Source organism: Apaloderma vittatum, unplaced genomic scaffold (assembly GCF_000703405.1).
Source record: "Apaloderma vittatum isolate BGI_N311 unplaced genomic scaffold, ASM70340v1 scaffold3349, whole genome shotgun sequence".
NCBI lineage: Eukaryota > Metazoa > Chordata > Aves > Trogoniformes > Trogonidae > Apaloderma > Apaloderma vittatum.
In genome coordinates this window covers 2-62754 of record NW_009734448.1, presented here as the reverse complement: position 1 = coordinate 62754, position 62753 = coordinate 2, and the positions used below count along the sequence as shown (strand labels likewise).

At 38.2% G+C, this 62753-nt stretch overlaps 1 protein-coding gene across 1 annotated transcript; it reads right to left on the bottom strand.

Annotated features, from left to right (window-relative positions):
- Nucleotides 1-2411: 2411 nt before the first annotated feature.
- Nucleotides 2412-54361, bottom strand: SPAG17 (sperm associated antigen 17; the record flags this gene model as incomplete). The annotated part of the gene is made up of 18 exons (XM_009876253.1): nt 2412-2506; nt 4463-4647; nt 8624-8778; nt 10629-10745; nt 11386-11492; nt 13577-13807; nt 15461-15611; nt 17002-17115; nt 17197-17334; nt 18169-18287; nt 18651-18732; nt 19444-19590; nt 22585-22757; nt 31169-31363; nt 34588-34786; nt 38140-38271; nt 53773-53832; nt 54221-54361. Coding segments are annotated over 18 exons (2541 nt in total), but the record flags the coding sequence as incomplete, so codon positions are not given.
- Between the last annotated feature and the right edge of the window lie 8392 nt (nt 54362-62753).

The following is a 62753-nucleotide window of genomic DNA, read 5'->3' as shown; positions in this document are numbered from 1 at the left end:
AGTTACCTGGGTTGTCCTTGGTCCCTTTTTTGAAGAAAAGTAAGTAGCCTGGTGGCTTAAGATATAATGGGAGGAAAAGAAAAATTCTGGCCAAGTACAATGTCATGGGATCAGATAAAGGGCAGATAAAGATTTAGATTTTCACCCTCCAGATTTTGGAGTTTAGACACTATAAATCCGATTCTTAAGGTTGCTGTGCCTTCCAAATAGCCACAAATTGGCAAAAATTAGCTGAGTGTACTCTTAAGTTCAGACTGAAATGTTATCTGTCTCTGAGTTTGAAGTCTATACTCAAGCAACTTTAGACTATATTGACCTATGGAAGTTTGGGGTGCATGGCTTGGATTCTGCAGATATAAAGCAGTACGAACTGCCTAAAAACTGAACAAAACTAATGAAAAGTTTCCTCTGTAAGAAACACCCTTCTGTTAGTAAAACAGACAGAACAGCTTGTATTAGGGCACTCCAAGAACATGAATTTTGAAACAGGAAACGGAAAAAACAGTGAACTCCTTTTATTTGATTTCCTATGCGGTCAGCCGAAACTTCAACTAGGTCTAGCAGACCCTAAATAGGAGAATCGGACAGGTCTTTATGTTCCCCTTTCCTATTCTCTTCCACAGAAATCACATTTTTAGGCAAAATTCTTCCCATAAACATATTTTCCATGGACACAAAAACATGATCAACTTATCTTTCTGTTCATGTCATATGCACTACAAACCATCCAAGCTAAACAGTCTTGTGTAGGATAATCTTAAATATCAGAAACTGCTTTCAAAACTTTTAGGAAAGGATCTAGTGTTAAAATGATGGAGTCAAACAAGACCGCTTTAAGCTTAATTTTCCCCAAACCCCAATTTCACAATGGATAATAGTTTTGTCATAATCTTAACTCGCTATATAAATAGTTAGCACTTTCCTAATGTGGTATTATAACACAACTCCTTACCTTATAAACTTGCTCAGAATGTGGTTCTAGGATGCTGGGAGCCTCTTCAAGTTTGGGCTCATCTTTAAACTTCTCTTTGGAAGATTTCTTGTTGGAGCCTTCACTTTCTTCATTTATTCTCTCCTGTTCTTTCTTTTTACACCACAAACTGTCCTTTTTTCCTTGTCCTTCTTTCTTAAGTTGTTCTTCCTCTAGTAATCGGTCCTGCTCCTCCTTCCAAGCCTACATTAAATGTTAGGAATTCAAAAGACTGGTTCTCTTTGTATTACAAAATATTTTATACATCTATGCTGAAAAGAGTACTGGTAAACAAACTCAAAGGAATCAATGTTTTAAGTCACTCTAAGACATGTTTTCCAAACATCTCTAGAGTTTTACAATATCGTGGACTATTTTTTGCATAAAATTACTGACTCATTCAATCTACAGAATCTGTCATTCTTGACCATGAAGACGCATCAGATGATTACTTGTATCTTACCCACTCAGCCATAAAAGCATCATTTTGTTGTGCAGTTTTCCACTAATGCGTCACTGGTATTAATTTATTCCTAAAATGCAACTGTGAGATAAAATGATTTTATTCTTGTACAGAAGAAGGAACAAGGTATCAATACCAGAATTATCAACTTTTAACAGGAAGACATCTGGGATTTTCCCGAGTAGTTAAATGCTACAAAACATTTTATATTCTAAGTATACCAAAGGAAAGGCATTTCTGTGGAAGAAACGGTGGGCATTCATAGTTATGTGTTAGGCATTAGCTAGCCTAACTTGAGCTGTGCCAGCTCTAGTCGAGTACCCAGGAAATTATTAACTCCGTTTCATATCTACATTCCAATATCAGTAGTTAAAGTACAGAACATATCACACTATAAGAAAGATGAGACATACTATGTCTGGGAGGATTCAAAAAAAGCAGGCGAGTACAACATCAATCACGCTGGATTTGTACAGACTAATGGAGAGTGCCGATGCTAAGACTTAAAAAAAGTGCGCTTAATTCCTACCTTAGCCAGAAACTTACAGTATGAAGGCAGGCAATTCAATTAAAACTGTAGTGCATGACCATGGTCTACATCTATAAAATGGGATTCTCTGTCATAAGGGAACTCTGAGGATTTGTATATACATTACATTAAAGAGCTGTAGACAGTGAAAGTAGGAATTGCGTACTTAAGTACTTCCATGAACCTATATCGTATGCTTTTATAACCAGAAACTTTCAACGAGAAGTAGGATATTATCCATAACTTTCATTTCCTGCAAATAGTCTTCCCATAAGAAAATAATTGAATCAATAAGAAATAAATTAAAGGAAAGAAGAAATAAAGTATACAAAAAATGGCGAAGCACAGAAAAACTAAGAGGACTGAGTAATGTCAGTGATGATGGCTTAACTCCTTGGGAAAGCAGTGTTATTTAGCCAGTTTCAGAAACATGTACATATTTGCCTCACCTTTAGAGAACCCTCTCTGACAAAAGCACTTTTTTCATTGTTGCACTGAGATCCTGGACCAGTCTCTGTTATGCTCCCAGGTCCTGATGCACTGCCTTTGGGAAAGAAAAGGGGAATAAATGAGGTTCTAAATACATGAAAATTAAATAATTTTTTAAAAATGGAAAAATAAAAACAAAAGAAGTGCAAGTAAATAAAAAAATACATTTAAAAATAGTATAAAAGTAGAATAAAGAAAATGTTGAATATTTTTAGAGATAAAAACGAAAGTCTGTTAAGGCCAGTCCCCCCAGGCAATGATACAGGCTTGGGGAAGAGTGGCTGGAAAGGTGCCTGGCAGGAAAGGACCTGGGCGTGCTGGTAAACAGCCAGCTGAACGTTAGCCAGCAGTGTGCCCAGGTGGCCAAGAAGGTGAAAAGCTTGTATCAAAAATAGTGTGTCCATCAGAAGTAGAGAAGTGACCCTGTGCCTGTACTTGGCACTGGTGAGGCCACAGCTTGAGTACTGTAGTGAGAGGCCCAAAACTGAACACAAGAAGGACACTGAGGTGCTCGAGTGGGTCCAGGGATGGGCAACGAAGCTGGTGAGGGGTCTGGAGAGCATGCCTTATGAGGAGCAGCTGAGGGAACTGGAATTGTTTGGTCTGGAGAAGAGGAGCCTGAGGGAAGATCTCATTGCTCTCTACAACTACCTGAAAGGAGGTTGTAGTGACGTCAGTGTTGGTCTCTTCTCCTGAGTAACTAGTGACATGATGAGAGGAAATGGGCTCAAGTTGTGCCAGGGGAGGCTTAGATTGGATATTAGGAAAAATTTCTTTACTGAAAGAGTGGTGAAGCATTGGAACAGACTGCCCAGGGATGTGGTGGAGTCACTATCCCTGAAAGTGTTCAAAAAATGTGTAGCACTTCAGGACATGGTTTAGCGGTCATGGTAGTGTTGAGTTGATAGTTGGACTTGATCTCAGAGGTCTTTTTCAACCTTAATGACCTCTCTGTATGTGGTGTTATAACATGCTTGGATACCCAGCATTTACCTGACAGAAAAGATAAACTGAAGTATACAGCCAGCCTATGCCATTCTGTGATTCCATGATTCTATACAATCAGGAACTTCTAGTTAAATTACTTTGTACTACAAAGTAGTAATTGCAGTGTGGGTTACAGCAGTGCCAGTGAAACTTAAGTCACTTAAAGATGCTGTTGCCTGCCTGCACATCCCAGCTAGAGGTGATTATCTTCCTTCAGCAAGTGAACTTCGCTATGAATCTTATCTGACGTGAGGCACCAGACTGGGAAGATTCCATCTAGCTCCTGTGACAGCTAGATAGATACAAATTACGATTTAGAAGTCACAGCTGTTCCTTCTGTTTCCAAACTATAATCAGACACATTAATTGGGATGAGGAATAACATTCCTATTTCTGTAAATGCTAACTGCTAGTACTAGAAGGTTTCAAATGCATTCTCAAAAGAAGGTAAATAAAGTAAGGTTAAGTATCAACAAATAATGGTTAATATCTTTAAAATACACAAATACACAATTTGGACAAATGTTGTCTTTTGTCAAAAGGGATTTTCAGATTTTGCTGCCTGCTTAACAGTTACCGTATGGACTGCTTACAATTCTCACTACCCAAAATACTGCTTGGAATTAAAGTTTGCTCTGTAGTCTTAAACAGTTTCAGTTTCCAGTTTTAGCTTCTGACTTCCAACTTTTTGCCCTTTTATAAAGGAATTTTCCTGAACTGTGTTGCCAACTTTAACTGGGGTTCGTCTCTTCATATGTTCACTCCTCTAAACAGAAATTCATATTTGTATGTAATCCTTAAGAATTAAACAAACACAGCTATTGTAAATGTTTTCAGAACAGAGGACAATGTGGAATATTTACATTTGTGTATTTAATTAATTTCAAAACAAAGTTATGTCTATACAGATCAAAACCAAGGTTTTATCCTGTGAAAAAATATATTCATCTGTTCTGAATAACTTCGGGTCTTGGCACTTCACATGAAAAATGAATTTTCTACAATAAAATGAAAATATACTCACTTTTGGCTTTCTCAGGGAAGCCATTTTTTTTTACAGCATGTGCAGACAACTCAGGAGGTCCTTCTGCCATGGCTTTTTCCAGTTTAAGAGACTCCATTTCCTTAGCCATCTTTTCTTCTTGGTATTTGACTTCTTCGTCTTTCACCCAGTCTTCAATTGAGTCGGCCACCAGCTCGAGATAGTTCCTGAAAAGCACAGCATTCCTCTATTTACCCATAATACAGTTTTCACTAATATGATTTCAGGTCAAAGAAGATCACTTGGCTTCTCAGTTTCTTATACAAATATTATTCTATAACCTTTGAGAGAAGGCTTGTGTTTGCCAGGGTTTCTCTCAGTTTTTACAGGAGCGTGTTCTTTTGCCTGGCTGGTATTTGCTTAATGTATCTAACATTTGGGATTTTGGTTAACCTTTCTGCAAAACGGTATTAGCAACTTGTCTTCCAAAGAATGCTTGCCCTCAAATTAAAACAAGTCCAGCAAGTCAGAAAACATAGAGACATTCATGTTAAGAAAGACTCTCCTCCTCATTGTTTCACCACCAGGATAATTTATTTTCTTAGTTGCTCTTGATTTATATTGTCTTTTAGAATACACATAATTTATTTGTTCAGCAACTAAGAAGATGCTATTCTATCAAATTTCTAATTTTTCTTCACTGGTATGATAAGAAAGGTGCTTGGAAATTGTCATCCAAACCCAGATCAGAGAATCAGTGCACTATAGCCTGGCGTAAATTAAGAATAGTTGCAATTAAAAGCTGAAGCAAGCACTGAAGGACAAACTGATCTAGAGTTTGCAGCTGGTACCTGTAGTTGCATCGGTTCATCTCCCAAAGGTGTCCAAAATGATTGCTACAATAGTTCATTGTCAACACCTACTTCCAAGGATGAAGCCTGCCAGTCTTACATGCAGTTGCCACTCAACCCCTTGTTTGGAGTTCTATCCTAATTCTTTAAAGTAAAATTCTTCATGCATGCAAAACTAAATGGGGCTTTTAAAGAACACATGAAATTCAGTTGCTGTGTTTTCCTAACGTTTTGCATTTGTAAGTTAAAGCTGACTCAATTGTATCCAAAAGCCCTTGCATGCATTACATTTAGGTGGCACAAGCAATGCCTGACCTCATGACAGTTTGAAAGTTGTTCTTGCAGCATTACAGTGTACGTCCAAGAGAACGAGTACACACGCTATCTACACAGACTGGAGATGTACACAGTTCATGTACAGCTTAAAGATATGCAAGTCTCTCCCTGCCCCTGCAGCATAGGAGGAGCCTGCTTTAGGAAACTTGCATGATGCTATACTCAGCAGGGACAAGGTGACTCTGCTTATATCTGAAGTGTACAACCTATAAAAACAAAGCTGTTGAAAACAAAAGGCAAAACTAGACTGGAACCTAGAGTTGCCAGTACTGGATTAACTTGAAGATGAATATATGTTATAAATAAAACTGAGATTATTCGTGTGGAAAATATTTTAGGGCAATGAAACAGTCATCTGAAGTCAAAAATACACATTCTATTATTATACACATTATTCTATTCTGATGTCACTACTGCCAGTGTCTGACTCAGAATTATTTCTCAGAAAGGATTCTTCTTTTCCAGTAACTTGTGTAATGTGTTTACTATGAAACAGTAAACAAATGTCATTAAAATTAACTTTGGGCAAAAGAATAGTTTTGATAATGTCTGAATTAATTTGGCTTCCTGATAAGGTGGCCACTTACCCTAATAAGAACTATAAGGTTTTATACATATATATCACTGCAGGTACACGTGTCCAAGCCTTTGCTTCCCTTTGGTCAGTAGCATCCACTGGATTTCACACATAGCCTCTTGCTGCCTATGCTTTAAACAGCAACATTTCTGAATTTTCCCATGTTCTACATGAACTACAGGAACCGATATCCATAGAGAAGAAAGAAGGGTAACTGGGAACTTCAGAAGCACAAGCTGCTGCAACACAAGAAATTTAATTTCCCCCCTGCATGAGAATCTACTGTAACAGGATCCATCGTTATCAGCAAGTAACAGACATATATTCCAGACAGCAACTATGGAACAATGCTACAAACTGGATTTGTGGTATATTAGATGTCACAGTAAAGAAGTAACAAGTAAACACAGGTAGAGAACTCCTAACAAAGAGATAGTCAAGCACAGCATCTGTTTTGTGTCTGTAACTCTCCTGTGGTGAAAGTGCATCTCTTCAACATATACCAAAAATTAGAGTGATAGTAATTTTAATAAAAGGTAAAATCAGTAACTTGTTATTAAACTCATCAGGAGCCAATTATTTCACACACAGGTAAAACCTGTGCCTAATTAATAGGTAAAGTTTGTGCCTGTTCTTGGTAACTCAGTGGGATCTGGAACCTAATGCAGGCAACAGCTTCAAGCACCCCAGGTATTTAAAGACTGTCTTCCACAGAAGTGTTATGTTGCTTGCAAATCTACACTAGCAAGTATTTATGATACTTTGTCTGGAAATCAAAATTATCTTTAGCAAAAAGGTTGAATAAGGTTAGAAAATGTGCCCATTATTTTGCAGAGAAAAAGCAGGTATGGATGCTACATAAAAGAACCAAATGAGAACCGGTAGCTCTTCAAAGACTCTAAGTAGCATACATAGCAGTGACCTCTTCCTGTGAAACAAGAGCAAAGCCAAACTTTCTGGTTAGCTTTCACATCAGTTTCTTTAGGAACTCCTTGCTGCTTTGAAGCAGAATCTGATGAATTGTCACTGAACAAAGCAGGCATGTCCCAAGCAGAAACTATCCTTAATGTCTAAGCCTTGTTTCCTGTGTATGTGGAAGAGTAAGAAGGAGGAAACATAAAGTTACATCATTCTCAACTGAATTACAATGCATCTGCTAGAGAACATGCTTCATTCCTTCCTCGTATGAAAAATTAGCAACTTCCATTTTAAAGGTATGAAGAGGTTTCCCCACTTGTCAGTTGGCCTTGATTTGGCTATTTCAATGCCCTTTCGAGGTGACCAGCCAGAATGCTCTAGGACCCCAAAGACGAAGAGTTGTTTCAAGGAGAAACGCTTCCTGGGTAGGTCTGGTTCCTCAATATTCGCTCCTACAGACAACACCACAATATGCCATTTGCATGGGGTGTTACTCGGTGTATGTAAGCATGAAGTGACATGTTAGATGTACTAGGGTAAGTGACCTGGTCTCCAGTGTCTGTTCCAAAGGAGTATGGGTCTCCTACAGGTCTCACATGTAACAGCCCTGTGCAGGTATCTCAGATACACCAGGCAGTCGAACTGGCAGCAGGTTTATGCAACTTGAATCAAGCCCTGAATGTCCAGTGCCCTAAAGAGGAATAAGAATAGCTGGCAAAATAAACAGCTCTGGCTCCAGTACACTTTTGTAACAAACTTTGAGACCACCAACCCTCTGCCTGGGTCTCTCTGAATGCCTTGAACACACCATATTTCATAGCCCCCTGGGAAAGATTTCAGCTGTTACATACACGCAAAAAAATTGATTGACCAGACGTTTGGTGGATTTGCTCAACAACCACAGAACAGCCAGAGTTTTCTCCAAGGAACTTTGTGTTTCTTCTGTTAAATCTCTCCTGGCTCTGGTCCCAGTCACTGCTAATCACAACAGCCTCTTTTTACAGCAAATAATTTAAATCCAAGTGCCTGGAAAGCTGAGATGGACTCACACAGAGTTCCTTGACTGAAAGATATGAAACACAATATAAAATATGTCTTCATGAAGGCATACTTTGCCTAATTAGCATTCAAAACTATTCAAACCTCCTTCATCTGAAGTGTCCTCAAATAATTTTCTTGATATGGATATCCCCAACATGACTTTGTGTGCATGTAGGTGTTATACAGAGAATCATAGAATGGTTTGGGTTGGCAGCGACCTTAAAGATCATCTAATTCCAACCTCACTACCATGGGCAGGGACACCTCTCTTCTACTAGCCCAGGTTGCTCAAAGCCCCATCCAGCCTGGCCTTGAACACTTCTGGGGTGGGGGCTTCCACAGCTTCTCTGGACAACCTGTTCCAGTGTCTCATCACTCTGACAGTAAAGAATTTCTTCTTAATATCTAACGTAAACTTACCCTCTTTAAGTCGGAATTGAAAATGACTGTGAACGAGACATGAAAGATAAAATCAGTTACCTGAATCCAACATCAGAGTGCAATGCAACATCCCAAGTCTCTTGGCACAACCGATACTGATTCATAGGATTGTGAAGAACCATTAGCAGAGAGTTATCTTGGGTATGATAAAAGGAATCAATACATCTGAATTCTTGCGATGCAGTATGAAGAACCTGAAAAGGAAAGAAATAAGGGTATACCATTCCTACAGACAGTAGCATATACAGAGATGCTATACAGCACAGCTTTTAGCAAAAGGTGCTGCAGAACTTCACTTTCCTACAAGCTGTACACAAAGCATTTATTTTCCAGCTATCTGAAGTGATCATATAGGTGGAAATTGAAACTCTGCAACTATTCATACTGAGAAAAGGCAGTCATCATGCTCCACCTTCTGAGACTGACCATGAACAAAAAAGTCTGGATAAATAATGAACAAATAAATTTAAATGTTAAATAAATGCTTAAAAATAATACAGTGTTTAAATAAGCAGTAAATAAAAGCAGAACTATCACAAGCCAGGTAGAAAGAAATGGAATTTAATTTTTTTTAGCTTAGTTAAATTACTTGGTATTCAATTTGCTATACTATGACCTGCACATCTCTGAGATTTACCGTGTTCTACATTATTCCTCTCTATTCTGTATTGCTCCATCATTTTCAACCTTTACACTGCCTGCAAGCTGAAACTTGTTTTACAGTTATAGCTAGAAGAAAGCCTTCTTTTAAAGTGTTATTTTTACTGAACTATGCAACTGAAATAAAACTGAAATAATTCAATAGCAACAAATATTCTCTTTTAACATGAAAACTATAATATCAGCTGGTGTAAAATCTATGTTAAGCTGTGACATGTAGCTATTTATGTTGCATAAGGAGGAATACCCCATGTACTAAAATGTATGATGCTCAAGTTGTGAGGCTGAAGTGGTGCTGAAAAATTCCAAGCAGCCTCTCCTTCACTTATGTATAGCTTGTGTCAGGATCAAGTAAGTATTGCAGCATATGAAGCTCAAGGTAGCACAGGAACTAATAAACCATTCCTCCCAAGAGAATGCCTACCAACTCAAGCCATCTACACTTGAATTTGTCTTTCACAGGGGGCCGGTTAGCTCAGTGGTTTGAGTGCGGTGCTGACAACTATGACCAACACCGAGGTCACGGGTTTGATTCCCACTCGGTCCCCATGTGTTGCCTGGTCTAGTCGAGAGGTGGCGTCCCTGCCCATGACAGGGGGGTTGGACTAGATGATCTCTAAGGTCCCTTCCAGCCTATGCCGTTCTATGATTCTATGATTCACATTTGTTGTTCTATCTTTCTGCAAGATGAGTTTTAGTCTTTAGCTTGTAAGACTCCTATAAGGGAAGCTTATAGCCCACAAAGTGTGAAGTGCCATTACAACAAAATTTTCTATTTGCCCATAAAATATACAATGCATAGGTATTTGCAATGCATGTTTTCACATATACTGTACCATAACTGCCAGGAAGGATCATCCCTAAGGGCAAGATCATCTGCCTCCAACCACACTTTTAGCTAAAAGACTAGCTACTGAAAAGGAAAGCTGCAGTTTGGCCAAACCACAAAATAAAAGCCCATTACTAACTAAAGTTAGAATCATAGAATCATAAAGGTTGGAAAGAAGCTTTAAGATCATGAAGTCTAACCTATAGCCCTACACCACCTTAACACTAAACCATCTCCTGAAGTGCCACATCCAGCTGTTTTTTAAACACACCCAGGGATGGTGACCCTACTATCCACCCTCGGCAACACATTCCAATGCTTCACCACCCTTTCGGTGAAGAAATTTTTCCTAATACCCAATCTAAACTTGGCCTGGTGCAACTTGAACCCATTCCCTCTTGTCCTGTCCCTAAAATGTGGGATCCTAAATCCTAAAATGTGGGATGGATAAAACTGAATCAATTATTTAGCAAGGAAATACCCTGTAGTTGCTATGAATTCTTTGTATAGCATTCTGAGAGGTGACTACGTATAAGATTGTCAGTTCACAGATACCTGAAGAAGAACACGGGGTTGAAAATGCTCAGCAAAATTCCAATCTGTCAAACAACGCCTCTGAGTCTTTCTTATTTCTTCCAAGTTTGGTCCTAGGCCATAATTTTCAGGACTCACCTAAAAATACATCAAAATAAAATAATGAATATCAACATTTAGTGTCAGTTCTATTAAATTAACCATAATCTTGTTGCCTTAATAGACAACATCCCGCACTGCATTGCGTAATTGCATAATGCTGCACATGTGTAGACCTGTATGGCACTATTTAACAAAAAAGACAACTACTCCCAAGGGGGTTTGGTATTGGCTTTTTTAATGGCAAATATAATCTAAATATTTTTATTATTAGGTTATATGTTTCTGAGTTCTGTAAGCAATTACGAATATTTAAACACATCCTATGAAATATTTTAAAATTGCCATATTTATCCAGGGCTTTATGGCAGGAAGGTGTTTCTGAAGATCCCAAATTACACAGTCTATTAGTGTGACATAGTTCAGGAATTTCTCTAATCTCTCATGCTAGTATTTGACCCCTGTTATTCAGTGAAACCAGCACCGAATTGTCATTGGTAGCTTCACCAAGACTCATCACTTCAGAACTCAAAGAAAGCTATTTCATAGTGCTTATGGCACTATTTACAAAACATCAGAAAATTAACATTTGTGTGCACCACTGCAAAGGGATCTCCAGTAACATGTCCTGGTACTGAATAGTATCTTCTGATGTATAAAGCTACAGAGCAAAGTTTACTCCATTGCTCACACTTGCCATATGAGGAAAAAGAAGATCCAATTCTTCATTTGAAACTGGATCAGTCAGACCATCTCTTTCATCTCTGCCATTTGTTTCGGTACGTCCTGGAAATTGAAAGCAGAATTTTAAGAAGCATGCCAGAAACTTCAGCTCTAAACACTAAGTTTGGAGTGACACACTTTTCTTAGCCTCCATTGTAAGACTGCCATCAAGCTGAAGCTTCTTTTTATGATACTAGTCCAATAAATAAATCACCAGCTCTGTCACACTTCTTTCCTTCCTAAAAGAGCACTTTAAAATCAAGGGACAACAAGTGCCAGACTGATCATTAAAGAGAAAAAAAAATGGCAAAGAAAAAAGAGAAAGAAAAAAGTAGGAAAAAATAAAAAAAAGAGAAAGAAATAAGAAAAAACGAAAAAAGAGAAATCAAAACGATAAAAGAGAAAAACACTCTGTACGATCCATTTAAATCATTCTCTTTAACTATCCTATGCTGGATATTGCATGTTCAAAAAGATCAAAAACACTCTAAGAAAAGTCCTCCAGACTCGTATAGGAACAATAATTTTTCTGCTTACTATCCAAGAGAATAACAATAACTCCTTTGCATGGATGACAGAAAAAAAGAAGGCAAAATCAATTATTTTGATATTTTCACATATTTTTCAAAAATGCAAAATTTTGAACTTGAAAGTCACTGGATCTGAAGAGTTACAGACTATTACTTCTGCTGTGGATCTGACCACTCATTCCCCATAAACTACTGTGGCTACAATGGGCACCTGATATAAATAGGATCACATCGAGATTTTAATTTCTATGTTCTCATGATTTTTAAAAATAATTTCCTTTTAATAGAATTATTTATGCACAGAGTTAGAGCAGAGGTAACTAATATTTGATAAAAATTCACATGTACAATAAAAATACTCTTCCTGGGACAAAAAAATACGCTTGAGAGCATTTGTTCATAAGTGGTTTGTAACCAGGTCAGCTTCCAGACAGGTATCTTGAGGCTCTGCTTCTCTAGGAAATTAGACCTGCTTACTGACTGCCTTTAGAAGATTTAAGAAATCTGATAACATTTGCTGGTATCTGCTTTAGTGTTGCAGAAGTGATGAAATTTTGGTGGCTATATTTATAATTGCAATATTTAGCATTATGCTTAGCATAAAAATAAAATAAACCAACAACCAAAAAAGGTTCCCAAAATTTGGAAAAAAGGCAGGTAAGCAGGATTCATTTTGTCTGCTCCAACCTTCTAGGAAAAGGATCCCATCTAAGCTGGTTGCCTAGCATCTATCTTAGGAAAGCACAGGCATCATCCTGAATCTAAACATACAGCAGCTTAGACGGACCTAATTTCCATTTTTCTCACATCCCAGAAAAATAATCTCCTGTTTTTAATGTTGGTTTCTGGCCAACACTGCTCCAGACCAACAACTTTACTTTAGGCTAGAATATGAAGAAGGAGAAAATGTAGAACTTGTAGCAAATTCACTCTGCATTGTCTACAAGAGATCTCCATCTCTGATTCTTCTGACTAAAACGCTCCCATTCTAATACGAATGAGATGGTTGTAACAGCTTGAATGTCACATAGTAACTTGCTAAAGATATACTAATTGCACAGACTGGAAATGAAGTAGGAAAAAAATTACAGGAAAAAGTATGTATGCATGTGTAATTACAATATATAGTACAGCTTTTTTAAATTTTCAACTCTTTCTGTCACCTTCTAGATTCCTCACGAGTAAGCTACATATCCTTTTACTTCCTAATGTTCATTCACTAGTAATCATCTAATTACCCTTATACATCACTTCTGATTTCATTTTGTGATTGCTACTGACTGCCATTTCAATTCACAAAAGACTCTATTCAGAAAGGTATTTAATCATGTCTTCAATATTTTATGTCTCTAAAATATACTTGATGTCATAAAAAAATAGAACAGTTTCCTGGTACATACTTTTCTACAGATACAATTTTAAGGAGTTGCTTAAAAAAAATGTAGTTGTTATAGAAAATAGCTAGATTTGTCTACACCTAGTAATCCTGCTTAGATACTCAAGGTACAGATGATACAATACTTGAAATTTGTACAAGTAAGAAAAAAGACAGTCCCAAAATAGCAAACAATAGGAATTTAAATACTTCAAGAGCAGTGTGAACAGAGAGGTTTTTACCAGAGCCTCTTGGGGATTTCCCATTAAGCTTCTTTTCCATACGGAAGAGTTGTCTCAGCTGTCTTGCAAACCTGACTGGATTATTCCAAGGGACACAAGACACTTCAGAATCACCTCCAACCATAGATCCAGAGCTCTCCAGGAGACCAGAGTCACTCAGCTCAGTCAGCCTCAGGCTTTCAAAAGTAAACACCCTGAAGGCTCTTTCTACTTCAGCCCGACTCAGAAGTTCTATGAAAAAGTCACAATCATTAACTGAAAATGTCCTTATGGCTCAGCAGAAGATAAATTGAAGACTATGTAAGTGTATTGTTCTTGGCAACTCTGCAAAAGCCAACAACAATTTCCTTAACAGTACTGGATCAAATTACATGAGCTACATTTTACACCATATTCAAAGTTGAATGCTTCAAATTGCAAAATGATATGCCTAACTACTAATTCATCTTAAATGGAGTGTTTCCTAAATCTGAATACCTCTTGGCTCATTAACTTCATATAAATGATGTTGATTTTAAAATACTGAGTAGACTTTATCAAATCAGTTAGCAACTAGTTATTTTCAGTTCATGAAAAGGCTTCAATTATCATAAACATATTTACCACCTGTAGCTTCGCAAAGCAAGTTACACATTTTTTTCTCTCCAGACAAGATTTTACACAAAATTTACAAAGCAGTATGCAAGATTCAAAGGAAATAATAAATCCCATTTTTGGTTGTATGTATTGGTGTCCATATAACAATGATAATCACAAAAAGGACTTAATTTTTAGACAGGTAGTTCAATGCCCAAACTATGCAAAGAGTATCTTCAGTTCAAAATGTTTTCTCTTTATGGTAGTTAAACACCCAATCATGTCACACATCTTGAAAATGTTTGATACCATATCTCCCGTTTGAATCAGTCAGCTTTTTGATCAAAATGAAGACATTGCTAGCTAAGTTCACCGCTAGGAGATTCTGGCAGTATAGTAGGGTCTGCTGAAGAACAGCAAATTTGTTACCCATCAGCTGGAGCGCTATAGCAATACAGAATACTTTAACAGCTTAATGTCCAAAATGAACACACCAACAACTACAAATGCAGCAACTGTAAATTAATCCAACACAAGGGATTGCAGGCTGTATAGCCAGGAAAGTACCTTCAAATACTGGAACTTATACAACGGCATAAATGTAACCCAAGGGATTTGGATATTTGTATTTCTTAGTAGTCTAGAGTAAACTTGTGAAATTACCAAAGGGTATTTATGCAGTTTTTGGGATTGTTTTACAGTGTATGTCACGGTGGTATGCACACTCCAAGAAAAGGTAACTGTAGGAGTGATTATGGTTGAAGAAGTGAATGTTTTCTTCATTTGATAAAGAGACTATGATAGAAACCATTTCATTATTAACACCAACAGCTTACACAGAATGCGTCCTGAAAGCCATTTTCCACCTAAAATACACATGCTCCTCCACAGAAAGGGTGTTGGTAAACAAACATACAGTTTATGTTACTGTCTCATAAAATGCATTTTATGTCCTAGGATCAAAACAGCAACCTGTACACTCCACCCCCCTGCCCCCAATTTAGTAAGTGTTTATATGTTTGTGAAAATAAATGAGTTCCAACATGCTTTCAGCTCTTAATCATTCAATATTTAATAGTGATAGAGCCTTTTCCATTCACCATGAAACTGAGATCTAAAGTTAACTCTAACTTGTATAGTAGGCTAAAGTATAAGCAAGGATGTGAAAATGGGAAATTCTGCAAAGGTTTTAGGCAGCTGAAAAAACTTGTCTCAAAATTTCTGCTATTTAATAGGACCATCAACCAGAATACAAAAAAAAAAAAAGAAAAAGGAAGTTACACCAAAGGAAAAAGAAAATCACTTTACCATTGGTACAATAATGCATGAGCTCATGAACTCTGGCCAAGCGTTTAGCACTGTTTTCAGTTGAAGGAAGGGTGAAATGGATAAGTTCTGTAAGAGGCAGTTTATCCATCATTTCATGCTCAATCTTTTCTGGATTCAAGTTCTCCTTGACCTGGAACAAAAGTCAAAGTACCAGAGATAAAGCAATCCAAATCTGTGGATTTCTAAAAATTATGTTTGGACAAAGCAGTCTTTTTATAGGAAAAAAATAGAGGCATATGCTTAAATCAGTTGGATATAAGCCTAAATTTGAGCAAGTGCTCACAGAGTGGTTTTGAATCATGGTGCCAGATATTTTAGCCAGGAAAAAACTGAGATACGTGAGAGAATAACTGATGGCATTATAACAGATACATGTTAGAAGACATTTCCTTGTGCCAGCTAGACTCAAAAATTCTGGAATACAGAAATAAGTACTGATCCATTCAGACAGGCAGCAGGTACCTTCCACTCATCTTTCAGCTGGTGTGTGCTACTTCCTATATTAATGAAGTCTGTAAACTCATTGATCAGTCTGTGACAACAGCATTCCTATATATTTAAGGGTTTATCTTTTTAGACTTATTGATATGTTTCAGCTGTGCTGTATTGGACACTCTCAGCACCTCTTTCTTCAACTGTATCTTCCAAATCATTTTCCTCTACACAATTCCTCAAAAATCACCCTGTATGCTCAATTTACTCTGCAGCAATTACACCATATACATCAAGAATAAACCTCCTAAGAGTATCCCTCTTAGTGATTAATCAGTCCTGCCTTCTACCTCCAATATGTCAAGCTCAATTTGTTTCTGAATACTGTGTTAATCAATGGTTGTCAAAGTATTCCACAGACAACTTGTAATTTGTGAAGCCAAGCAGACACACCTTAGCTGTGAAATCTAGAAATGTATTATCACCTATATTGCCTTTGGAGTATTTTAAAAATTTAATGGTAAAACTACACTCTAGCTTTGGAAAGATCTGAGGAATTCACAGTGTATTTTTGCTTCAGAAAGTCAAGGAACCGTTACTTGGAAATAATCCCAAACTTTGCCTTTTTTGAACCTTTCTGTCTTTGTTAGAATTATGTCATGTCTTGGGTATACACTATACTCCAACTATTTAGACATCCTGAGAACACTAACAAACTCTGTATCTTACACTTCTCTACCTCTTAGTAGTCCACAGGCCAAATCACTGTTACCAAGTTAGTAACTCATTTTCTGCAGTTTAATCAGTGTTTGACTACAGTAAATCAATATTCTGTAATATCTCTCATCTATGCCTTACCATTAACACAAACAGATCATTGAAATCAATATAATGCTATTATGTCTGTGATGTGTCCTCCATCAGCAGCAGTAACTCATTGCTTCTTAAGCAGACTAAACATGTGCTAGTGTGTCCATCTCAGTATGAAAAAATTGAGGCTGTAAAAACACACTCCACCCTTTCTAGTGCAATGAGTATTCACCGCCTGTTGACTTTAGAACTGTTTACATATGACAGGTGCACTATACCTTCAGCAGGTGCAATCGCTGAGCCAGGGTATCATGGTAGTTAAATAAGATAGGGTATGTGGGGGTGACAGTCTTCTCTTCACTGTATTTAGGAGAAAAGTACTCATACAGATTCTGTTAAGAAAGAAAGATGTGTTAAATCCCAATAACCAATTTATTTGTCATTTCTGGAAATGAAGAAAAACCAACACAAACCTTTCTTTCACTCTCCGAAAGTGAAAGAGAAGGAAGGACAGAGGCTATATGATCTGCAATGGTATGATGCAGCCCATCTGCCCGGGGTTCTGGCACCATCAGACTAGGTGGTGTAAGGTCTTCTTCACTTGCAATAACCTGGCAAACATGATCTAAGTCAGCTTCCATTACTGCTGCTTACCTTATTAAAGCTACCAAGGAGATGCTGCTATAAGCTAAACACATGTCCATATGTTTTGTCAGGAAAGTAAACCACAAATTTTTTTCCTACACATAATAAAAATGCAATTCTCCATGTTAGTTCCTGCCCAAACCAAAGATTATAGAAACCAGAATTAAACGTTGAGAGTAATTAATGAAAATAAACAATAAAAAAATGATTCTGTGTCAGGTATTGGACCTAATTTTGAGTATTTTTGTATAGACTGCAGACTAATTTGTAAAAAGTAAAAGAAGAAATGATTGTGCTGTAATTTTACTTCTTAAAGAAAGATTTCCAAATCATACTGTGGGTCTTTGCTAACTCATAGATTGTGCCTGAACTCAAAAGACATCAGATCTGTACAGCACTAGTATTGATACATACCACTTCTATGTTAGGCTTGCCCTAAGACCTTCGTACTGAGTAAAAGTTTGGTATCAGTAACATCGCTGCAGGACATAAAACCTTGCTATTGACTTAGGTAAGAAATTATACCTTTTTCCTCATTTAATGATTGTATTGTATCTGTAATCTTGAAAAAATAATTTTGGAATAATACTCTCTATATAGGATAAGTACACAATACGAAAGACAATCAAAAAAGTAACTTCTGAGCTGTGATTCCTTTGTACTGAATCTCCCTGGTCAGTGCCCCCATGCACAGTCTCTTATTTTAGGCTGGACCAGATGGATTTATTGATCTTTTACCAATTCATTATACCAAGCCCAAGATGAATTAACCACATGAATTATAAAGAGAATATTCCAACCTGATCCAACATGCAGCTCAGCATTAAGGGTATAGAAAAATATTCCTCGGGAACCTCACTCAGCAAGTCATTGTAATACCTCATGTCCACGGAAGTCATGAAAGAAGAATCTTCTTCCTCTGTTGTAATAAGAGATAACACAGTAAGATCAATTTCTTTAAAAATGCCAATTTATATTACCAACCAGTTCTACCTTCAGAAAACTTTTCTTAAAAAAGACTAACATAGTCCATCACTACAGAGCTCTTAAAGCCGTCTGTGACTAGAAACAGATTTTTTGGTGATTTTCTAAAGAACTTAGTTATTACCACTGCAGTTTCCAGAGATTTTCACACCATCTTCACCAATAAATTACTCTCTCAACATCAGATCACATCTTCCTCTTACTGTGCAAATAGTTTCAAGGATTTGTGTCAGCAGATGAATGAATGGTACAGCAGACTAAACAGCAGTAGACCAGTGCTTTAATCCTTTACACATACCCTGTGACAAAATTACGGTTGGTAGAATTTCTTCTGCTTGCCCTTTTTTCTTTGAAAGTGTAATCTGTGATGATGGTCGTACCTAAAGGAACAACGACAACAACATGATAAAATCCCTCGGAAATAGCTGAACAAATGAAGATTGCACAAATAGGTAGGAAAAATTAATTTTATTAGCTTTGGTTACTCAACCAAGACTAAAAGCTAATCTTTAAAATGACTAGTATAAGGAGAGACAAACTCTACTTTATTCTGAATGGACTAAGGTAGTAAGAATTTAGTTTTGTGAATGCTTTATGTGAGTATTCAGTAGTACTGCTACAAATGGAGCAAGCATACTTTTTTTGTGCCATTAGTATATGCCCTATAAGCCACTTCCTTCAATCCAATTAAACTTTTGCCTACTATGAACAAAATAAACTGATCTTGCACAGAAATAATATTCTTTTCTTCATAGTTCACAGATCTGCAACAAAATACAGTAGCTCTGTGCAGGCATATTGGTTTTTCAGACACAAGAAGGCATCAGCAGAAGCTATTTACTTTATATGTGCACGATCCTTCAAATTCCCTTTTTTCTGTTGCCCTAACGCTTGTGGGGTTTTTTTTCTTATTTTTGAGTTTTTAAATATGGAAGAAAAAAATCCCAATTTCATTCACAGAAAATTACACATGGAAAGATGGTCCAAGGTGAATTTTTAAGTACAGAATTAAAGATGGTCAATTCAGGCCTGTAACTAGTTACTCTCTACAAGAAGCATGGTAAAGCACAAAGGTTCCTTGCCTCAGTTACAGATGGTTGTGTCGATTTGCTCTCTGATAAGGTGGGAACATTTATAAACTTGGTGTTTTCCAAGTAGTTACGATGCTGTCTTCTCCAGTCCAGGCAGTCATACATTAAACAAGCAATGCTTTCAAATAGTGCAGTGCCAAATGCAAGCTACGACAGAAAGTCAAAGGATGAAGTTTGCGTACACGAGTGTCACGTAACTTAGCCAATACGAGTCATTAGCTCTCTAACTAGCAGATATACAACTGTTTATAAAAACTATCAATGGATTTTTTTTCTCCACTTATTCAAAAATTTTATAGAATTATTCTAAGTAACCAAGGCCTCTTCATCTTTATTTGCCTAAACACTGCCACACCACATGGACTTCAGCTGTTTTAAAGCCTAACTGATATTAACAGTAACCGTTCCAGATCTGCTCTCTTGCAACTGGAATTTAAGTTATTTTTCTGGATAGGAAGGAACAGAGGAGGCAACTTAAAATAATTCTTTTGTATCATATGTGCATGTTTCCATTGGTGAGCATCCTGCAGCACATTTGCAAGGACAAGCATTCTCCTGTCCTAAAAGGAAAACAAACAAACAAACAAATAACCAATGTAAACTCATATTATCATCTTTCTTCCTGTTGCCTTTCTAAAATAAAGAAAGCCTCAAGAAAAAGAACTGAACTCTAAATTTCATAGTTGTGCTAGCACAGGAATGTCAGCATGCCAGCTGAATGCCCAAAGGGAGAATGCTGTATGAGCAAAAGTCTAAAAAGGAAAGGTTCTTGAGGTGATGTACTGTGGTTTTCACTGAAGCTTGGGAGGAACAAAAAGAACAATGCCAAATGCTATTTTAGATGGGAAATGCTTTTGTACAAACACTCTGTCTGAGATCACATGCCACACTCAATTTCCAGTGGCTTTAATGGACATATTAATAATAATGGACATATTCTTCCCATGTACATCCCAGGCATTGTAAAAAAGATGAAACTATAGCAATTTTTAGACAATTTCTGTGAACAGAAAATTTTCTGAGTGATTATTTAATTTTTGGGAAAGTAAGGGAAGTCTTCTGTCTTAAGAAGTTTGTCTCTAAGAGGTGGCTATCAACATTGGATGTTTCCTAAAATGAAACAAGGTGAAGAAGCACAACTATAATTAAGCACCAAATATATCAACTGGCCCTTAAGAAGTATTAAGCATTTGTTTTCTTTAACTCAGACCTTCTTTATAGCATTTCAAAACAAGCACCCCAAATCACTGATCAGTTGTGGAACCTACCAGTTTTCGAAATGTTTAAAGACTAGAGGACATATTTGGGAGACAATTACTATTTGTGAAAACAGAATTTTCACAATCGATATTCCTGAATTTTGTTTTTCCAATTCAATACTCTTCTGAGAAATGGGTTAGTAAAAACGGCTTCCATTCATGTATTACAAGAGATCACTAGAGCATGTAAAAATTTCAGTCAAAGTACTGGAGTGTTTTGAATGCACAACCTTTTAAACCTCTTCTTCTTAAGCAAGAATTTTTACAAAATTACAAGTAATGCAAGCTGGCTCTACTCAACACAAAGTTCAGTATAACTACAGTTTTGTGATTCAATTTGCCTGATCTCTCCTCTTAGGACAGACAGAGATGCTTGTCAGAAGTTCTCCGAGTCCAAACACTAGTGACTCTTCAAGAAAGGAAAACAATTTTGAAAATATATTTTTTAAAAATAGCTGAAATCTGAAAGCAGAAATCACTCACTGCATATGAACTTGCTCTATCTAATACTCTACAATTTTTCTATCAATGTCTAACAATTTGTCACAAGAGTCTTCCTTCTGTGTATCTTTGACTTCAGAGACACAGTAAATTAGGACTTGGAGAATCTCCAGGAAGTCCACTAGAACAGTCTTACTCTCACCACCTACGCTTTCACAACTTCTGTTCTTTAAAAACTTTAAAATATTCTTCTTTAAAAACTTAAAAATATTCCTACTCCTCTAGAGCTCTGGTGAATTCTGAGACACAGAAGAGCACAAAATTACAACTAATTCTGTTTGAATAATTTCAGTGACAGATCACTTTTATTTCAGCTATAATATAGCTGCCTGCAGAATATTCATGAGTAACAACAGTCCCCTATATGATGTGATTATGGAGAAGATAGATAAAATTAAAAAAATTCTTTGCCCAAATAGGTTTCATATTTTAAGATTAGATGAAGAGTATAGCAATAAGCCCTGTTTGTAAGTAGCAAGTGTACACATATTAACAATTTAGCCATTTTTAGTGAACACCTTAGAAACCACTGTGGATTTAGCCAAACTTGGTTCTGATCCCTTAATGATCAATAGTACTTTCTAGCTCACCAGACTGTTTATATACAGGATTTAGTGTACTATATAGAAGTGTTAGGAGGATGTAGTCTGTCCTTTAACCCTAATAATATAGACTACAAATACAATAGGTTAAATTATGGCACGTTGCTTTATTTTGCTTTAGTAGTTTATATTTTTTACTGCTGCTATTATGGACTGAAAAATTCTGGACCCTTTTAGATCACTATGCCTGAGAACCCAGGCCAGAAAAAATTTCTAATGGTTCACTTTCTCCCGCAGTGCCCAGTAATAGTCCTGACTCAGCAGGCTACTGTGAGGAATAAGCCAGAGCTATTTTTTGGGTTGGGCAAAAAATAGTACTGTCTATGCTAGACCAACATCTTATATCAAAAAACATTTCTGCATTCACTTGAATCTGTTCTCATGTGACCATTACAAGATAATAAATAGACCTGCTGTTATAGGGACAAAAATATAATTTTTGTGTTATTTCATATGGACATCCAACTCTCTAATGAGATCCAAACTGAATCTATGTAAAGATGCTGAACAAATTTAATAACTCAAACTCTTTTAAAACTCTGCTGCTGTGGCCTACAATACCAATAAACTTCAAGTCAGGTATTTTCATTCAAAGGACTCTTTGTGAATACATGCTGAATACATAGGAAATATTTTCTTTTTCAAGATTACAAATATACTAAATTACTCCGGTTCTGTTTGATAAAAGACTAAGCTAAAATTCCTGTAATTTCTAAACTGGTCTTAAGTGTTGCAAACCCCATAGCATGCCATGCATTTTCAAAGCAGATTCTACTGACCAGCATTTCTCTGTCAGACCAATCAGGGGGAAAGGCACTTTCCTTAACTAGGTGATGAAGTCTGGCAACATCAAAGAGACTTGATCCATGCTTTCCACTGTTCAGAACAGGCTCCAGGTATTTCCAAAATGTTTCCAGGTCTTCATCTTTCTTTCTTTTCTCTGCTTCTGCAACTAAATTTTTTTAAGTATTAGCTAATTCATAGTACAATGTCTCCCTTTACATAAAGCACAAATCATATATTAGTCTTCCATAAGTACTGTTAAAATATTTCCATCCTCAGAGTCTCAGCAAAAATCCATCACCTAACTTCAGAATTAAAAAATTCCAGGAAGATAAAGCCTCAGTAAAACACGGTACTTCTTTCAGAAGAAAGCCAAAAAACAAACACACAGCCCTACCTCTCCCTCTGATTCCAACTAAACGACAGCAGTGGATGTCTGAAAGCTAGGAAATGTGAAAATCCCACGTAGCGCTTTTCCAAATTTGCCAGTGCATACCTTGGTAAACCTGTTATTTATATATACGGTAAGCAAGCCTTAACACCACAATTTTACTGGTGTGGAAATGGGGGCAAAAAGAGTTTAAAGTACGGTATAACTATCAAAAGTGAGCCTACTAGTTGTATGGCTTACATTTTTACTGCACAGTAACAATGCATTTTCAAAAGTGTTCTAGCTATAGCAAAAAAAAAAAGTTCTTTCTTAATGCCTATCTCACAACTGCACTCCGGAATCTAAGACCAACTATACTTTTTATAGCCTAATTTAAGAGCAAGCCTGCAGTGACTTGCTTTCATTTGGACTTATGGATGCTCATCACTTCTAAAACCTAAGTATGAAAGCCAAATCCTTCACTTATATAATTGCAGTGGCCCCTCAGGTTCAAAACAAAACAACTCAGTGATGCTGCAGACTCTTCAAAAAACGCTGATCTCCTTAAGGTTTTCCAAGTTATGTATGCCTCCTGTAGCAGCCATCAGAAACGTTCGCCAACTAACTTACAAAACCGTTTTACCATGATTTAGAAGTTATGTCTCATTAAGTGATTCTAGGAACTGGGTAGAAAATATGGAAACCCTCTGCCAAAAGATTCTATAGATTATATAACATATTCATATGAGTTTAAGGGGGGACGGAACAAGTGCTTAGAAAACAAACAAACTAAATCTGTTGAGGCTTACTGTATTGGTTTGGCCTGGCCAGATTACGGCAGCGGGGCGGGGTGGGAGCTGCAGGGTGGCTTCTGCAAGAAGCTGCTAGAAGCTTCCCGAGTCTGATAGAGCCAATGCCAGCCGGCTCCAAAGAGGGACCCGCTGCTGGCCAAGGCTGAGTCTATCAGTAAAGTGATAGGAGAGGAACAACTCTGTGAAAACACATTTAAGAATTGGGAAAAGGAATTGTGCCACAACAGCTGGCACAGAGATGGAGGAGTGAGAATCTGTGAAGACACCAAGGTCAGCGAAGAAGGAGGGAGGGGAGGATGTGCTCCAGGCACCGGAGCAGAGAATCCCCCAGGTCCGTGGTGAAGCCCATGGTGAAGCAGGTTGTCCCCCTGCAGCCCATGGGTGGGGTGTAGATGTCCACCGTGGGGCAGAGGACACCACGCTGAGTGGGTGGATCCCTGAAGGAGGCTGTGGCCCATGGGAAGCCCGCATCAGAGCGGGTTGCTGCCAGAGCCTGTAGCCCGTGGAAGAGTGAATGCCCATGCTGGAGCAGGTTGGCTGGTGGGACTTCTGTGACGCTGTGGGGGACTCACGCTGGAGCAGTCTCCCCTGAAGGACTGCACCTCAGACTCACAAGGGGCGGATTGCCCCTCGTGGCGTGTCTCACATTGGGCAGTTTGTGATGAATTGCCCTTTGTAGGATGACTCACGTCGGAGAAGAAAGCGTGAAGCTTGTCTCCCGTGAGAGGGACTCCACAATGGCCCTGGGGAAGTGAAGAAGCAGTGGAACCAATGTCACATGAACTGACTGTAACCCTCATTCCCTGTCTCCCTGCATTGCTTGGGGGGAGGAGGTGGAGAAACTGGGATTGATGTTAAGCCCGGGAAGAAGGAAGGGATGGGGGGAAGGTGTTTTTGCTTTTAAGATCTGTTTGCTTTTTCTTATTTCTCACTACTCTCCTCTGATTTATTCTCTTAATAAATCTAATGAATTTCCCCAAAATTGAGGGGTTTTGCCTGGGATGGTAAATGCAAGTGATCTGCCTGTCCTTATCTCAAATCTTGAGCCCTTTGAAATATTTTCTCCCCCTGTCTAGCAGAGAAGAGGGGGTGAGAGAGGGGCTGTGTGGGCACCCAGCTGCCATCCAGGGTCGAATCATGACACTTACTAAAAAGACAAAATACATCATGGTCAGGAAAATATGTGGACTTGAAAAAAACTGGCAGCTAGGTGATGTTTGTGTTGAGAAGTGTACTTACTACTTTTTTCATTTTCCTTCCATTCCCCTCTCTTATTCTTCCTAGAGCATTAGTTATCAACACTTCTGGAGATATATCACTGGCCTACATGTTCCTTGATCTTAAACAGTTCTACACTCCTAAGAGCTCATCTCAGTGACAGGACCAACCTTTCTCTTTGTTTTTCATCTGCTCATGAAAGATATCCTCTAATTCAGGACAATACCTCACCTGTGGCAACGTTCCCCTAACAAAATCAGCTTTGAAACCACATCTTGGCAGCATAACAGCATCTAGGGCTGCTCAGTCAGTGGATTAACCTCTTCAAATTTTTGCAGCCACCGAGAGGAGCTGCTTCAGAGCCTGCTGGCAAAAAATCAGAGTCCCGAGGGAGGGAGACACTAGGGTAGCCAAGAGATCCAACCGGAGCAAGGAGACCTGGGTGTTACTGGGGCAATGTTGACCTCATCTACATCCTTAATAAAAAAAAAAAACAAAATGTGCAGAGCAAGCAAAGAACCTGTGTGTTTAAGTCAGTGTGTGGTGTAGCAAGGTGTGGGAAGGGTAGAGAATGCAGGGAAGAACTGAAGCTCTGCCAGTTGACATGCAAGTCTCACAGGTGGTCATCGCCCTCTTGGTAGGAGCTTAGCTATGGTCTCTATGAGGCAGAAGGTCATGGTCCCAAAACTTGCCAAAAGGGATGTGGGAACCCAGACAGAGTTCCCATGGAAACATACAGCTGTCCAGGTCACGGGCTGCAGGGACTGCCAGGGCCTGTCACTAGTAATGGGTAGCGGCTATGAGAACAGCTGTGTGGGGTGTGAACAGCTGGAAGACCTGCTCAGCATGGTGGCAGAGAAGTTGTTGAGTGGTTAGGGAGCAGCAGGGAAGCAGAACAAGAGATAGATTGGTGGAGCCAGGCTCTGCCTTCTTTGAAACAGAAATGGGAGCATCCACTGGAAAGTACTCTGGATCAGGGGGCCTCAATATTGCTCCCCTGCCACGCCAAAGGCAAAAGCCTAAAAAATTAAAAGAATGAATGGAGGCAAGTTCATGCTTGCGACACAGGGAAATTTCCTCCTTGCCCACCTCGCCCCGCCATGTGCCTCTGTACAACAGGTACCAGGCTCTGGCTGAGGAAGGCCAGCCAAATGAGGGTGTGGGCGATGGGCAGTCTGTGCCAGAGGTGTCTCATCAGTCAGTTAAGCCCACCGCCTGCATCACAACCACATCTATAAGGAAAAAAAGAAGGGTTATAGTAGTAGGTGACTCCCTTCTGAGGGGAACTGAGGATCCAATATGCCAAGTAGACCCTCAGCACAGGGAATTGTGCTGTCTCTCTGGAGCACGGGTTAGGGACATCACTAGGAAACTTCCTTAGTGGTCTTCCATGTAGGTGGAGATGAAACTGCAACCTGTAGTCCATAAGCCATTAAAAGGGACTTCAGGGTCCTCAGACAGTCAGTGAGGAAATCCAGGGCACATTTCAAACCTGTCATCTAGCCATGTGTTTCCCAGCCTCTATTTGTACATTTAACTATTCTTGTATAATCATACTATATTGTCCACATTACACAGAACAGTCTTTTTTTCCAGATTATTATTCTCTATTCTGTCAAGAATATTTTTGCATTTGAATAACACTCCCTTATTCCAATACCCACAATGCCAAGTAATACTAGATCCAGCACAAATTCCCTTGAGTTCACTCCATGCATCCCTCTATTTGACAGTAACTCTAAAGAGGCCAAAATTTTTGAATGAGAATGCACCTACTACATATTTATTTTCATGTAGACCTACCTTGCTCACTATATCCAACACACACTACTCGTCTGCTCAGAAGGCTAGTACTTCATTTTGTAAGGAAATTAAACTTGTCTGACACAATTTGTTCTTGAACAGCATACACTAGCCGTTACTCATTTCCTCATTTTTTCTTGTAAGTGGTTATAAGAAAGAAATAATTTACAATAAGTTATTTTGTTCCAGTATTTTTCCAGAAACAGAAATCAAGCAGATTACAGTGCCTTCCCTCTCTGTGTTCCTTTCTCTCTTCCTCACAATCTTTTTCTACTATCTCACTTGCTATTTATGAGCTCCCAAATATAAATCAGAATGGCAAGCAAATCTTTAAATATAATACAATTTCAATTAATCTGAATCAGCTGATCTGAAAAGTTCTCCACCTTACCTAAGTAGCACTCAAGTTATTTTTAGCTATTCCTCCATGATCTGAAACCAACTCTTTCTGCTAACAGCATTAATTGTGGTTACAATTATCACGTGTTCGCAATGGTATTTATAGTGAAAACAGATTAACACATTCCTCCCCCTGTCAACACACATGCCAACAAGAAGTACAAAAGTCTCTCCAAAAACATTAACTACTGCCACCCTCCTCAGGATCAGCTCCACATAGTTCTTCCTCTCTGCTGAGCAGCAGACAAACATTTTCTTTAGTCCTCCTCTGGCACTCCATTTTGTACCCTAGTACTTCTGGTTCTGTGACAACAGGCTCACAAATAAACATATATACTCACTCCTACTGATCTGACCTATTTCTGCTTTTTAAATGCTTCTTTATATCTGACGTGCGCAAAGAATGCATGGTTTAGCTAAGCTGTTTTCTTATAATGCTACCTATCTTTAATGAGGAAAACTTGCATTGCTATCTGTAACACTGCTTACACAAGATACTATCATCTACATTTACATTTTTTCCCCCTTTAAAACGTTTCCTCGCAAGTTTTACTTACTAAGTCTTCCTACTACTACCACCTGTTCTTTGTCTTGTATGTATAATACAACCTTGAAAATATTTCGGGAAACCTGCCCCCGTCCCCTGACCCCCAGTAGGTGTTGTGAATAAAAAGAAAATAAACAAATCCATGTTTTCTACTCTCTGCACTTTCAGCTATTTTCAAATAATGGCTTTTAAATTTTGCAAGTTCAAATAAAACCATAAGAAGCTGGAAACTACATCTTCCTCTCATCCTTGGCCCAGAGATAAGACTGCTCATTAAACAAATTCAAATATGACACCACTTCGAGTTCATCAATTGGTGTTACGGTTGCCCAGCTCTTAAAGGCTAAATCTACATGATTTATGTTGGCGCATCTTAGCATCTTTGGAGACAGATTCCCTAGTGCCTACACAAGCTAACCTGTAGCATTTGCCGTGAGGCAACATAAGTATTTCATTCTGTCAACACAAATGGGAAGGAAGGAGCAGCACGCTGAGGTAGTTCAGTCTTCAGTTTGTAGTCATCATTGGTTAGGATGGCACTGAGCCCCATCATCCCATCTCATGTCCTTCAGTATTCCAAAATAACCAGCCCTCATAAACCACTCTCCTGCACAACATACCCAGGACACTACCCCTCTCATTTACTGGGTTGGCCATGCCCTCTCAACAATGTCAGAATCTATCACAAGGGATTTCCCAGAACCACAGAGAACACTGCAGGAAGTCAACATGCACAGTTAAAATTGAAACCATACACACAAGTATGAACAATTACAACTACCAGTTCAGTTTTCTCACTTGCACTCATTTATCACCAGATTTTGAGACATATTTAAAATAACTCAGGTCAGACAGGACCTCAGTCTACTGCTCAAAGCATAGTCAACAGGAAATTCAGACAACAGGCTCGGGGCTTTATCTATCTCAGTCTTGAAAACTTCCAAAGACAGAGCTCCCACAACCTCTACAGGCCACCTGTTGCAATGCTTAACTGCCTTTCGGGTAATTTCCTGCCTCTCCCTCCTCCCTGTCACCCCTTATATGCTGCCAGAATCTTCTATTCCAGTCACAGAATTGCAGAATGGCTGATGTTGAAGGGGACCTCGGAGGGTCATCTGGTCCAACTTTCCTGCTAAAGCAGGGTCACCTAGAGCAGACTTCCTAGTACCATGTCCAGATGGCTTCTGAAGAGTTGCAATGATGAAGACTCCACAGCTTCTCTGGGTAACCTGTGCCTATGTTCAGTTACTCTCACAGAAAGAAAAGAGAAAAAAAAGAAAAGTGTTTCTTTGTGTTCAGGTAAAAGGTCCTGTGTTTCAACTTTTGCCATCACCTCTTGTCCTGTCACTGAACACCACTGAAAAGAGCTTGGTGGCTTCTCCTTTGCACTCTCTTTTCATGCATTTAGACACATTGACAAGATCCCATTGTGCTTTCTCTTCTCTGGGGTAAACATTCCCAGCTCTCTCAGCATCTCCTTATAGGAGAGATGCTCTAGCCCCTTAAACATCTTTGAGGTTATCTGATGGACTCTCTCCAGTAGTTTCATCTTTCTACACGGGGGAGCCAAGAACTGAACATAGAACTCCACGTGTGGCTTCACCTGTGCTGAATAGAAAGGAAAGATCGACTCCCTTGACCTGATGCAGCCCAAAGATACCATTAGCCTTGTTTGCTACAAAGACTACCCTCAGGTCCTTTCCTGCCAAGCTGCTTTCCAGCTAGTCAGCCCCCACCACAAACTGGTGCATGGGGTTATTCCTCCCCAGGTGCAGGACACTTTGCCTTTTCCCTTATTGAATTTTATGAGGTTCCTGCCAGCCCATTTCTCCAGTCTGTTGAGGTGCCTCTGAAGAGCAGCACAACTCTCTGGTGTTTAAGCCACACCTCCCAGTTTTGTATCATGAGAGTACTTGCTGAGGGTGTATTCTGCCCCACTATCCTGATCATTAATGAATATGCTGAGTAGGACTCATATCACTGATCACTACCCCCTGGGCCAGGCCATTCAGCCAGTTTTCAATTCACGTCATTGTTTGCTTATCCAGCCCATACTTCATCAACTTCTTTATGAGAAGACAGTGCCAAAAGCCAAAAAGTGAAGGCAGACAATATTCACTGCTCTCCTCTCACCTATAAAGCCAGTCATTTTATCATAGAAGGTTATGAGGTTCAGTAAGAATGCCTTCTCATTCGTGAGTCCACACTGACTGATCAATTTCTTGTCTTTCATGTGCCGGAAAACTACTTCCACGATTATCTGTTTCATCATCTTCCCAGAGACTGAACAGAGTCTGAGTAGCCTTTAGTTGCTCGAGTCCCTTGTTCCTGCCACTTCTGAAGACAGGAGTGACATTCACTTTCCTGCAGTCCTCAGGCACCTTTTCCAATTGTCATGATTGTTCAAAAGTTATTGAGAATGGCCTCACAGTGATATCACAGCCGGCTCCCTCAGTATTTTTGAGTGCATCCCATCAGGTCCCATAGACTTACAGCTGTTCAGTTCGCTTAAGTATTCCCTGATTGACCCTTTTCCTTCCTTCAGATTTTTCCCTTGTCTCTGGGGCCTGAGATTTCCAAATGCTGCTCATGATCACAACTGCTTTGTCTTCTTTGGTATACCTCAATAAAGAGTCTTGCTCTGTGTACCTGGTAACTCTCAGAAGTGTTTGAAAGATGCTATTAGGTGACACATAAGCCTTCTCTTCTGCAGATCAATCAAGCCAAGGTCCTACAGTCACTCTTCACAGGGTGGTGGTCCACTGGACTTAATCAAATTTATTAGTATCCTTCTTGCAAAGTAGAGTCCAGAACTCTGTTCTCATGAGAGCCAAGTGACAGGACAGAACCACTTCCCTTGATCTACTGGCTAGATTACTACAGCTGAGTACAGTTAGCCTTCCTTGATGACTCATATGTAGCTTGCTGTTCACCAGGATCCCAGTTCAAGAGAAGTGCTACAGTCTGGGGACAGCTGAGTACAATTACAGGGTGTTATCCTGTAGCATATTCTTCTCTGGCTGGGGCCACATTACCAACATAGCCAGCTGTGTGCTTCCCTTGAAATTACCAAATGAGCTGAGCTTGCATAGCAACACACCTTCCTGGCTTATGATTCATAGAGGTATGCATTTGATAAAATGTTATTCTTCGGTAGCTGCTGCAGAAAACTATGGCTGCACCCACTGCCTGCTTAGTCAGGCCCTCTTTCTACTGTTCAACTGAGACAAGATTTTGCACTGGCAAATCATACGGTTTGGCGACCAACCAATGACAATACCATTTTTGCACTGGCAAACAACACAGCTGCTCACAGGTAGTGTGCACAAACACAAGACACAGAGGGGAAGAAAAACACAACAGGAACTGTCTTTACTTGGATATAAAATAACCGCTGTCCTACACAAATTTTGTTTTTATGACCAGATTACCTTGAGGTGAAACTAAAGATTCTTTATGAAGTTCAGTTGCTTCCAAGTATGTCTCCAATGGCTCATAATTCTCAGAAGAAATTCTAATTACACTTGAAATGTTAATCCCAAGTTCAGACATCACCGGCAACAGCTGAAGGTTGTGGAAATCCAAAATTATAAAGTAATGATGGGCACCATCATCTGGTTCATCATCTGCTCAAAACACAAAACCAGATTAGAGCAAGGATATTCAAGAGCTAAACAAAAATACTTCTTTTCTTGACTATATAGAGATACTGCAAATTAAAGTGAGATAAACAGTTCTTTTATAACCTTATTGGGATAATTACATATAAATTCCAAACTATGTGCATTAGACTGAAGTCTTTTGTAGTAAACCACCTAGAACTCAGCAGAAAGAATAGAAGCCAGAAGAAATAATTGTTTGGAGAATCATCAGCATAAAAAAATGGAGAAGCAGATTATATTCAGAATGCTACCTGTAGCAGCATTTGTGTAACTGTTTCTCTTTAAGGAGGAATTTAGTGTCAGGACATATTCACATGCTCTAATGGTAGCTCAAGCTATCCTACTTCCTGCATAAAGCTGGCCAGGGAGCACACAGAGAGTAAATTACTGTTTTAGTTAAGAGATTACACTAGCTGTTACAATTCTGAAGGATTAGTTGAAGGTATGAGCTGACTCACTGCTGACTGCTCTCTGCCCAGCAGGTTCATGTGTGCCAGCTCACAGGACTCATTCCTCCAAGTGAGGAAAAAGTAGGCAGAAAAAGAGCAGCCTGGGCCCAATATCTGCCTATGATCGGGTATATGTATTGCCAGGGCTGGGTAAATGCTGCTACCACCTGGAGCAGCAGGGTGGCATCAAGTTGCCTCTCCTCTTCTTGCAACATTAGGTAAACATGAAAGAAATTAGAAATTTGTACAAAGACTGACTGAGGAAGCAGTCACCACAATCCAGTACATATACTGCATAAAGCAAAATCAAAAACCAGAAGAAATCTAGTCCACTGTATCACTGCCTGTACTGAAACTGAACTACATATTTTGATGCCTCAGTTACTGCAGAAAGCAAAAGCATAAACAAGTACAATTACTGAGCATTTATGATTCCTAACAGAAGTGACAGATGTCTGCATAGTGACTTACAATGATCCAGAAATTCCAATGCATGCTGAAGACCGCCTGCCATTCAATTGTTATGATTATGCTAATAGTCATGACAAGTTGATAATAACCAGCCATTTTTATCTTTTTTTTTTCCTCTCAATACAACTATATTAAAACTAACAGGGGAGGTTTCGACAATAGGAAAAATTCTTTACTGAAAGGTTATCAAACATTGGAATAGGCTGCCCAGAGAAGTGGTTGAGCATTTAAAAGATGTGGCACTTAGGGACATAGTTTAGTGATGGACTTGGCAGTGCTAGGTTAATGGTTGATCTCAATGATCTTTCCAACCTAAATGATTCTATGAGAGTTGCCAAGAGTGCTGAAAAAAACATTTCTCTGTATCTACTTCATGTATCATCAGGGTTCTTCATGTCTTCTGCTCAGACACTTCTAAAACATGGAATATGCATGAAGATTTTTAAAGTACTACATTCTTGGTAGAAAAGTTTCATAGAACTGTAAGTTCCTGACACTGAGAAACAGAGCTGGCACCACTCTGCCCTAAGACACAAACCAAAGCTTTGTTGTGAGGTTCTGGAGAACCTGAATTGGCATTTTCTCAAGGAAAGAGAAAATCCTGACACAGTTGTTTCACTGCACATAATACTCATCTAAATGGTCTCCAGAAGTTTTTGTAATACTTGACTTAATTTTCTGCTGGTATGGACTTCTCTGTGGAACTGTCAGGAAGAATGAAGAAACAATTACTGCTTCATAAAATAACACTTCTGTTCTTCCTGTAGCTTAGAGTGAAGGGTTAGAGGGATGCTGTCTTTCTTAGTGCTGTAAGTTCCTTCTCACTGTTCTCAGCAAGACTAGAGGAAGTAGCAAGGTGAGGTTAGCTTTCACGTTGGAGGTAGTTCTTCAGACGGAAATCAATCCACTGAACACAATTTTTTTTGTATCAGTCAGAATCAACTTGTTTATTATTAAGCCCAACTGTGTGGATGCACAATGAATGTGGTGAATTGTTCAGAATGGCTGTAGCTCAGTACTATTGACCAAACACAAAATATCTCTGCAACTTCTCCTTCGAGGCAACTAGCAACCACTGCTATTTTGTAAATAACCTTGGTACTAATGAGACAAATCATAGTCAATAAACAGCAGTGCTAGCAGTTCATAACATAAAGCTATTAAACATGTTAAACAAGGATATTTTTCATGGCCGTTAGTTTTAGGAGGCAATTTCTGTTTTCCTTATTTTGTTTTCTCATTAACCATGACTAAAAAGGCAGCAAAGAATGGATATCTTAGATGGGTACATAATGTTTTCTGTCCATCCTTCAAGGCAGTAAGGAGCGGGCAAATTGTTTCTACCAGGCCTAGTGGAAGCCAAACCTTATCTGAAAAAATGAGGAGCTATGCACAGATAGTTACTGTTCTGTTCTTGCAGTTCTTCACCAAGATTCAGACTTGCTCTAAACATCTGGACCAATGCTTTTTAGATGCTTGAAGAGTCCTATCGATCTCAACAGGTGACGATCTAATGAAAGAGTGAGGAAAGCCTGCAGCAGTTCAGCTAGGGAGTAGCAGGTACGCACAATGCATTCAAAAATCACCAAGTGTTTCTCCAGCGGAAGAGAGCCTGTTTATGTTGATGTAATTCAACTATATTACGGTCCAAATTAAATAACTCTGATCTAATGAGAAGAACTATGCATATTCTCAAATGTTTTTTTGTCCCAGTGAAATTTGTAACTGCAGGTGCTAAATATTAAGAAAAAAGATTTTCTCAGCACCAGTTAGTGTATTATTCTTCACTTTGCATAGCTCATTTCTGGAGCAGATTTCTTCAGGTCTCAGTTCTAGCCACTTATTTTTACAGCAAATGAAATCATACTGCTGTTTGTACAGAACCACACAATGATAGACAGCTTTGTTACATTTTACAATACAAGGAGAAAGACACCTTTGAATACTACTACAAATGCATTTAGTTATTCTGAAATCTTTCCATAAGAATGGTTTTCTGTAGGTTTTGTTTAGCCACTTTCTTTCAGTCTTAAACATTTTGATGTTGACATGCTACATATACCTCGTCTGAATTTTATTTTTTGGACTGCACGATCTATCTTAACACTGAGGAGAACACAGTGCCCTCTTCAAATACAAAGTGGCAGTGCTTTAACATTGCCAAATAGATTTTGACTTTTCAACGTGGAATAAAACAACGTACTGAGAAATTAGGTTGCAAGATTTGTATCAAGTTCATCAGGAATATATCTGCATTTTTTTACATACCAATGTATTTGTTTTCCTCTTCCACTTCTCCCCGCCGCTTCAGTTTGGTGCCCTTTTTAACAGTGCCTGGTCCTAGAGCGCCTGTTTCTGTCTTTTTTCCTTTCTTTTCTTTCCCAGCTGTCTTGGCGCTAGGGAGGTTCTTCTTGCCAGGAGATTCAGCTTTCTCTTTCCTTCCTTCCTTTTGTCGCTCTTCTTCTGCCTGATAAGATGAAAATTTAAACAAAGTTCTCATTATAACATTTATGCAGAACAAAGGGCAGACTGCTGTAAAACTTTAGTGGTTCCATTTTTTTATGTGAATACTCTTCCCTCCCAGTCACTATAATGTTGATGGGGTAAAGCTGTCTTGAACACTCTGCTTCATCCTTCTCAAACACAACATTCAGTTCATTATACTCTTACTAATTCACAGTGTTAAGACTTCCCATTAAAAAGAAACTGTGAGAGGTAGGAAGATATCATACCTACAAAACTACTGCATGCTGCAAAACTAATGCATACTGGTAGAAAGATGGGTAAAGAATCACTGTGCTTGGTTACTGCCACTACAGCACTTACATCAGCCAGAAACTTTCCCTGGACTGAAGGGAAATAAGACAAAAATTCAATTTCTCTTAAGTCTTCAGCGTTGCCGTTAACACTCTTGAGTATGGTGTAAAATGGTGCCAGCATTATTTTTCTTTGATGTAAATATCTGTCCACTATAAACCAGAACCAAGAGTCTTGTGCTTGTTTCACACAGGATATTACTCAGTCACTCATTATTTTTCAAATAAAACCCCACATTAACTTCTGCTCAGTAATTTAGGAGTAAAGAATGTATTCCAAAGCTTCACACTATAAATCCAGAAAGCTCGGAGCCAGTGTAAAATTAACATAATCCAAAATATGTTAAGGTAAAGCAAGGTGCTGTTAGAGCTAGAAAGCCTCCACATTATTTCTAGCCAGCAGCAGTATTACGCAGTAACTACGCAAGAATAACATTTAGGGATTGTAAAGCTAAACTAAACACAACGAATCAATATTAACATAACTGAATGTTACCATCCTGCTAGTGTCACTTTAAAGGTTATTAACGCAAGAAGAAAACCTCTCCATGCAAATGAGATAGGGCAGCTGACTCTACACAGTTGCTTTCCTTAGATCCAGCTGGAAAAGCAGACGTCCCAGCTGTAGAAGTTGTGTTCAGTTCAAATTCAAAACCAAAGCAGAAAAATCTTTTCTTGCTTTTCCCTTCTTCATGCACTCCCTTTCTGTAAAATTTAAAAATGCCTTCAAGAGATTCTTAAAACTATTTGTGCTCTGAAATGGGGGATTTGGAAGCTTTCATTATTTTAAGTTTATTTCAGTTTTGATATTAACCCAAAGTTTTTGATAGTAATACTACGAATTCTAAGCTGATAAACGCATCAAAACAGATGATACAATCATCAGGCTACAAAGTTCACAATCAGCTTTATCTATTGCATCATTTTATGTAATTAAGCCTCAAATAAGCAGAGACAATACTGAACTTGTCAAGATTCCAACAAAGAACACGATTTGACATTAATACCTCAGGAAGTAGAGGACCTCTCCTGTTTAGGACTCTTTCCTTTTCCTCACAATGTCATATTTCTCTCTCCCTACAAGGTGCAGCTTTTTGTGGAATTTCTGACCTTCTATTAGCTTGACATTTTGTAATTAATTTATTTTAAGCTTCATATTACAGAATCTTATTACCTCAAATGGTTTTCTAATTCCAAGACACTTCTCTTCTGCATATTAATTAAAATGCATATATGTGTTAATTTATGACAAACTTCTACTCCTAACGAAATACAAAAATTTCACAATGGTTTATTTTTGTTTATTCACTTGCTGGTTTTCTTCTGCCAATCAATTCCATTAACTAATGTCTATTCTAAAAAACAATGGACAGTTATGCTGACTTTCTGAGCACCGATCTGCTAGTAAAACCCTAGTTTCAACCCCCAAGTTGCTGGTGATGGAACTTGTACTGTACAAGCTGGTTGGAAAGGATTAAAAATTTTATGGCAGACATCTTGAAGTTACGTTTCCAAGTTAAAAGCCAGTTTCTGTCCATTCTGGAAAGGAGAGCATCCTCACAGCCAAAAGCCCTCACAGATTCTTCATATATTTCTGTGATTTACACTACCATTTGCTAACTAATTTTGCAATGGACTTCTATGGGAACAGGACACAACACCTAGCATTCAATGTTCTTGTGTGCTAAACTTCATTCAACAATTATTCCCACAAATAGTATTCTTGATAAAGAAATTTATAGATTTCTCAACTACACAAAATCCACAAAACCATTTTCCTCTTGCATCTTTTACATGCATAGACTGTTTAGGTCTTCACATCATCGCATTTTACATCATAGTTTTTTTGATCAATTAACATGATAAACTATTGCAGCAATTACATGACTTTCTGATAATGGGCTCCAGCTACATGAATGTTTGCTGGGAGAGGACTATAGCAAAGACCAACTGTTCAGTAAGTTGCTGAAATGTACCACTGACTTTTTTCTCTTTTTAATTGCAGATGTTAGAAAGCAGTTAGAGGTCTGATCTGATTGCGATTCTGTGCAAGCTTGGTGAAATTTCTCCTAGAAAACATAAGCAATGTGATTGAAGCAATCTTGGAGCTAGTAGTGATGATCTTGGAGAACACGTGGAAGTGAGTTTTGGGAACACTGGAAAATGTGGTACCCAGTTCTGAGAAGCAGACTTCAAGGTATGAACTATCTGGAGAGAGTTCAGAGAAGACGAACAATCAAAAACTAGAAACCATTATATATGTTTGAGTTTGTTTAAATAAATACTTAATAGATTGCTGCAAAATGGAGTGTAAGAACTGTTGTCCACATTCCCAGTGAGAATTGAAGCAGTAATGGGTTTAAATTAAAGCAGGGTTGATAAGTTTAGAAACTTTTTCCAACTGGCTACATTGCAGAGATAGTTGATAAATACTGATTGCCATAGAAAATCGAAAGCATAGCAGTGGAAGGATTTAAAAAGAGGTACAAGAGACATCTGTCAGGACTAGTTTATGTAAATTTTATCCTGCCTTAGTGCCAGAGGATGGAATAGATAACTTCTCCAAATTTCCTCCAGAGAGACAATTTATGATAATAACTCCTTCAGAGAGCAGCTCTGCATCTGTCCTGGATATCTCTCAAGTAATAACCTCTCCTACCTTTACTTCAGCAGAGATATATTCAGCTGAAGCCAGTTTCTAGCTCTATTTTCTATCAATCCTAAGACTCAGCTAAGACATTACTGCTTCTCGCTCCGGCAGAGAGTTCTTGAACAGTATTTTTCCTTTTCTTCTTTTTTTTTCCATCTCACCTGCCTTTGAGTAATTGAGAACTTCTTCCCCAAAATCTAATTAACTTAAAACCAGATAAATTTCTACGCATCTTTCTTTTCAGTTACAAATCTAGGAAGTTAAGCATGAGGAAAAAGTTGAATTTATGGAAAAAGCACTAGAAGCATCTTTATCAAGTTAATTAAGCATCCTCCCAAAGGGGTACTATAGTACCTTCTTTTCAGCTTCTCTTCTCTGAAGGTCCTTCTGCTTGAGATAAAGCAGTTGAAATTTCAACAGCTTTCCAGTTAGTGTTACAGGAATTTCTTCACCACTATCCAGAATGGCTTTGGCTATTTCTATCACCTGCAGAGTTAAAAAAACCACCCAAAACCAATCAAACAAGCAAAAAACCCAACAAAAAATAACTATTACTTCTATAGTTTTAATACTGCATTTGACACTTATTTTGCATGCTGAGATGAAGAAGTTCTACTCTGACATTGTACAATGTGTGAGTCAAAATGTTAACACTTCCAGAAAAAAAACCCCTATCAGTAAGATGCATAGCTATTCCTTGGTCCCGAAGACATAAAATGAAGTTATAGGTGCTATAGTATGAGATAAAACTAGAACAGGGAAAACATCTATGATTTATGTAAAGGTCAACAGACACACAGTTCTCAGAGTAAAGTATCATTATAAAAAAAATTTTAAACAAAGAAGCAACATTAAGCAACTACTTATTATAAAGTAATAAATTTAAAAAGCATTTAACAGATAGCAAATCAAGGGGAATAGTTTGGAATACTGCTTACAAAGTGACTCACATCTGAGGCACTACCCCTGAATGAAAGATAAAAACTTATTGAAGGGAATTTGAGAGGGTCTGTCTTGGTGAAAATATACCCCCTCCCTGTGTAATTCTGATTCTGTTGGTATGCAGCCTAATTGGGGTGAAATAAGGCTATTGAGTTTTCTTAGGGTGATGACAGCAGCGGGAACATACAGCTGCATTGTCCAGATGTGTGGCATTGACAGGCTGTTTTATGACTATGTTTTTTACAGCTTGTTTCCACTAAATTTCATACAACTCACTAACATCTGGGCTGTTTTCCTTGGAGCCTCGTAACCACTTTATTTACTGCGAAAAAAATAAAATAACATAAAAATACCATAAAAAGTTGTTACATGTTTCTTTTCACTTGTGTTGTCTCTGCAATAAAGTTCACCTATGTAGGAAGCACTATTGAGGAATAATATAACCATAATATTTTCCTACTTTTTGTTTTTAAGCAACCATCAGCTTTATTTATAACCATGGGCTGAATTAGGTGTTACTCAAATGTTCTGACATGTTTCTCTTTTCCCCTCTTGGAGCAATTACAGTTGGGCACATATGGTGTCAATTTTGCTTGCTAACATTCAGACAATGAAGGTGCACACTGCATCTCACTGAACTGTGTCTTGTCTAATGCAAACACCACCATTAGCTTTGAGCTTTCATAGCTTCTTGCCCAGCTTAGAAATTTTCACTGCTTAAGTAAAATCTAGGTAAGCAATCATAATCACTAAAAATGCTTCTCTGAATAAAACAAAGCCACAAAGCATCCAGATTATTACATGCTGAATTATTGTTTCATACAAGTGAAAGCAAAGTACAGAAAAGGAAATACGTTAAAATCCAGATTTTTCTGAATCATGTAACAAGGAGACAAAACAATCAAAACATTCGCATTTATAAACCTGCCCAAAACAATCCTGCCCCTCCAACACCAATAAACCTGATGATCTCCTTAATGTACATGTAGGAAAATACATTACGGTTATAAGATCAGTTCTGGTTTACATCTTCCACATTCAGAGTACTACTTACTGGTAACTACCTCCACAAGCCAACCACAGAAGGCTTCTGGATAGAGTCCCACTGACTTCAGAGTCACATCAAGAAATCAGGGATATGCTAAGAACAGACTTTAAAACTCCAACAAACTGTAGGCACACGAGAAACTACTAGCTATTCCAACCAAAAAAACAGTCCCCCAGAGCTAGCTACACAAATCTGTGCTCTGAAACAAGGAGATTTTGGTAGAAATATCATAGTAATTTCCCTTAGAGGGAAAAATTCTCATGGAAGGTTTTGGGGTTTTTTTTTTGAGGAATGGTGCTAACAGCCTATGGAAAGTGATGCTTCCCAATTGCTTAATCTAGATGAGTTGCACATTTCTTGAAATACAATAGAGTGGAACCAGAGGGATTCTGGAAGGATTCCTGAAGAGTGTATATATAGTAACCCGGCTTGGTGGCAGCTGCTGATTTATTGTTCATGGAAGAAAGAAGGCACGCTTAGACTCTTCTACAACTCTTTCTTCCTGAGAAGTTGAAAGCATTTTATCAGTCAAAAGCAATGCATCAAGATTATTCCTATTTTGTAGATAGAGAACGCAGAAATGAAGAGACTTGTCCAAGGCCTGTAGTGAGCTGGACAACTCTGAGTGGATGGTAAGGACAAATTTTCTTACATGAGATGTTAAAGAAGTATACAACACACTATTTAACAGGAGTACATTCTATGACTGTGGAAAGCTGTCAGACAAATAAGACAAAAATAAAATAAGCACACTACATTTTGCAATATAAAGAAAATAAAATAGTTTTTCATATAGCAATGTAAAATCTGCTTTGTGCACAAGCAAATAAAACCCCAATCCTTTATTACTGTCAGTTTAAAGACAGAACACAGATCCATCCATGTACAGTAGATAAAAGAGAATAAATTTACCACAATTATGCACGTTTACTTCATCTGTTGTCCTGTGAACTATGCAGGCACCTAGCATAAACAGTCAAGAATACATAAGGCCTCAAACAACAACAAAAAAAAGCTGAAGATAAAGACTTGGTAGAAGTACAGAAGGAAATTTTTTGGATACTATGAAGTGGATTTGTTTCAGATCAGCTATTTACTTCATCCCACCAGCGATGACCTTTTCCTTATGTGAGAAAACCATGGAAACTTGGATGGACAAACTCAGTTAGGTAGGGCCACTTTTCCTTTAAAGGAAGAGGAAACTTAGCATTCCTTACACAGCAGGGATCACATTTGTGAAGTGCAGAAAGGCTTCAGCGATGCAGTATTTGATCTCACACGGTGGCAGTACGAACCACGCAGAGATTTAGCGGCCTGGTGCTAAAAGCATGTATTTCAAGCCATTCAAATGCTGCAAGAGTGCTTGTAAATGACGCTATTCTACTGGCAGATACTAGGGCCACTGAGATAGGACACAGGTATTAATAGTCAGGGAAACATTTAAAGCCAGAGTCTTTGTGGTACCTTTCTTTGAAATGCTTCCTTTTCAATGTACAGCACCATTAAGGCTGCTAAATCATAATCAGAACAGCTTTCAAAGTGACAAATTCCATTAACAACTTCTGCAGTTTTATCATTACTTGGAAGGCGTAGCATCACTTGCTACAAACAGTGGTCGGCCCATTTTGTGGTTATAGTTCTCCTATATGCAGGCTGAGCTTTCTGAAGCCCTATCTCCTCTTTTGTTCTTGAAACTTTAAGAAATTGAGGCAACCACATCTTATATAACTTATATAACACTTATATACGTATATAACACGTATATACATATACACTTATATACGTATATAACAAGTATATAACTTATATAACACTTCCTAAAAGAAACATAATGATTCCTAGTAGAACTCCTCTGCAATTCAAATCCATTAGTAGCTGACATGGTTCAAGTCAATTTGAAGCAGGAGAGCCATCAGTCAAGAAGCTATTATAGATTACACTTACCAATCAAGTTATTATTTACTGTTCAAATGTATTTTCCTGAGCAAGCTAATAAAAGCAGAAAAAACCCCAACCTGATCTTCACCCATTACAATCAAACACCAGTATCATGAACCCCTCACAAGCAGCTTTCAAGGCAGACTAGGGAACAAAAGCTGCATGTGTCATACTGATAAATTTCTTTTGACCAAAGAAGACTTCTTTACACATACTATCAAATATTTCCTAATCTGCCAACATCAATTCATTGACAATAACACCCTATGATCGGAATACCAAGAAGGCACTTGGCTAACTGAAATAACTTCTTTCAGATCACACCTGCAGTATGTTTAAAGGCAATGTATTCTCTACTATCAGAACATCCACCTAATTTAACTTTTCCTTTTAGAACCTCTTCCCAACTATGATGTCAAAAGGTCACTTGCTTGATCACCGTCCTGCACTGGTGAACTAATGACTCACACTTCAAACTTAGCTTAAGGATTCACATAAATCATAAATCAACTGCATATCTGAATGGAGCTCCCTATAGAGTTTTGTATCCATAAGGTAGACTGTAAAACTTAAGCTAAGCTAATCTATCAATAAAGACTCTACCAACATGTCCTCCAGAGAATTAAAATAAAATAAATTAAAGTGGATTTGATCACTCCTGCCCCTCAGAGTCCTTTTCAAATGAACTTACTAAAATAAGGACACTTTCACCATTCAGTAATATTGAGCAAATATGTATGCTGTTCATGTACTAAATATCTGCCTTTCTATTGTGAAAACATTTCTCAAAGCAAAAACAATGGCTGCTTGTGCCCTAGAAAAATACATTATCACTCATATGAGTGAGCCTGGTTTTTGCCAAATCACAACACAGCTTGATCTGGTTAGCAGAAATCTAGTTAGAAGTATCTGTTGTAAGAAGGTCTCTCCTTCAAACCTTTCTCTACAGAAAATGTGCAACCTGAGGGCATACTTTAACTGGTTTAATCTCAGCAATGCAGAATGAAAACTTCCTAAGACATGTGTACAGCATACATGTCTCAGTGTTACACGTACTTAAATAATGTTTTATGGGAAATACAAACAGGTTAATATCCTACTTAAGTAAAAATGAGAAACATCATTACATAATGGCTTTATTAAAGAGCTCATATAAGAGCTCTTACCATCTATGACATGCACCTCCTACGGCTTCCTGACCACCAGACTGCTACCAAAACAAACCATCTTAAGGGATCACAAAATACAGTACAAATACCCAATGATTCCAAAGATCAGTCATTACTATTGCTATCTCAAAGGAGGAGTATTGTGCATAGGGAAGGTTTTCTCATGCAAACCTTCAGACACAGGTTTGCTTTTAACGCTCTCATTGGAGGCACATAGTTGAAATAGAATTTAAGTGATTTCTGAAGAACTCCTACAGAAACCAAGCCTTTTTAAAAAAGGAGAACAGGCCAGTCTGCTCAGAAGAAAAGATATATTGACATGATCAAATCTTGAAATGTTTACATTTCAGTGGTATGAATCTGCCCAGTAACTCTTTCCATTGTGCAGTTGAATATTTTATGCTTCCGAGAAATAAATTGCCTCCAGTAATTCCAGCCAACTGGATCCACACAATGAACATTACAAAGCTGAAGGATTTAGTCACGCTTCTTGAACATTACATCTGGCTAGAAAGAGAACCCAATCAGAGGTGGAACAAAAAGATTTAAGAAGCAAAGTTGTCTCATCAACTCTTGTGCTGGCAGAATCCATCTAGCTACATCTTGCCAGGTTTTCCTACGCTGCTGCAGAACTCGTGGGCCAGGAACTCCCAATGGCCTTGTAAGGCTTGGCACCACAAACTCCTAGGCTGGATCTTTCCACCTTGGTCCAGCTTTGCAACAGGGCTTTGGGCAGTTTTTATTTTTTCCTTTGGTGACAAAGGATCCTGGGATTAGTTACTTTACTTGAGAAAAATGTGTTACACTCTGTTGCCCGTAATCAACCAATTATAGTCATCTGAATTTTTTTAAAGCAACAAAAAAAGTGAACAGCATGTCCTCTGGCTACTCCAGAGGGTCCCGCTACCAATTTAAGGATGACATTCTTACAGATACAATTGTTGTTTGCACAGAATTTTCAACAAAACTTGCATAAAAAAATCAGGAAATTTTATACCATGTTGCATGAGTGCAGGAAACCTTGTAATCTAGGAAGCAAAACCAAGGTCTCACAAGGGCTCTAAACAGGTTTTAAATAGATAGATGAATTTCAAAAGGTATGAAGTTTCTTTCCTAGAAAAACAAATCATCAGCAAATCAGAGTTCTGTACATGCAGAGGGAATAGAATCCTAGAACTAGGATTATCAAGAGTTGCTATTCTGAAATGGGAAAAAAGGATGAATGTGTTCAATTGATTCATGTAAATAATAGAGTCCAACCTCTCAGATTTCATGAAACAGAAAAATAGAAGACATAGGTTGTTTTCCTGCAGGAGCTGAAGACTTTGTGCCCCAGCATCAGAATTTAGAAACGCTGGTACTTCTTAACATGACGTACTGTTCTTGGAGGGATCCTTGGAAAGTGATACTGAACTAGAGAGACTTTAGAAAGTAACCGCAAATAACTAAAACTTCTAGGACTGACTCGTTCATAGGAATAACAGTTCAGTCTCATGGAATAAATAAATCACAAATGGAAGGCATATAATTTGATAAGTTGAAGGACAACAAAGGCCACTGTTGACCACGCAGTGGCATCAGATGTTTTGACAATGGCAAAGGCTGATGCAAAGACGTGGTAATATGTCTTTACTCTGGGTAATATTTTATTCTTTGTACGTGGCATGGGTTTCCTGTAGTTGAAACAAAAATCCCTTTGCTGTTATCTGAGGCTTAGACCTATTCACCTGATCACACACCTCTAATGCCACCAGGATGACTTAGGTCATCGAGACACCCATGCTGGACTGGCATATAGAACACGAACTTGGCAAGGTTTTTGCTGTTCTGGAGAGGCAGCTGAACCCAGGTGAACATCTTTTCTCTTGCCAGGACATTTTCTTTTGTTTCTGTTTGGTAAAGTTATGAGAAGGCATTTGACAATGATATTCTACTTTCTTCGATATTGGTGTCAGCAAGGCAACTGTCTGTCCAAGCAAGCACTACAAAGTCCAAACAGTGGAAGGCATTAGGAAGTAAGAATTACAGCAAGCAGGACAGGCAGAAGCTTGCTCAACTTCCTCTCAGTGAATTCTAGTAAAATCTCCAAGATGTAGGGGATCTTGGAATACCTTAACATTACCAAGGAGGACTGTAAATAACCCAACTTCGCAGCTCATCTGAAGATGCCAAAGCTTTGTGGCCTGCGGTGTGATAATGTCTGTCTGGAAGAGTTAGGCACAGTCACAAATTGTCCCTATTCATCTGGCAGCCCAACAAACTATATTGCTTGTAAAGGTCTCCTATGAGATAGAGGGGGCTAAGTCTAACCTCTGCTGATATGCAGACACTGGTAGTCTGTCATAAGGCTGATTCATACGGATATTCACAAATTACTGAAGATCAACGAGTGCTGTGAAACCTGCTAAACCTAAGCTAACAATTTTTTTCCTTAAAATCCTTGTAAGTAAATGGACCTATATACTTGGACCCGTGAGGCAGAGTAAACTCTTCAGAAGACAAGACAGGTAAATGTACCAAGACAGGTAAATGTACCATCTCATGCAGCAGAATCTTTATGAAACCTACTATATTCTGTACAACAAAGAGACTGGTAAGAACTTAGATACAAATAAGATGAAAACAGAGGAGTAGATAGTGCCCACAGCAGAATTTAAAGTCCCTTAGACTTTCCCAGAGCCACTACCTCCCTAAAAGGCATCTTTGTTTAACTACAGTTCCCAACTATTTCTCAAGCATTAGTCCTCTGCATATCCACATGATGTAAAGGCCAAGTCCTTCCGCAATAAAATTCTCTTAAGCTACATCCACACAACAGCACTTGACAAAGGCTGACTAGAAAACTGTTCCATTTAAGAGCGCAGTATTTGTTTTGCTCTATAACGGAAAGAAAATCAAATCTTTCTATCTTTCTAACCATTCAGCATGGCTGCCAAAGTTGTTTTTATTGTCAAACCCTCTCATCAAAACAATGACATCAGACAAGTTTTGGCTCCTGAGCTGTTCCATTTTATAATAAATTAAAATTAAAAATTTTAAAATTAATTTTGTTCTACTGTGGAATGAAAACAAAATCATTCTAACTTTTATTGACATCTAACTTTTATTATTATCATAGAATTCTATTAACATACGCTTTCAGACTGAGAATGTTAGGTTTCAATACAACTATCTCTACTTTTGAGAAAGTCTGTTCTTGATCATAACCTTTCTGATGGTGTTCTGTCAAAATCTATATGCTTCCACAAAAATGTTACATTTAAATATATATTTCCACAAGAAACCAATACTCCTGACTAGCACTATTTCTGAAACTTCTTTTTCAGTAACACATATCCTGGCTACTAACAAGTCTTTGCTCTCCTTCAGATGCCACACAACTTGTAACAGCTCATACTCCTTGGGTGAAAATATTCCTTGCTATAAGCATGATGTCAGTGACACTGAGTTCTGCTTTCGCATCAAGCTAAAACTAACACTTTTGATTTTTCTACCCTGGCAATTTCCTATTAACACCTTTAACACAAAATACTCCTTGTCCCTAGGCTGTCCTCTTTTTTTTTCCCTCTTGAAGATATTATTAGAGACAACGATGAGTCTAAAAAAGGGACATAAGATAACAGAAAGGTGTGAGATATTTAAGACCTACTGAAGAGAAGATATAAAAGTTATTTAGAAATAGAATAGCTATTTGTAACTGGTTTCTTGAGCAAAATTAATGCCAATGGGTAACAGAAGGTAGTTTCAAATCCACACATGCACACACATTTAAAAATATATAATCTATTACTATATATGATAATTTAATTATATATAATACAAGATACACATATATACAATTTTGTAATACCGTAAGAGCACCTATCTCAGGACCTGCATGCTCAGTTCCAATCTAAAGCGGACCTTCTCTTTACACAATGATGTGACCAGCATTTTAGACAGACTTACTAGCAACCCTCACTTCACAGGTCTACAGTCTACACACTTCCAGCAAAGCATTAATTCACAGAAATGCTTAAACACTGTTCTAAATCCACTGCTTGCTGGCTAAATTAATCGATTTTTTCCACTTTAGCCTCTTCATTGTTGTGTTTTATTATCCTAGAGAAGTTCACAATACTTTCATTTACACCTAATAAACCCAAGCATCCTTCTGTCTCTGCTACAGTCTATTGCCTACTAAGGCAAGTACTGTCAATATCACACAATTTCCCAAGGATTCTGACAGCACAATCTCAGGGGAAAAAAACAAACTAAAGAATAAAGCCCATGTATATATAAATACTTTTAGAACAATGCAAGATTCTGTTTCTAACCAATAACCTTTCAGTCATCAAATAAGCTGCACAAAGCATGAATAATTAGGATTTATATGCAAGCACACAACTGAACAGTACTTTGAAGGCAAAACTGTACATATTCTGCTTAGCAGTAGGATTTACTCTGGGGGTCTCTTTCGTTTGTTTCTTGAAACTGCACAAGCAGGTTGATATCTCAGTATGCATGCTGATAGGAGTTGGCTGTTAACATATCTTGACTTAGACAGCAAAACTAGTACTTCTTCTATCAGTGCAGAAATTTAAAGTATTTGAGTTGATACTACTTCCCTGTTAGCTAGGAGGTAAAACACAGTGAGGTTTTGTATGAAAACCATTTGCCATGCAGATCTGGAAGCAAGTCAACAGGAGAATCAAATAGGTCCTGTGTTCGGCCAGCAAAGACAAGAAGTAGAACAATTAGTAATCAAAATTCTACATCTCTTCTGTTTAAGTATTAACAGTTCCAGCATGTGACATGCAAGCTAACATTTGTTTGCTTGTCACATGCAAGAATTAAACAGAGATAATTCCGTGCAATCAGATGGGTAACAAGATCCTGGATAGCCTGATTTAAAAGAAGTCCTCGCTATCCCAGATTTAAGGAAGAAATGCAAGAGGTAAGAGAAGGACAACATATGCCTGCAGAGATAAGGATAATAGCAGGACTTAAAATATTGCCAGGACTTAAAATACCTATGTCATTCTACTTTCCCTTTTTTAAGTATTGGTGTGACCTGTAAAGTGACAAATTTTTGAAGGACTCATTGGTCAAGGATGAACCATCAATTCAAAATTAGCTCTCAGGGCAAGGCAGCAGCCAAGACAACTTGCACAATCTTCAGATTTGGATATAATAAACTATAAATTAGAGCATATGTATTATAGGGGGCCGGTTAGCTCAGTGGTTTGAGGAGCGGTGCTGACAACAATGACCGACATCGAGGTCGCGGGTTTAATTCCCGCTCGGTCCCCATGTGTTGCCTGATCTAGTCGAGAGGTGGCGTCCCTGCCCATGACAAGGAGGTTGGACTAGATGATCTCTAAAGTCCCTTCCAGCCTGGGCCATTCTATGATTCTATGATTATAGTACACTTGTATTCACTACTTGTACACTTGTATTCAATACGCATTCAACAAAAACACTAGGTTCATTCGTTGCCCACAATTAAATAGAAATAGTGAATTCTAAATGCTTGTTAGAGAAGATTCACAGAAATTAGTAAAAATTGGAAAATACAATCACAACAATTTATTACATATTGTTAAATAAAGAGAAAATTAAGGGACAATTTGAACAAAATCTCAAAGTTTCTACACAGAGAAGATTAATTCCAAGATATAAACTAATTTAGTAAATATGGCTGTAAGCCATACATTGAAACATACATTTTCATTGAAATAAGAACTACCTCTTATCAGGAAAGGTCCTTCCCAGAAATAAATTAAGTTGCAGCAGATTTTCAATTATTTTCAATAATTGAGAAAAATACATCCCATCTTGATTTAAAAAATTTCAACACATTATTTTGGAAAAAACCACTGTGATCGGTGCTACAAGTCAGAATAGTGTCTTCTGCCAGTCAAATCTATCTACCAATTTTACAAAACATTAAACAATTAGTGACAGCAACACTGGTAAGAAATTCAACTCTCGGGCTACAGGGCTTAGAAATCCTCTTGTCAGTAGCCTTTTCCACCAAAAGATTAAAAAGAATTTAGTGATCTTATTTTGTGCATATATGTATTTATTTATGTAGCATTCACTATGGTACCTTGGGAAACTATTTACACTTGAAGAATAAGTCTGAAGTTTTCAGACTTGCCCAGAAAAGTTAGCCCTCAGGGAAGCGACATATCTCCCATTTAAATGCTCTTATAAACCACAGAGTGTAACGAGGCAAGGCTAAAATACTGGGCATTTACCAAGCCCTTCTCTGCCCTGAGAAGGCCACAGCATTGGTTTGGTTTTATTAGAGATGAAGAGAGAAGGAAAACTCTTCAAAGCTCTATGTCTTGCAGGAGAAGGAAAAATGAAGAGGAGAAAAAAGGCATCATTAAAGACAGGGATTGGAAGAAAATTAAATCACTTGTAGGAAATTTTCTTTTCAACTACACCAAACACCTCCACTGCATTTGAGGCCCAAAGCCCAGATAGTCCATTTACCTTTCCTTTTTCAATATGAGTGCCTTCTCCTCCCACCCCCTACAAGTTATGGGATTTGCTGCTGTGACAGATTCCACACCATTTGTGCCATGGCCTTTTCCCCTGGGTTGTGCCCATCTTTTCTACTCTATATCCTTCCACTCTTCCATGCCTGTCTGCTTTTCTAATTTAAATTCACCTATAGCTATCCTCAAGGCATCACATGTCTAGCAAGGACTTCTGGAGTGCAGCGCACACTCCTTATGCTGTCTCCCATCCTCAAAATGCAGGAGCTATTGGCAGGGTTCACTACCTACCCATGGATTTATAGCTGGAAAATATTTATTTATGTAACAGAAGGCATATAGAATTTGTTCATCAAATTTTATGCTGTGCTAGAAATGAAGTTGTTTAGGCTACAATATCCTGCTAAGCAAACATAATCTTCCCCAGCACCAAGGTCAGGCTTGTACACAGGGGGAGCTATCTAGCATCAGCTGCAAAAGAACAAAGACTAGCAGGATGGACTCACTGTAAGAGTATATAAAAACAAAAAAATAATTGACAAGAACCTAGTGATAAAGGTATCTAACAAAGGACCATCTGGTGATGAAAGGCCCCTGTGGAATTCAAGGACAAAGATATCTTACGAAACGTGCTGCGAGCAACTAGTTTTTGAACCAAGGTAAAAGTTTATCGTGAGGAAGACGTACGGTGGCCTTCATACCTGAAGACCCCTGCCCAAGACCACCAGGAGGCACTGCGCAGGTGTCAAGAGGAGGAGCAGCCGACCAGCATCTAATGAATATGTAACTTTCTTTGCATATAACCAAGGTATCTGCCCGTGCACAGGTGCAGCTGTGGTATGAGCACTCCTTGGCGAGAGCTGCTCCCCGCTGCCCAGCGCTGTTTTGCTTACTCAGACGCTTGCTAAATTTAATAAATTTTATTAATCACTTAAATTCTAAATTGGCTCCTGGGTTTTATTCCCACAATTTATAACAATTTACAACTGATTTATTCTGCTCAAGTCTCACAGAATTCCAGGATAAGAATGGGCCATGATTTAGATTTGGTACCTGATTAGATTGATTTTTTCAGCTTGAGAAGTATAGGTAAGAGCCTCGCTGTGAGAAACCAGAATTAATGTATTAGTTCTTGACAGGTAGTGCAATAAAGATTAATATTTTTAATTGCAACTAAGCCTTTCTGGTTATACAGGATGGCTTGTCCTAGAGACGAGTCAGAGAAGTGTGGAAAGATGCTGCTATTATAAGACTTCAGTTTTGCTGCCTTCACAAGCACTAGGACACATTTTAAAAGGCAGCCTTCTGTAATTCACATCAAAACAAAACTGTTCTCTGCCACTTGTGCCTTTTTTATCTTTCTGTGACCCTTTATTCCGAACATCTCAGCTTATCTAAGAGAACCACATCTCCCGTCCTTCTCTGTCTCATGGCCACGTCCCTTATTCAACTGTCCATTTTCAGCAACATCATCTATTTACTTCCAGTCTTCTCACATGAATGGGCCGCAAGAGGCTCATTCTTCTTTCGCAATCTTTTCTCATCATGGTACTATTCCCCAGCTCCCGCTTATTTCCTTGAGAGGATGGGATAAGATTCCTTCTCAAAATTTACTGGGTAACATAAAGGCAACTTTCCTGACTCTGTCCCAAGAAATCCAACAACACTGGAAAACAACTCTTACAAGGGAAAAAAAAAATTGAAAAAATCTTTCCATTAACACATCCCTTGAACTCAACCTCACCATTATTTTCAGAGAAAAAATAATCAGCCTTATGAACAAAACTAGCATGGAAAATCTAGGCCTGAATATATTTTCAAAAATCTCAGTTTAGAAACCCTAGCACGGAAAATTTAGGCTCGGACGGATTTTCGAAATTCCAAGTTTAGAAACCAAAATACTATCATATTTAGCAGTGGTGAAGCACGTTAATTACACATGACATTACCAACCTTAATAGAAAGCTGACAAAACAAACAGGCATGTAAACAATAAAAGATACATACCTTGCTCATAAAATGCATATATTTTATTCAAACATACTGTAGGTCTTGTGTGTTGGAAAAACTGTACATAATAATTTAATTCATTATGAAATATATGAACATTTTATAGGAAGTGTAACATTTTCCCTTCCATATAAAAAAATAATTTCCACAGCACCTTTATGAGAAATTGAGTCTAACATCATTTAATTAAGTGCTGAAATTAGCACAAAATTAAAAACAGGGACTCCTTCTGCCACCAAGTCATGGAAGAGACAGAAAAAGTCTTAGACATCTAATTCTCCTGGATTTGGAAATCTTTTAGCTACATACTCATAAACCCTGCCCTAATCCTCTTCACCTCCATAGAATCATAGAATGGTTAAGGTTGAAAGGGACCTTGAAGATCATCTAGCTCCAGCCCCCCTGCTGTGGGCAGGGCCCCCTCTCTCCCAGAGGACCAGGTTGCTCAAAGCCCTGTCCAACCTGTCACCAAACACATCCAGGGATGGGGCATTCACAACTTCCTTGGGCAACTTGTTCCAGTACTTCATCACCCTCATGGTGAAGAATTTCTTCCTAATACCCAATCTAAATCTACTCTCTTTCAGTTTCAGGCCATTGCCCCTTGTTCTATCACTACAGGCCCTTGTAAAAAGCCCTTCTCCAGCTTTCTTGCAGGCTCCCTTTATGTATTAGAAGGCCACTACTAGGTCACCCTGGAGCTTTCTCTTTGTATAGTAAGAGCGATACTAAGTAAAACACAGTAAGATCACAGCAGCCCTGAAGGGAAATCATTCAGAATAGATGAAAAGAATTATTTTAATATGATATATAACTAGCTTGCAATATACCAAACCCAGTCTGTTAAAGTTTCTTGACTTGTAGGCATTGCAGGCTGCAGCACAGAAATTTATTAAAGCCTCCTGCATTTCAGGAGATGCAATTTGCAATACCAATGACGTGAGAAACAGTATTACTATTAATACCATTAATGACCACATTATTATGCATGTCATCAGTCCCAAATTCTCATACCTGTACACCTTGTATGTTCAAAGACCATTAAAGATCGGGGATCTCATTTACAGCCTCCCTAGAAATGAATATGTGCTTGTGGAAATGCCCATGAATCCTGACACAGATTAGAACTGTAGGCAGTGAAGATAGAAGTGCTCCTTTAAATGCACAAACTGCACATGGACGTGAATGTTCAGGAGCAAACTCTGCCCAGAGAGGTAGGATCTTAATGCTTGTGGCAACATGATCAATCTTTTAATTTGCTACAGCCAGAACGGAAACCGAGTCCAAGCAAAAGGTCAGAACAGGCATTTTATATTCTCTGTTAAAGGAGTGGAGGAAAAAAATGTCTTTGAGGAGTAAAGTAAGTAGCTAATGAGACACAGCACTGACAGCTGGAATTTAATAAGTATCCACTTCACAAGGAAAATTGCTCTTAGTAATTAAATACAGGTATCACACTAAGCTTCTGCTTAGAGCTAAACTTCAAAATCCTTCTGTCAGTAGGACTGAAGAGATTTTACATACCATGGAATATAAGGGTGAGTTTGCCTGGGAGGTTACTCCTAAACGAAGAGGGATAATTGCATAAAATTCACAGTCATGTCACTGGTAAATAATTCCAAAGGGACTTGTTCAGATAGTAGTCTGGCATTACTGAAAAACAGACTGCAACTAAAAAGACCTGTTACAAAGTCCACCAAACTCTGAGACACATAAAAAGTTTATTAGTCATTACAGAACTAAAATGCAAACAAGATCTTTTTAGAGGGATTCAAAATTCTTTATGGTCCAGTTCTGTAAGGCCATAAAACGCTACCTGAGAAAATTTTAAACAATCTTCTAATTAATCACAGAATTTTAAAACCTCTCACAAGCTGTAAGTAAAACATTAACAAGGTAGGAGGAAGAACTCTTTGTACGAAGCAAGATTCCTAACCCTGCTAACATCCTCCACTAGATGAACCAGCTTAGAATTTAACATAAAACTGAGATTATGATAGATACTAGCACATAGAGATGGTGTTTCATTTATGAGACTGCATTCCCACAAATGAAAGTGTCTCTAAATTACTGTGAACATATGAAAGAGCACAATCTTAATTGGCTGTCTGTAACTTGCGATGCCACCATCAAAACATGACCATATAACATAGTCTTAACATAATAAAACTTGTATCCCTAAGAACACATCTTGATCCTTATTTAATTAGCAGTCCAACAGAACACTGATGGTATCACAAAAAGAAAGCAGTTTAAGTATCTAGACAGTTGAGTGGTTTTTACCAGCTACATCAAATAGATTTGCATTTACTCAGGTATGCATAACATGATCACATGGCTGTATTTACTTCAGTGTAAAAGAGCACTGACTGCAATATATGGTTTAACTTACCTCATAGTACAAAGGCACATCCTTAACTTTTTTTCCCTTTTGATTCCCAGATTCTCTGATCTGCAAGGAAAAAAAAAAAGTATTATACTGTGAGAAGATTTTAAATTTATATAAATTAATTTTACTCATTATTCCCTTTTGCAAACACTACAAAACAGTGAGAAATCATCTTGTGAAACCCCTATACTTTTGGAAGGGAGTTCTTGTGATCAGCACGTTGAAGAAAAGTCTGTAATGAAACCTCATCATTTACAGGGAGCAGACCAGCTTATACAGTAAGCTTTTCTTTTTACATTTTTAACTTTACTGAATTAGTCTAATATTTAAAACTTCCACAGAGTAATTCGAATGAATATGAAATTTATAGTTACCACAAACCAAAGAAGTTAGTATCTAGAAGAGAGATCTAGGGTTTGGTTTGTTAATTGAAGTTCCTTTCTTGGAATACCTGTCTGAAAATGTCATCATAGGTTATCACACTGAAGAGCTTCCGCTGTGGCACCTTCACAGCAAGAGACAGGGCCTTGGTGTGGATTTCATCCTCAATTTTAGTCCCAACAACAAAAGCGATGCTAGGCTTCCAGTCATCCTACTTGCCAAAAGAAAACATTTAAGGTAGTAAAACTCAAGCCACAGAAGTACTTCTCTGCAGTTTCACGGAGTAGTCCTGTAGAGATGGTTACTCCTAAGACACATTCGACATCACTGTATTAATCACACTGAAATACATTGTATACAGCCCGAAAAAGCACATACTACTTTGTCCCAATCCTTTCTGCCATCAGGTGGCAGCATTATGCTATGGAAAACACAAATGCCTACTAACAGCAGCTACAAACCTCCTCACAGGCAAACGCTGCATTAGCATCACACAAAGATAAAGCAATCTTTTGATGTCATTTTCGGATTTCGCAGTTCTGTAAGCAAACAAGAAGTTTATTTTGAATATATGTGCTGTTGTCATTTAAAATACGTATTTTGGTGATTATTTGCTGTAGGAAAAAATAAACAAATTTCATCCTCCTCATGCCAGGAATTAGATAATGCTCAGATATATCTTTCTGAAAATTATTTGCATTACGTTTTATGAGGGTCTATTTATGCATACCATGGGTCTTACACAGTTTCACTAAGTATTCTGAGCTAAGAAACAATATTTATCCATGGCAAGTTATATTTCATTACAATATCGACAACGGAAAAACACCAGCAGTTTTCAAATATTTGCAGTAAAATACACAGTTTTATGAAAAAATCTGATTTCAGCATTAAAGAAATAAAGAACAAGAGAAGATTGAAACATCATTTAGTGGTATATATCCATATAAGGTTCAAAACCATGTCATTTAAGCACATTTTACTTGTTTCTCTTCTTTCCCATTTATTTTGCTTTAACCTCCTGGGACCCCTTCCACAAAGCAAGCGGCTGTCTTGTCACAGCACATCCACACCACACTCCAGAGTATTCTCTGTCAGCATCAGTGGCACCTGAACCATAAGAATTTCCAATGTTTGTGCTCTACGCTCCTTGGCAATCACCAAATTATTTTTTTTCATTGCACATCTTCATGTGTAAATGGCAAGGACATCAATAAAACTGCATAAAGGTAAATATGAAAAGAGCTTCGGTAAGCTCAAAGTAATTGTCACACTAATCCAGATCAGGCTAAGGTGTGTCAAATATCAGTCCAGTGTGTATCATGGCAGGGAAAAATTTTGAAGAAAAATTTAAGAGAGGGATGAAAATTTTTGATGAAATTGATGAGATTTTGATGAAAATGTTTATAGGTGTATATTATGTCCCTGTGGAAAAGAGGAACAAAAACTGAGTTAATGGCAAAGTGAGGGAAAGGACTAAAAGAAAGATATCAATGGTAAAAGGATCAGTTTCTTTTTCCAGTTTTACTATGCCTATCTTCAGTTGTTCCTTCTCTTAGCTGAAAAAAAGAATACCTAAACATTTGGAATTTGAGTAACAGATGACTCGGGATGGGAGAAAGCAACAGTTGACATAAGTTTCAAGGTAGTAAATGCTTGCATGGAGGCATACAGTTTGCTATACTCTTAAGGTAACAAAGCATACTATCAACATGAATATGGCACAACACGATTATACATACATGAGCCATTTTTGTAAGCACAAAATATTCAGAGAAACAAGAAAGACGGAGCCTGGGTCACTAAGTGCACCTTTCTGAAACTGCAAGTATCTACAGAGCAGATACCAAACCCAAAAGATCCCTTATAGTTCACACATCATAAACTTTCTCTATGTTTTATAGTAGCCCAAAATAAATTACAAAATGCAGGAGAATGCAAGCATACCGCTGATGCTCTAGGAACATGCAGATACAATGGAATTTATGAGAGGAAAATGTCCAGCTGACCTGGGGCAGCAGTCACTGCTCAACGGAGAAGTGGCAGCAGCAACAGCCTGTGTGGGCACTGCACCAAGTACATTGAATTTCTTTTTCCCGTTTTTAGTTGGGGGGGAGGATGGGGTGTGATATCTGCTCCTGTCTGAAGTTGTCAAGACAGCTACTGGTGCATGGCACTAAGAAAGAGCTAGGTATTCCAACGTTATCATCAAAACATATGCACAGGAGCTGCAGTTACTCTGAATTCAAGTTAAAGTTGTCATTGCTGCCAAGAGCTGGGCACAAAAACTTTACCATTCTTTGAACAGAGAGTATTTAGATGCCTGTAGTTGTGTGCAAATGCATACTTTTCTAGGCTTTCAGAACTGAGAATGAAGTGTCCTCATGCAGCAGCATCCTAGTGTTACTAGGGCTTGCCAGCAAGAGATGGAGCCTTTAGAACAACCACTCCCCCTGCGAGGTGAGCTAATGGAGCAACTGGTATTGCTATACTGTCCATTTCAGTGGGAACCACTAAAAAAAAGGGAACGAGGCCCAATAAGTCTCACAGACAGATGCTATGTGTAACGGCAACAACAGCACAATAAGAGCAAAACTCAAGAATGTCAGGTCCTGCTCTAAATGCTAGGGGAAGTGTGGTCCAGCAGCAATATAGAGCCTGCTCCAACACCTTCCTGCATTTCTTCAGATATGTGAATAAATCTCTATCAGAGTTCCAAAATTTCTCCCTTATGACTTCTCCAGTTCCTCCTCAAAATATGCTGGTATCTTAGGGCACACAAATTAAAGCTGCTTAGCAGTGATTAACATCATCCCACAGCAACGTCTCTGAAAACTGTCTTCATTCTCGTTCTGATCTTTCTACCCCTTGGTCACAACTGCCTTTGGCCCTTCTCCCTCCATTTCCACTCTCTGTTCCACACCTGAGTTCCGCTGCTTCTCCCAATGCTTCCCACATCTGCTACTTGCTCCCCTAGCTCTTGCCCTCAGTCTCCTTGTCCACCTAGTCCCTAGTTTCATTATCTGATCCCACTTCAAACTTTCTCCATCCTCAGATTCCTTCTCCAAATCCTTATTCTCGAGCCCCTCTAATACTTTCCAGGCATTTTCAGAGTTACGTTTGAGCAATGAGACTCTCCTTCACGATACTTATGCACTCCCTGGAAAGCAATGGAGAGAAAATTTTCCTGATTTCCACTGTGGTGCTCACCTTCACAGCAGGCTGTAATAAAGTAAAACTTCAGGGTAAGTCCTGTTTGTGAAAAATTAATTTTTCAAAATACTTAGCATTTATCCAAACACATTCTCAGAAAAACATATGCCCTCGACATCAGCGTGCCACATCTTCTCCCCTACTAAATTCTCTGCTTCAAAGAAACAAACTGCTATAGCTTCTCCGCAGAACAGCTACAAGAATATTTATAGCACAGGCAAAACACTGACTAATATATTAAAAATCTAATGTAATGACCCTCTACAAGATAACTGGTAGTGAAAACTATAACCTTACTTAATTGTACAGAAGTATATGCAATTTGATACAAGGTCTTTTGCACAAAAATGTAAACAGTATTAAAGACAGCCCATACCTCCCTAGCTGCAAAATGAGGAAAAAAATATTCCTTTTTGTAAAAAAGGTGCAATACCTTGGAATTGGAGCTAGATTAATACTAGAAATAGCCACACACATTGATCCAGAATTCTCAGAGTCATTGATAGCATGTTATCTATTTTTAGACTGACCAATTTTGAAGTTCTCAAACATAATTTTCAGAAAAGTTGAACATTGAGAATAGCAACTAAGTCAACAAGGACAGCAAATGTGTAGCATTAGTATATAGTTTAAGCTGTTTAACTGACTATGCTCTTTTCTGACCTTAAAAATGTGTTATTCTTGCAATACCGCCCTTACATGATCAGTACTGTAACAGTATCTGTAATGTTCAAGGCACAGAAAGGATAGAGAAGAAACAGACCCTGCTTCTACAGCTCACCACCTAAAATCACAACATAAAAATGAGAAGGAAAAGTAGTAAAATGTATATGGTTACCTTAAAAATATTTTCTCCCTCAATATACAACTGCTCCTCTACTTAGTTTAATTCTTTCAAATGTTATTGTAGAACCAAGACCTGAGAAGGGATCTGAAAAGGGGTAGACTAGTGACCCTAAGGCTCCCTCAAATGAGGGTCCCAGCTTAAAGAACAGGACAGAGGAAAACACTACTCGAAAAGCATGAAAACAGTCTCAGGAGGATGCCAATGAGAGTATAATGCAAGCGCCATGTACTGTGAACAAATAAGACCAAAATGCAGGGAGGAGACAGCCCACAGAACCAACAGTGCTGATTCAAATATGAATTTTAAAAAAATATATATATATAATTGATGCCCCCCTTTAAAACTCTTGGCTGTGTCAAGAGCTGAAATGCACTAAAGTTTCTCTCAGTGTTAGGAATAACCATCTATGCGGGAAGCTTGTATGTGCCTCACATCAAGAGGTGCCAACCTGAGCAAGATCCACCTAACTGAAAACTTAATGTAAGCTGCTAACAGTTTTCCAAAATCCTTGTTTTCGTAAAACGTGGAAGGTGTGTCGTCTTCTCCTGATTTTGTTCGCAAGCCTCCACTGTGTCCCTCTGCAGTGTGATTTTTTTCCAACTCTTAAAAACCAATATACATAGCCTACATCTCTTATTTGTCACAGTAGTATTGGAATAGCATAGCTATGTTAAAAATATATCTGACTTCAACATTGGGGAAAAAAGCAGATGCAGCTCACAAAATTTTGTTTCCTTTTTAAACATATCTTGTGTTCTCTGCTTCACTTCCTAGCTACAAAAGGGCAGCTGTGTCAGAAAAGACATTTGAACAAGTCAGGTATATTGTCTATTTTTGCAGTACTGGTTTCTAGATCTCTTTGGCCAGGAAAAGCATCAAGCAGCCACCTCACACATACATATATTTCCCAGCAATCTGAGTATCTGTCATTTTGCATCATCAGTAATTCTTGCATATCTATTAAATGCATATATATTTAAAAAAAATATATAAAATGTATACAAATACGTGTATTAAATGTGTATATGTTGAGTTTTTTTGGCTGCTTTTGTCTGTTTTTTCTTAGGACCATGACTAGTACGTTCACTTCATTACAGCACAACTTCAAATTTAACTGTAATGCCTGAAGAGAAACATTTGAAAATTTAAATTCCCAACAGTTGAACATCAAAAAGCAAGAGTTCTTTAATCTCCTGATTTTTAAGTAATGCCTCAGAAACAATGAGATTTATTAGTGACATTACCTCTAGCACTCTCTGCTTTCACTAATGAGGGAGCCTGGAAACGAGTAAATAGAGCTGGAATTACTGAGAAAGGTTGCTCATCACCAATTTTGTAGCCCTAGCATAGTGACTGTTTAGGGCATCACTGCTAAGAAATCTGCAAGTCCACTTTCATATTCTGCTGATCGACACACATCCATATTACTAATGGGTTCTGATTTTAAGAGCCTGAGCTTTTGCTGCCTAATCTAAGCAGGTTAGAGAGCATCAAAGCTCAACTGAATCACAGAATCACAGAATGTTCGGGGTTGGAAGGGACCTCTGAAGATCATCTAGTCCAACCTTCATCCCAGCATACCTAACCACTACACCATAGCCTCAAGTGCTAGATCTACTTTTTTTTTAAACACCTCCAGGGTTGGTGACTCCACCACCTCCCTGGGCAAATGTTAGTTCCTCTCCAGAAGGGAAGAAGCACAAACAGTAATTAAAAGTGAAGGCCTCCTATTTTGAACATTTTTCCACAGTTTTATAAGATTTAATTTCAATTCAATCTTCAGGCCCTAAAATGCCAGTAAGAGAAACCGTATCTTTGGAAAGTCAGAGCAGAACGTGGCTTCCAGTTCCTATGCTTAGTTACACTAGCTAATAAGGACATATAATAGATAAGTTATTTCAATTAAGGGCTGTATTTGCCCAGAACTCACCCTCCACCTCGCAAATATCACCCTTTAACTACTTAAAGCATGTAAAGTATAAAACTAAGAATCTTAATTTATATTTTGTAATGTAATTCTGCAGTGAATCCGATCAAAACACCTTGATAAATATCTGAAGGCAAATACAACCTGCTCTTCTGCGTAGCACATGAGAAACAAAAAAGGTGCATACAAACTATAACGTGAGGTTCTGAAAAATCTGTATTTCCTCTGTACATGTTTTTAAGTTGTCTGTTTGCCAGTTTTCACAGTGTATTTAGTAAAGGCAATTATTTGGCTAGTAAATACCATTTAAACCATATTTTAGTTAGCATATGCTTCCATAAAATCTTAACACCACTGGTAAAATGACTCCTTTTCATAGATCAGCCTAATAAAATATTGTAAGTTACAAACACATATTAAAATGTGCAATTTCATTGCTCAGTTTATCTGGTACAATTTAAAACCAACTCTAGTAAATTCCCTCTGACTCCACTAAAGGGAAAAAATATTCTCAAAATTGATACAAGATTTTAAATTTTTTACACATGAATTGTTAGAGAGAAATTTATTTAATTGATAGGAGTTCTGTCTTCTCCCAAATAATTTCAGATTCATACAGTGTATCACATACAACATTAATAAGGAACAAGAAATAACTTTTGTGCGCTGTGTTTGTTGACACCTACAGTTAAAAATTGCTCAACACTTTTACAGGGTTCTTTCAGTTCCTGACCTCTACATCTATGTTTAAATCTTGTATGCTGTAAGATTAGTGGAGGGGGGGAAAGGGAAGAATAGTGTGGTTAGACTGTTTGCAGAATGGGACTTGATTTTTAAAAATCATGTTTATACTTTAATAAAAGCCCTATGTGAATACATAATTAAGATATTCGATTCCCTTCAAGAGGAAGGAAGCAAATTTGGCCGCACAGCCATACTTGCGACAAAGATGTCCTTTTACAGAGCACATTTATTTACATTAAGTACACCCACATTTGGCCACTCTTGATGAATCTTGATTCACACATGCTCAGAAGAGATCTGTTGGCATTTGACAGTTTTGCACAAGACATCCTGTCCATGACTGTAAGAACTGAATGAGAATTTTTCTGCAATAAGAAATTTCTGTGGGTGCCCAGCACCAGAGAAACGTAAGTTCAAGCCGTCGGCAGCAGTGAGCCAGTGTTTTTCCCCATTTTCCCAAGTTTTTGCCTACTAACAGCAAGACAAAGAACGTGGAATTATTATCTCAAATGGAACAAAACACAGTTGGATAATACCAGAATCAAAGAACGAAGAAATCTTAATTCAGCCCCCATGGGTATAGGAATTACAATAATCCTTAACTAGGTGATCACATATTTTTCCTACAGAATTCTTGCCCTGATCAGTGAACATATTCAACATCTGTTTCTATCTGCTTCAATGTGTGGTCCTGCATATCCTAATTCTGCATTTCCTAAATTCTGAGCATTTTATTTCCTACCTTTTAAAATACTTCAAAGCAATGGTAGCAAATCCAAATGTAATAAAGCACATGTAGAAGCGGCAGAGTAAATAAAGCACTTTGTTTTGTGAATTCACTTGACAATAGCCCCAACCACAATAAACACTACCATAAAGAAAAAATAAAACACTAATTGGCACCTTGCTAGTAAGCACGGGAGAAAAGGTCAGGAGCTGAGTAGGTGATGGAGATTGAACCTCCACCCCCTTCTCATGCTTCAGAGAGGTTCTCCTAAAGTAGGGGCGACACTCACAGGCAAGCACCTCTACACTGTACTGAAAAATCTACGTTGTAGGAAAAAATGGGAAATAACAGCCTTAGCTGAGCAGCTTACTGCTTCTGCTTGGGTAAACTTGTACTGTATGGTTACTATCAAATCAAAGTAAAAGCAAGTAAGAGATTTTTGGACACCTGTGGCATTTTGGAGAAATCTGGTTATCCAGTTTTAAAGGCTCCTCCTGAACTGAAAAGTCCTCACACTTAACCAGAACTGCTAGCATATTAAACCCCCCCCCTAAAAAAAAACCACTTGCCAAAACAACACAAAAAGTAAATCCCCAAATCAAAGCAATAACAAAAAACACTCAGTTTTTTAATACGGCACAACAGGAATCCACCAAACAAGGAAGCCACGGAAGTAATTTGTCTCACTTGCAGAAGTAGCGCTAGATAAACATATGCTACCTAAATATTATTGTTTGCTACACTAGCACCCTATTTTAAAACCAAATTCTCTCAAGCAAGTCAAGATTTATTAGAATTACATTGTTTACACAGAACCTGGAAACCTAAATATGCCTTTTGATCCTCACACGCTGTAAAAGGAAAAAGAAAAAAAAAGTGCCTTTTAGCTGCACACACTCAAGCAGGAAAATTACAGCCTCGCATTTTCAACGCTACAGTTAATGCTGTGTCAGCACCTCCATCAAACCTCGCTCCGCAACAGTTTATAAAAAAAAAAGAAAAGTTCACTCCAAGCCGAAACTTGGCACATAGAGCCCCAGAAAGAAAAGCGGGGGGAGGACAAGAGCAAGAAACCCGAAGCTCAGGGGTGCGGGTAGAGACGGAGGCAGCTCCGCCGCACGTCCGGACCAGTGTCAAAACCCTGC